At 45.5% G+C, this 69183-nt stretch overlaps 6 protein-coding genes across 8 annotated transcripts in view; 1 reads left to right on the top strand and 5 right to left on the bottom strand.

Moving 5' to 3' along the window:
• The first annotated feature begins 17402 nt into the window (after nucleotides 1-17402).
• LOC136749064 (zinc finger protein 345-like) lies at nucleotides 17403-20517 on the top strand. The gene has a single exon (XM_066702997.1). The coding sequence runs from the start codon at nucleotides 18334-18336 to the stop codon at nucleotides 20245-20247; it is 1914 nt and encodes a 637-aa protein (XP_066559094.1). The 5' UTR covers nucleotides 17403-18333; the 3' UTR covers nucleotides 20248-20517.
• Nucleotides 20518-42949: 22432 nt separating this feature from the next.
• On the bottom strand, nucleotides 42950-49213 carry LOC136749077 (ras-related protein Rab-7b). Its single transcript, XM_066703014.1, has 7 exons — nucleotides 48807-49213; nucleotides 46663-46744; nucleotides 46290-46342; nucleotides 44901-45027; nucleotides 44315-44530; nucleotides 44068-44193; nucleotides 42950-43907 (listed from the first exon to the last, which is right to left on the bottom strand). Exons 3-7 carry the CDS (start codon nucleotides 46331-46333, stop codon nucleotides 43818-43820), a joined length of 603 nt encoding a protein of 200 aa, XP_066559111.1. The 5' UTR covers nucleotides 46334-46342; nucleotides 46663-46744; nucleotides 48807-49213; the 3' UTR covers nucleotides 42950-43817.
• A 1037-nt stretch (nucleotides 49214-50250) lies between these two features.
• LOC136749075 (cathepsin E-A-like) lies at nucleotides 50251-54383 on the bottom strand. The gene is made up of 9 exons (XM_066703010.1): nucleotides 53861-54383; nucleotides 53380-53536; nucleotides 52894-53011; nucleotides 52674-52792; nucleotides 52354-52553; nucleotides 52027-52149; nucleotides 51720-51864; nucleotides 51304-51402; nucleotides 50251-50666 (listed from the first exon to the last, which is right to left on the bottom strand). Exons 1-9 carry the CDS (start codon nucleotides 53920-53922, stop codon nucleotides 50499-50501), a joined length of 1191 nt encoding a protein of 396 aa, XP_066559107.1. The 5' UTR covers nucleotides 53923-54383; the 3' UTR covers nucleotides 50251-50498.
• A 1629-nt stretch (nucleotides 54384-56012) lies between these two features.
• On the bottom strand, nucleotides 56013-59992 carry LOC136749076 (CMRF35-like molecule 7). 2 transcript variants are annotated; one of them, XM_066703011.1, is made up of 6 exons: nucleotides 59875-59992; nucleotides 58488-58823; nucleotides 57782-57827; nucleotides 57507-57652; nucleotides 57285-57322; nucleotides 56013-57061 (listed from the first exon to the last, which is right to left on the bottom strand). In XM_066703011.1, the coding sequence occupies exons 1-6, from the start codon at nucleotides 59930-59932 to the stop codon at nucleotides 56930-56932; spliced, it is 756 nt and encodes a 251-aa protein (XP_066559108.1). In that variant the 5' UTR covers nucleotides 59933-59992; the 3' UTR covers nucleotides 56013-56929. The 2 variants fall into 2 exon arrangements, with proteins under 2 accessions (XP_066559108.1, XP_066559109.1); XM_066703012.1 differs by lacking the exon at nucleotides 57285-57322.
• Nucleotides 59993-60796: 804 nt separating this feature from the next.
• Nucleotides 60797-64714, bottom strand: LOC136749073 (gastricsin-like). Its single transcript, XM_066703009.1, has 9 exons — nucleotides 64601-64714; nucleotides 63599-63740; nucleotides 63268-63385; nucleotides 63007-63125; nucleotides 62703-62902; nucleotides 62401-62517; nucleotides 62007-62154; nucleotides 61620-61718; nucleotides 60797-61490 (listed from the first exon to the last, which is right to left on the bottom strand). The coding sequence occupies exons 1-9, from the start codon at nucleotides 64654-64656 to the stop codon at nucleotides 61326-61328; spliced, it is 1164 nt and encodes a 387-aa protein (XP_066559106.1). The 5' UTR covers nucleotides 64657-64714; the 3' UTR covers nucleotides 60797-61325.
• A 2604-nt stretch (nucleotides 64715-67318) lies between these two features.
• The window catches only part of frs3 (fibroblast growth factor receptor substrate 3), a 10962-nt gene continuing 9097 nt past the window's right edge, over nucleotides 67319-69183 (bottom strand). For both annotated transcript variants that reach the window (XM_066702999.1, XM_066703000.1), the window contains one exon: nucleotides 67319-69183. This exon is cut by the window's right edge and continues 5214 nt beyond it. The gene's annotated coding sequence lies outside the window, so the exon portion shown is untranslated.

The raw sequence follows: 69183 nt of genomic DNA, 5'->3' as shown, positions 1-69183 counted from the left end.
AGTGATGCTGTGTTCAGTCAGTGTCAGTGATGCTGTGTTCGGTGTCAGTGATGCTGCTTTCAGTCAGTGTCAGTGATGCTGTGTTCGGTGTCAGTGTCAGTGATGCTGTGTTCAGTCAGTGTCAGTGAAGCTGTGTTCAGTCATTGTCAGTGAAGCTGTGTTCAGTGTCCGTGTCAGTGAAGCTGTGTTCAGTGTCCGTGTCAGTGAAGCTGTGTTCAGTGTCCGTGTCAGTGAAGCTGTGTTCGTTGTCAGTGTCAGTGATGCTGTTTTCAGTCAGTGATGCTGTGTTCAGTCAGTGTCAGTGATGCTGTGTTCGGTGTCAGTGATGCTGCTTTCAGTCAGTGTCAGTGAAGCTGTGTTCAGTCAGTGACAGTGATGCTGTGTTCAGTCAGTGTCAGTGAAGCTGTGTTCGGTGTCAGTGTCAGTGATGCTGCGTTCAGTCAGTGTCAGTGATGCTGCGTTCAGTCAGTGACAGTGAAGCTGTGTTCAGTCAGTGACAGTGAAGCTGTGTTCGGTGTCAGTGAAGCTGTGTTCAGTCAGTGTCAGTGATGCTGTGTTCGGTGTCAGTGTCAGTGATGCTGTGTTCGGTGTCAGTGTCAGTGATGCTGTGTTCAGTCAGTGTCAGTGAAGCTGTGTTCGGTGTCAGTGATGCTGTGTTCAGTGTCCGTGTCAGTGAAGCTGTGTTCAGTGTCCGTGTCAGTGATGCTGCATTCAGTCAGTGTCAGTGATGCTGCGTTCAGTCAGTGTCAGTGAAGCTGTGTTCGGTGTAAGTGTCAGTGATGCTGTGTTCAGTGTCCGTGTCAGTGAAGCTGTGTTCAGTCAGTGACAGTGATGCTGCGTTCGGTGTCAGTGTCAGTGAAGCTGTGTTCAGTGTCAGTGATGCTGCGTTCAGTCAGTGTCAGTGAAGCTGTGTTCGGTGTCAGTGTCAGTGAAGCTGTGTTCGGTGTCAGTGTCAGTGATGCTGCGTTCAGTCAGTGTCAGTGATGCTGCGTTCAGTCAGTGACAGTGATGCTGCGTCCAGTCAGTGTCATTGATGCTGTGTTCCGTGTCAGTGTCAGTGAAGCTGTGTTCGGTGTAAGTGTCAGTGATGCTGTGTTCAGTCGGTGTCAGTGAAGCTGCGTTCAGTGTCAGTGAAGCTGTGTTCGGTGTCAGTGTCAGTGATGCTGTGTTCAGTCAGTGTCAGTGAAGCTGTGTTCGGTGTAAGTGTCAGTGATGCTGTGTTCAGTGTCCGTGTCAGTGAAGCTGTGTTCAGTGTCCGTGTCAGTGAAGCTGTGTTCAGTCAGTGTCATTGATGCTGTGTTCGGTGTCAGTGTCAGTGAAGCTGTGTTCGGTGTAAGTGTCAGTGATGCTGTGTTCAGTCGGTGTCAGTGATGCTGTGTTCAGTCAGTGATGCTGCGTCCAGTCAGTGTCAGTGAAGCTGTGTTCGTTGTCAGTGTCAGTGATGCTGCGTCCAGTCAGTGATGCTGTGTTCAGTCAGTGTCAGTGAAGCTGTGTTCGGTGTCAGTGTCAGTGATGCTGTGTTCGGTGTCAGTGATGCTGTGTTCAGTCAGTGACAGTGATGGTGCGTTCAGTCAGTGTCAGTGAAGCTGTGTTCATTTAGTGTCAGTGAAGCTGTGTTCGGTGTAAGTGTCAGTGAAGCTGTGTTCGGTGTAAGTGTCAGTGATGCTGTGTTCAGTCAGTGTCAGTGATGCTGTGTTCGGTGTCAGTGATGCTGTGTTCAGTCAGTGTCAGTGATGCTGTGTTCGGTGTCCGTGTCAGTGATGCTGTGTTCGGTGTCAGTGATGCTGTGTTCAGTCAGTGTCAGTGAAGCTGTGTTCGGTGTCCGTGTCAGTGATGCTGTGTTCGGTGTCCGTGTCAGTGATGCTGTGTTCGGTGTCAGTGATGCTGTGTTCAGTCAGTGATAGTGATGCTGTTTTCAGTCAGTGTCAGTGATGGTGTGTTCAGTCAGTGTCAGTGATGGTGTGTTCGGTGTCAGTGATGCTGTGTTCAGTCAGTGTCAGTGATGCTGTGTTCGGTGTCCGTGTCAGTGAAGCTGTGTTCGGTGTCAGTGAAGCTGTGTTCAGTCAGTGTCAGTGATGCTGTGTTCGGTGTCCGTGTCAGTGATGCTGTGTTCGGTGTCAGTGAAGCTGTGTTCAGTGTCAGTGATGCTGTTTTCGGTGTCATTGATGCTGTGTTCGGTGTCAGTGTCAGTGATGCTGCGTTCAGTCAGTGTCAGTGATGCTGTGTTCATTCAGTGTCAGTGATGCTGCGTTCAGTCAGTGACAGTGATGCTGCGTTCAGTCAGTGTCAGTGATGCTGCGTTCAGTCAGTGTCAGTGAAGCTGTGTTCGGTGTCAGTGTCAGTGAAGCTGTGTTCGGTGTCAGTGTCAGTGAAGCTGTGTTCGGTGTCAGTGTCAGTGATGCTGCGTTCAGTCAGTGACAGTGATGCTGCGTTCAGTCAGTGTCAGTGATGCTGCGTTCAGTCAGTGTCAGTGATGCTGCGTTCAGTCAGTGTCAGTGATGCTGCGTTCAGTCAGTGTCAGTGATGCTGCGTTCGGTGTCAGTGTCAGTGAAGCTGTGTTCGGTGTCAGTGTCAGTGAAGCTGTGTTCGGTGTCAGTGTCAGTGAAGCTGTGTTCAGTCAGTGACAGTGATGCTGTGTTCAGTGTCAGTGATGCTGCGTTCAGTCAGTGTCAGTGATGCTGTGTTCGGTGTCAGTGTCAGTGAAGCTTTGTTCGGTGTCAGTGACAGTGATGCTGTGTTCAGTCAGTGTCAGTGATGCTGCGTTCAGTCAGTGACAGTGATGCTGCGTTCAGTCAGTGACAGTGATGCTGTGTTCAGTCAGTGTCAGTGATGCTGCGTTCGGTGTCAGTGTCAGTGAAGCTGTGTTCGGTGTAAGTGTCAGTGAAGCTGTGTTCAGTCGGTGTCAGTGAAGCTGCGTTCAGTGTCAGTGAAGCTGTGTTCAGTCAGTGTCAGTGAAGTTGTGTTCAGTCAGTGTCAGTGATGCTGTGTTCGGTGTCAGTGTCTGATGCTGTGTTCAGTCAGTGTCAGTGAAGCTGTGTTCGGTGTCAGTGATGCTGTGTTCGGTGTCAGTGTCAGTGAAGCTTTGTTCGGTGTCAGTGACAGTGATGCTGTGTTCAGTCAGTGACAGTGATGCTGTGTTCAGTCAGTGTCTGATGCTGTGTTCAGTCAGTGTCTGATGCTGTGTTCAGTCAGTGTCAGTGATGCTGTGTTCGGTGTTAGTGATGCTGTGTTCAGTCAGTGTCAGCGATGCTGTGTTCGGTGTCAGTGATGCTGTGTTCAGTCAGTGTCAGTGAAGCTGTGTTCGGTGTCGGTGAAGCTGTGTTCGGTGTAAGTGTCAGTGAAGCTGTGTTCGGTGTAAGTGTCAGTGATGCTGTGTTCAGTCAGTGTCAGTGATGCTGTGTTCGGTGTCAGTGATGCTGTGTTCAGTCAGTGTCTGATGCTGTGTTCAGTCAGTGTCTGATGCTGTGTTCAGTCAGTGTCAGTGATGCTGTGTTCATTTAGTGTCAGTGATGCTGTGTTCAGTCAGTGTCAGTGATGCTGTGTTCGGTGTCAGTGATGCTGCTTTCAGTCAGTGTCAGTGATGCTGTGTTCGGTGTCAGTGATGCTGTGTTCAGTCAGTGTCTGATGCTGTGTTCAGTCAGTGTCAGTGATGCTGTGTTCAGTCAGTGTCAGTGATGCTGTGTTCGGTGTCAGTGATGCTGCTTTCAGTCAGTGTCAGTGATGCTGTGTTCGGTGTCAGTGTCAGTGATGCTGTGTTCAGTCAGTGTCAGTGAAGCTGTGTTCGGTGTCAGTGAAGCTGTGTTCAATCAGTGTCAGTGATGCTGTGTTCAGTGTCAGTGTCAGTGAAGCTGTGTTCAGTGTCAGTGATGCTGTGTTCAGTCAGTGTCAGCGATGCTGTGTTCGGTGTCAGCGATGCTGTGTTCGGTGTCAGCGATGCTGTGTTCGGTGTCAGTGATGCTGTGTTCAGTCAGTGATGCTGCGTCCAGTCAGTGTCAGTGATGCTGTTTTCAGTCAGTGATGCTGTGTTCAGTCAGTTTTAGTGAAGCTGTGTTCGGTGTCAGTGAAGCTGTGTTCAGTCAGTGTCAGTGAAGCTGTGTTCGGTGTCAGTGTCAGTGATGCTGCTTTCAGTCAGTGTCAGTGAAGCTGTGTTCAGTCAGTGACAGTGATGCTGTGTTCGGTGTCCGTGTCAGTGAAGCTGTGTTCAGTGTCCGTGTCAGTGAAGCTGTGTTCGGTGTCAGTGTCAGTGAAGCTGTGTTCAGTCAGTGTCAGTGAAGCTGTGTTCAGTCAGTGTCAGTGAAGCTGTGTTCAGTGTCCGTGTCAGTGAAGCTGTGTTCGTTGTCAGTGTCAGTGATGCTGTTTTCAGTCAGTGATGCTGTGTTCAGTCAGTGTCAGTTAAGCTGTGTTCGGTGTCAGTGTCAGTGATGCTGTGTTCGGTGTCAGTGTCAGTGATGCTGTGTTCAGTCAGTGTCAGTGAAGCTGTGTTCGGTGTCAGTGAAGCTGTGTTCAGTCAGTGTCAGTGATGCTGTGTTCAGTGTCCGTGTCAGTGAAGCTGTGTTCAGTGTCCGTGTCAGTGAAGCTGTGTTCAGTGTCCGTGTCAGTGATGCTGCATTCAGTCAGTGTCAGTGATGCTGCGTTCAGTCAGTGTCAGTGAAGCTGTGTTCAGTGTCCGTGTCAGTGAAGCTGTGTTCAGTCAGTGACAGTGATGCTGCGTTCGGTGTCAGTGTCAGTGAAGCTGTGTTCAGTGTCAGTGAAGCTGTGTTCGGTGTCAGTGTCAGTGAAGCTGTGTTCGGTGTAAGTGTCAGTGATGCTGTGTTCAGTCGGTGTCAGTGAAGCTGCGTTCAGTGTCAGTGAAGCTGTGTTCGGTGTCAGTATCAGTGATGCTGTGTTCAGTCAGTGTCAGTGAAGCTGTGTTCGGTGTCAGTGTCAGTGATGCTGCGTTCAGTCAGTGTCAGTGATGCTGCGTTCAGTCAGTGACAGTGAAGCTGTGTTCAGTCAGTGACAGTGAAGCTGTGTTCGGTGTCAGTGAAGCTGTGTTCAGTCAGTGTCAGTGATGCTGTGTTCGGTGTCAGTGTCAGTGATGCTGTGTTCGGTGTCAGTGTCAGTGATGCTGTGTTCAGTCAGTGTCAGTGAAGCTGTGTTCGGTGTCAGTGATGCTGTGTTCAGTGTCCGTGTCAGTGAAGCTGTGTTCAGTGTCCGTGTCAGTGATGCTGCATTCAGTCAGTGTCAGTGATGCTGCGTTCAGTCAGTGTCAGTGAAGCTGTGTTCGGTGTAAGTGTCAGTGATGCTGTGTTCAGTGTCCGTGTCAGTGAAGCTGTGTTCAGTCAGTGACAGTGATGCTGCGTTCGGTGTCAGTGTCAGTGAAGCTGTGTTCAGTGTCAGTGATGCTGCGTTCAGTCAGTGTCAGTGAAGCTGTGTTCGGTGTCAGTGTCAGTGAAGCTGTGTTCGGTGTCAGTGTCAGTGATGCTGCGTTCAGTCGGTGTCAGTGAAGCTGCGTTCAGTGTCAGTGAAGCTGTGTTCGGTGTCAGTGTCAGTGATGCTGTGTTCAGTCAGTGTCAGTGAAGCTGTGTTCGGTGTAAGTGTCAGTGATGCTGTGTTCAGTGTCCGTGTCAGTGAAGCTGTGTTCAGTGTCCGTGTCAGTGAAGCTGTGTTCAGTGTCCGTGTCAGTGATGCTGTGTTCGGTGTCAGTGATGCTGTGTTCAGTCAGTGTCAGTGAAGCTGTGTTCGGTGTAAGTGTCAGTGATGCTGTGTTCAGTCAGTGATGCTGCGTCCAGTCAGTGTCAGTGAAGCTGTGTTCGTTGTCAGTGTCAGTGATGCTGCGTCCAGTCAGTGATGCTGTGTTCAGTCAGTGTCAGTGAAGCTGTGTTCGGTGTCAGTGTCAGTGATGCTGTGTTCGGTGTCAGTGATGCTGTGTTCAGTCAGTGACAGTGATGGTGCGTTCAGTCAGTGTCAGTGAAGCTGTGTTCATTTAGTGTCAGTGAAGCTGTGTTCGGTGTAAGTGTCAGTGATGCTGTGTTCGGTGTAAGTGTCAGTGATGCTGTGTTCGGTGTCCGTGTCAGTGATGCTGTGTTCGGTGTCAGTGATGCTGTGTTCAGTCAGTGTCAGTGAAGCTGTGTTCGGTGTCCGTGTCAGTGATGCTGTGTTCGGTGTCCGTGTCAGTGATGCTGTGTTCGGTGTCAGTGATGCTGTGTTCAGTCAGTGATAGTGATGCTGTTTTCAGTCAGTGTCAGTGATGGTGTGTTCAGTCAGTGTCAGTGATGCTGTGTTCGGTGTCAGTGATGCTGTGTTCAGTCAGTGTCAGTGATGCTGTGTTCGGTGTCCGTGTCAGTGATGCTGTGTTCGGTGTCCGTGTCAGTGATGCTGTGTTCGGTGTCCGTGTCAGTGATGCTGTGTTCGGTGTCAGTGAAGCTGTGTTCAGTGTCAGTGATGCTGTGTTCGGTGTCCGTGTCAGTGATGCTGTGTTCGGTGTCAGTGAAGCTGTTTTCGGTGTCATTGATGCTGTGTTCGGTGTCAGTGTCAGTGATGCTGCGTTCAGTCAGTGTCAGTGATGCTGTGTTCATTCAGTGTCAGTGATGCTGCGTTCAGTCAGTGACAGTGATGCTGCGTTCAGTCAGTGTCAGTGATGCTGCGTTCAGTCAGTGTCAGTGATGCTGTGTTCGGTGTCAGTGTCAGTGAAGCTGTGTTCGGTGTCAGTGTCAGTGAAGCTGTGTTCGGTGTCAGTGTCAGTGAAGCTGTGTTCGGTGTCAGTGTCAGTGATGCTGCGTTCAGTCAGTGACAGTGATGCTGCGTTCAGTCAGTGTCAGTGATCCTGCGTTCAGTCAGTGTCAGTGATGCTGCGTTCGGTGTCAGTGTCAGTGAAGCTGTGTTCGGTGTCAGTGTCAGTGATGCTGCGTTCGGTGTCAGTGTCAGTGAAGCTGTGTTCGGTGTCAGTGTCAGTGAAGCTGTGTTCGGTGTCAGTGTCAGTGAAGCTGTGTTCAGTCAGTGACAGTGATGCTGTGTTCAGTGTCAGTGATGCTGCGTTCAGTCAGTGTCAGTGATGCTGTGTTCGGTGTCAGTGTCAGTGAAGCTTTGTTCGGTGTCAGTGACAGTGATGCTGTGTTCAGTCAGTGACAGTGATGCTGCGTTCAGTCAGTGTCAGTGATGCTGCGTTCAGTCAGTGACAGTGATGCTGCGTTCAGTCAGTGACAGTGATGCTGTGTTCAGTCAGTGTCAGTGATGCTGCGTTCGGTGTCAGTGTCAGTGAAGCTGTGTTCGGTGTAAGTGTCAGTGAAGCTGTGTTCAGTCGGTGCCAGTGAAGCTGCGTTCAGTGTCAGTGAAGCTGTGTTCAGTCAGTGTCAGTGAAGTTGTGTTCAGTCAGTGTCAGTGATGCTGTGTTCGGTGTCAGTGATGCTGCTTTCAGTCAGTGTCAGTGATGCTGTGTTCGGTGTCAGTGTCTGATGCTGTGTTCAGTCAGTGTCAGTGAAGCTGTGTTCGGTGTCAGTGAAGCTGTGTTCGGTGTAAGTGTCAGTGATGCTGTGTTCGGTGTCCGTGTCAGTGATGCTGTGTTCAGTGTCCGTGTCAGTGATGCTGTGTTCAGTCAGTGTCTGATGCTGTGTTCAGTCAGTGTCAGTGATGCTGTGTTCGGTGTTAGTGATGCTGTGTTCAGTCAGTGTCAGCGATGCTGTGTTCGGTGTCAGTGATGCTGTGTTCAGTCAGTGTCAGTGAAGCTGTGTTCGGTGTCGGTGAAGCTGTGTTCGGTGTAAGTGTCAGTGAAGCTGTGTTCGGTGTAAGTGTCAGTGATGCTGTGTTCAGTCAGTGTCAGTGATGCTGTGTTCAGTCAGTGTCTGATGCTGTGTTCAGTCAGTGTCTGATGCTGTGTTCAGTCAGTGTCAGTGATGCTGTGTTCATTTAGTGTCAGTGATGCTGTGTTCAGTCAGTGTCAGTGATGCTGTGTTCGGTGTCAGTGATGCTGCTTTCAGTCAGTGTCAGTGATGCTGTGTTCGGTGTCAGTGATGCTGTGTTCAGTCAGTGTCTGATGCTGTGTTCAGTCAGTGTCAGTGATGCTGTGTTCAGTCAGTGTCAGTGATGCTGTGTTCGGTGTCAGTGATGCTGCTTTCAGTCAGTGTCAGTGATGCTGTGTTCGGTGTCAGTGTCAGTGATGCTGTGTTCAGTCAGTGTCAGTGAAGCTGTGTTCAGTCAGTGTCAGTGAAGCTGCGTTCAGTCAGTGTCAGTGAAGCTGTGTTCAGTCAGTGTCAGTGATGCTGCTTTCAGTCAGTGTCAGTGATGCTGTGTTCGGTGTCAGTGTCAGTGATGCTGTGTTCAGTCAGTGTCAGTGAAGCTGTGTTCGGTGTCAGTGAAGCTGTGTTCAATCAGTGTCAGTGATGCTGTGTTCAGTGTCAGTGTCAGTGAAGCTGTGTTCAGTGTCAGTGATGCTGTGTTCAGTCAGTGTCAGCGATGCTGTGTTCGGTGTCAGCGATGCTGTGTTCGGTGTCAGCGATGCTGTGTTCGGTGTCAGCGATGCTGTGTTCAGTCAGTGATGCTGCGTCCAGTCAGTGTCAGTGATGCTGTTTTCAGTCAGTGATGCTGTGTTCAGTCAGTTTTAGTGAAGCTGTGTTCGGTTTCAGTGTCAGTGATGCTGCTTTCAGTCAGTGTCAGTGAAGCTGTGTTCAGTCAGTGACAGTGATGCTGTGTTCGGTGTCAGTGTCAGTGATGCTGTGTTCGGTGTCAGTGTCAGTGAAGCTGTGTTCGGTGTCAGTGTCAGTGATGCTGTGTTCAGTCAGTGTCAGTGAAGCTGTGTTCGGTGTCAGTGAAGCTGTGTTCAGTCAGTGTCAGTGAAGCTGTGTTCGGTGTCAGTGTCAGTGATGCTGCTTTCAGTCAGTGTCAGTGAAGCTGTGTTCAGTCAGTGACAGTGATGCTGTGTTCGGTGTCCGTGTCAGTGAAGCTGTGTTCAGTGTCCGTGTCAGTGAAGCTGTGTTCGGTGTCAGTGTCAGTGAAGCTGTGTTCAGTCAGTGTCAGTGAAGCTGTGTTCAGTCAGTGTCAGTGAAGCTGTGTTCAGTGTCCGTGTCAGTGAAGCTGTGTTCAGTGTCCGTGTCAGTGAAGCTGTGTTCGTTGTCAGTGTCAGTGATGCTGTTTTCAGTCAGTGATGCTGTGTTCAGTCAGTGTCAGTTAAGCTGTGTTCGGTGTCAGTGTCAGTGATGCTGTGTTCGGTGTCAGTGTCAGTGATGCTGTGTTCGGTGTCAGTGTCAGTGATGCTGTGTTCGGTGTCAGTGTCAGTGAAGCTGTGTTCAGTCAGTGTCAGTGATGCTGTGTTCGGTGTCAGTGTCAGTGATGCTGTGTTCGGTGTCAGTGTCAGTGATGCTGTGTTCAGTCAGTGTCAGTGAAGCTGTGTTCGGTGTCAGTGAAGCTGTGTTCAGTCAGTGTCAGTGATGCTGTGTTCAGTGTCCGTGTCAGTGATGCTGCATTCAGTCAGTGTCAGTGATGCTGCGTTCAGTCAGTGTCAGTGAAGCTGTGTTCAGTGTCCGTGTCAGTGAAGCTGTGTTCAGTCAGTGACAGTGATGCTGCGTTCGGTGTCAGTGAAGCTGTGTTCGGTGTCAGTGAAGCTGTGTTCGGTGTCAGTGTCAGTGAAGCTGTGTTCGGTGTAAGTGTCAGTGATGCTGTGTTCAGTCGGTGTCAGTGAAGCTGCGTTCAGTGTCAGTGAAGCTGTGTTCGGTGTCAGTGTCAGTGATGCTGTGTTCAGTCCGTGTCAGTGAAGCTGTGTTCAGTGTCCGTGTCAGTGAAGCTGTGTTCAGTGTCCGTGATGCTGTGTTCAGTCAGTGTCTGATGCTGTGTTCAGTCAGTGTCAGTGATGCTGTGTTCGGTGTCAGTGATGCTGTGTTCAGTCAGTGATTCTGCGTCCAGTCAGTGTCAGTGATGCTGTGTTCAGTCAGTGTCAGTGATGCTGTGTTCAGTCAGTGACAGTGATGGTGCGTTCAGTCAGTGTCAGTGAAGCTGTGTTCATTTAGTGTCAGTGAAGCTGTGTTCGGTGTAAGTGTCAGTGAAGCTGTGTTCGGTGTCCGTGTCAGTGAAGCTGTGTTCGGTGTCAGTGAAGCTGTGTTCAGTCAGTGTCAGTGAAGCTGTGTTCGGTGTCCGTGTCAGTGATGCTGTGTTCGGTGTCAGTGATAGTGATGCTGTGTTCAGTCAGTGTCAGTGATGCTGTGTTCGGTGTCCGTGTCAGTGAAGCTGTGTTCGGTGTCAGTGAAGCTGTGTTCAGTCAGTGTCAGTGATGCTGTGTTCGGTGTCAGTGATAGTGATGCTGTGTTCAGTCAGTGTCAGTGATGCTGCGTCCAGTCAGTGTCAGTGAATCTGTGTTCGTTGTCAGTGTCAGTGATGCTGTGTTCGTTGTCAGTGTCAGTGATGCTGTGTTCGTTGTCAGTGTCAGTGATGCTGTGTTCAGTCAGTGAAGCTGCGTTCAGTGTCAGTGATGCTGTGTTCGGTGTCAGTGTCAGTGAAGCTGCGTTCAGTCAGTGTCAGTGAAGCTGCGTTCAGTCAGTGTCAGTGAAGCTGCGTTCAGTCAGTGACAGTGAAGCTGTGTTCAGTGTCAGTGAAGCTGTGTTCAGTCAGTGACAGTGAAGCTGTGTTCAGTCAGTGACAGTGAAGCTGTGTTCAGTCAGTGTCAGTGATGCCGTGTTCGGTGTCAGTGTCAGTGATGCTGTGTTCAGTCAGCTGTCCGCTTTTACAATGTTGCCAAAGAAAGTGGTCGGAAGTCAGACATGTCCACGCAGAGCGATGGCGGACAGACGTGTCAATGGAAGTTAAAATCTAATAGTTTCCACATTATATTTTGTTTGTTTTTATTTGGGAAAAATTTAAAAAACACTTCTATTCACTCACACGTTAGCTATAGATAAAGGGAGGTGTTACATTTTCTCTATTGCATTTATTTCAGGCTTTATACAATTTATTGTGGAGCTATAGAACACATATACAAATATAGGTATATATATTATATATATATATATATATATATAAACTCAGAAAAAAAAGAAACGTCTTCTCACTTTCAACTGTTTTTATTTTCAGCAGACTTAACATGTGTAAATATTTGTATGAACATAAAAAGATTCAACAACTAAGACATAAACTGAACAAGTTTCACAGACATGTGACTAACAGAGATGGAATAATGTGTCCCTGAACAAAGGGGGGGTCAAAATCAAAAGTAAACATCAGTATCTGGTGTGGCCACCAGCTGCAGTGCATCTCCTCCTCATGGACTGCACCAGATGTGCCAGTTCTTGCTGTGATATGTTACCCCACTCCCGGACATTTCTGGGGGAATGGCGTTAGCCCTCACCCAGAGATCCTGCAGGTAATGTAAGTAAATGGATTATGAACTGGTTGATGTATAGGAAACAGAGGGTGTCGATTAGAGGAGTCACTTCTAACTGGAGTGAGGTTGTTAGTGGAGATCCACAGGGATCAGTACTAGGGCCTGTGCTTTTTCTAATCTATATTAATGATCTGGACTCTGGGATAGTTAGCAAACTTGTCAGATTTGCAGATGATACTGAAATAGGCGGCTCAGCAGATACAATCTAGGCAGCACAGGCTATTCAAAGGGATTTAGATAATATTCAGTTGTGGCCAACACCTGGCAGATGAAATTCAATGTGGACAAGTGCAAGGTATTACATGCAGGTAATAAAAATGTCTATTCCACTATGAGAGGAATAGAACTAGATGAAGTAGAGCATGAGAAAGACCTAGGAGTCTATGTGGACTCCTCACTTTCTCCATCCAAGCAATGTGGGGAAGCAATAAAAAAGGCAAACACAATGCTAGGGTATATTGTCAAACGTGTAGAATTGAGAACAAGGGCAGTGATGTTCAGACTGTACAATGCACGAGTTAGACCTCATCTGGATACTGTGAACAGTTCTGGGCTCCACACTTCAAGAAAGATATCGCTGCTCTAGAGGCAGTTCAGAGGAGAGCAACCAGACTTATTCCAGGTCTGACGGGAATGTCCTACTGAGAGACTGAGGAACTGAACCTTTTCACCCTGGACTACGTGGATTCAAGTCTTCAAAATCATGAAAGGCATCGACCACATCAAACCAGAGGAGCTTTTCCAGATCAGCAGGGACACGCGCACCCGGGACACAAATGGAAAATGGGCTTCAAGGCATTCAAGACGGAAAACAGGAGACACTTCTTCACACAGAGAGGCGTCACAATCTGAACAAACTCCCCAGTGATGTGGCTGAAGAGACAATTTGGGAACATTCAAAAACAGTCTGGATAGGATCCTTGATCACTTAGATAATAATGGACACCAAACGAGCACGATGGGGCGATTGGCCTCCTCTCGATTGGACACTTTCTTATGTTCTAATGTTCTTATGCATTATATTTTGAATTGCTATGTTTTATGTAAATTGAATTTGTAATGTTTGATGCCTTTTACTTAACTATTTTTGCACTTTGTTTTGCACTTATGTTGTAAGTTGCCCTGGATAAGGGCGTCTGCCAAGAAAAATAAATAAATAAATAATAATAATAATAATAATAATAATTATTATTATAATAATAATAGACAGGCCTACAAGCCCTCAGTCCAGCCTCTCTCAGCCGATTGCGGACAGTCTGAGCACTGATGGAGGGATTGTGCGTTCCTGCTGTAACTCGGGCAGTTGTTGTCATCCTGTACTCGTCCCGCAGGTGTGATATTGGGATGTACCGATCCTGTGCAGGTGTTGTTACACGTGGTCTGCCACTGCAAGGACGATCAGCTGTCCTTCCTGTCTCCCTGTAGCGCTGTCTTAGGCGTCTCATAGTACGGACATTGCAGTTTATTGTCCTGGCCACATCTGCAGTCCTCATGCCTCCCTGCAGCATGCCTAAGGCACGTTCATGCAGATGAGCAGGGACCCTGGGCATCTTTCTTTTGGCGTTTTTCCAGAGTCAGTAGAAAGGTCTCTTTAGTGTCCAAAGGTTTTATAACCGTGACCTTAATTGCCCACTGCCTGTAAGCTGTTAGTGTCTTAACCGTTCCACAGGTGCATGTTCATTCATTGTTTATGGTTCATTGAACAAGCATGGAAAACATTGTTTAAACCCTTTACAATAAAGATCTGTAAAGTTATTTGGATTTTTACGAAATTCTCTTTAAAATAGTGTCCTGAAAAAGGGATGTTTATTTTTTTGCTGAGTATATATACACCGACCACTTTTGATAGGTACTGACCACTGCAGACCGGGAACACCCCACAAGAGCTGCAGTTTTGGAGATGCTCTGACCCAGTCGTCTAGCCATCACAATTTGGCCCTTGTCAAAGTCGCTCAGATCCTAGATTATCAGTGTTATTCACTTCACCTGTCAGTGGTCATAATGTTATGGCTGATCGGTGTGTGTGTGTGTGTGTGTGTGTATACACACACACACACACACCTAAAGGATTATTAGGAACACCTGTTCAATTTCTCATTAATGCAATTATCTAACCAACCAATCACATGGCAGTTGCTTCAATGCATTTAGGGGTGTGGTCCTGGTCAAGACAATCTCCTGAACTCCAAACTGAATGTCTGAATGGGAAAGAAAGGTAATTTAAGCAATTTTGAGCGTGGCATGGTTGTTGGTGCCAGACGGGCCGGTCTGAGTATTTCACAATCTGCTCAGTTACTGGGATTTTCACGCACAACCATTTCTAGGGTTTACAAAGAATGGTGTGAAAAGGGAAAAACATCCAGTATGCGGCAGTCCTGTGGGCGAAAATGCCTTGTTGATGCTAGAGGTCAGAGGAGAATGGGCCGACTGATTCAAGCTGATAGAAGAGCAACTTTGACTGAAATAACCACTCGTTACAACCGAGGTATGCAGCCACAACACGTACAACCTTGAGGCGGATGGGCCAGCAGAAGACCCCACCGGGTACCACTCATCTCCACTACAAATAGGAAAAAGAGGCTACAATTTGCACAAGCTCACCAAAATTGGACAGTTGAAGACTGGAAAAATGTTGCCTGGTCTGATGAGTCTCGATTTCTGTTGAGACATTCAGATGGTAGAGTCAGAATTTGGCGTAAACAGAATGAGAACATGGATCCTCTGATGGCTACTTCCAGCAGGATAATGCACCATGTCACAAAGGTCGAATCATTTCAAATTGGTTTCTTGAACATGACAATGAGTTCACTGCACTAAACTGGCCCCCACAGTCACCAGATCTCAACCCAATAGAGCATCTTTGGGATGTGGTGGAACGGGAGCTTCGTGCCCTGGATCCCACAAATCTCCATCAACTGCAAGATGCTATCCTATCAATATGGGCCAACATTTCTAAAGAATGCTTTCAGCACCTTGTTGAATCAATGCCACGTAGAATTAAGGCAGTTCTGAAGGCGAAAGGGGGTCAAACACAGTATTAGTATGGTGTTCCTAATAATCCTTTAGGTGAGTGTATAGCAGAGAACTTTATGCAGTAAGCCACCAGGACTACATACTGCCCTCATCTAAAATATTGTACATCAACATCACACTGCCCTCTACAGCACTAAAAGAGCAGGTACAATAGTGATACACTGATGCTGCACCAGGATTTCAGCACAGGTCCTGTCAGCTTCCAGGCAAGCACTGAACGCAATGAGCCACAAAGCTTCTCCTGTTACTGTCTCACACATCTGGTGTGTCAGCCTCACACTGTCCCCTCTGGCACAACAATTGAAGAAAAACATTTGATTTTCAGAAGACAGGGGCTCCTCCAAGATTTGGACTCAGGATTTGCTGGTTTTGAGACTTGCCACCTACTTGGTGAGGCACAACGAACCTCACAAACATATGTTTGAAAATCTGCTATAAGATCCTCACTCTGCCCTCTCTGGTACTAAAGCAGCAGAAAGTATGATCCGATTTACAGAGAGGTGCTGCACCAGGATTTGAATGGATGCCGTGCTCACTTTTAAGCCACAAAGTACTCAGCTGTGGTTTATTCAAAGATCTGGTCTATCAACCTTGCACTGCCCCTCCTGCTACTAGAACAATACACAACGTATGTATTTTCACAAGACAGGAGCTCTACCAGGCTTTGAAACCTGGCTCTGCCAACCTGAAGGTCGTGGTGAGCCACAAATCTGGCATGTCCACCTCACACTGCCCCCTCGGACACCAAAACAACACACTAACAGCACAACAATAACAGTTTCACCCAAGGTTTGAGCCCACAACCGGCCAGCTTTAAGGCCAGTGACCACAGCTGTGAGCTACCAGGGACTAAAACCTTTTGCCCTCCATGATCCTGTCCATCAGCTTCACTCTGCCCCCTTCTGGGCCTAAATGAGCACCAGCGAGATCCATACAGGAGACTCCACTGAACAGAGCTCCACACCCAAGACTGGAAGCCACGACGTTATGAACATATCTCCACGAGAGCGGTCACCATGGGCTCAGCTTTGAAATAAGGAAGGTTCTGGTATATCAGCCTCATGCTGCCCCCCAGGCACTAAACCACAGCGCCACAGAAACACAAGCAACAGGATTTCAACAGACAGAGCATCACCCAGGACTTAGCATCAAACACGTGAGTGACCTTGGACCGGTGGTTTAGGTGCTCAACGATCTTGACCATCAACCTCATGCTGCTGCTCTGGGTCTTAAACAGCACTAGCACTACGGGAATAACACATGATAGCCCCTCACACAGGACGCCCACAGAGTTCAGCAGCTGACTGTCCAGGAAGGAGCTGAGGCAAGGATCTGTACCTGCTAAACCACCACTCTGTACCCTGAGTCTCACCAGTCCTGCTTTAACACCCTGACACAAAGACAACACTATCGATCCAGATTCGACATCATTGTGGGACAAAGGGAACAGAACCGGCTTGAACCCAGACCCCGCTTTGCAGGAAAACTAGCCCTTTGTACAGAGTGACAGAGAGGACTCCCTCCCTCAATGATCTGCTCTGTCAGCGTCCCCCACAGTCACCAGATCAAAACCCAATAGAGCATCTTTGGGATGTGGTGGAACGGGAGCTTCGTGCCCTGAATGTGCATCCCACAAATCTCCATCAACTGCAAGATGCTATCCTATCAATATGGGCCAACATTTCTAAAGAATGCTTTCAGCACCTTGTTGAATCAATGCCACGTAGAATTAAGGCAGTTCTGAAGGCGAAAGGGGGTCAAACACAGTATTAGTATGGTGTTCCTAATAATCCTTTAGGTGAGTGTGTGTGTGTGTGTATATGTATATATATATATATATATATATATATATATATATATATATATATATATATATATATATATATATATATATATATATATAGTGGTTAAAGTGCACAACTGTTAGTCTGGTACGAATTATGATGTATGGATGATGTTTTTTAGGTATATATTACAAATATATTTAATTTCATGGAGTTTAAACGGTTTTAGAGTGTGGAGGACTATCCATATAAGAATAAATACACAGAGAAAATAATTGATTACATTTTCATTAATTTGTTATTAATGTTATTAATTTTTATTTCAATTTTTGTGTTCCGTTACCATCATTTTAGTTTTTGTGCAGCCCCTTGAACCTTGTGGTACGAAAGGCGCTCTATAAAGATCATTATTATTATTATAAATGCATGGAAATTGACCTATCTATTTATTTCAACATTTATTTATTCATTATTTTTAACACATATACATTTATTTCCCATTTGTCTTTTTGCTATTTACATTGCTCAGTGCGCTTTAAAATTTCATATGCAATCCTCTTCGAAAGACTAGTAGTAATGTTCCCCTCAAGCAACATACGCAATAGCACATTTGCACACGAAACAGCAGAACAGCAATAGCACAAGAAAAGAATGGAAAAAAAAAAAACTCCGGACAAACACTGTAGCCACGCCACCTCACCTTCTTGCTGGCATGTCCATGAACTAAACAGTCCGTCTGGAAAAAAGCTCCCCAGTTCCCATCTCCACTTACTTCTTAGTTCCCCCCCTATTCCTTTACCCCCTCCTTTTTATAGGGAAACCCTAGAGGACAATAGCAGCATAGCAGGTACAGTTGTTTGTTAAAGGAAAAAGGATTCTGTCTCTACTCCAGACTGTCTCTTGTATTTCTTTTTCTTTTTCAATGTGACAAGACATTGAACTCTGTCAATCAGAGCTAGTGGGCGGTAGCCAGTGCGCTTATTGACTAATCCAATGCACATAATCATCTTCATAATCATCTTCATGTTCATAATCATCTTCATCTTCATAATCATCTTCATGTTCATAATCACGTTCATCTTAATTTTGGCACTGATCACCCTCCATAGAAAACTACCATGCCCAGAATGCATCACTCTGGCGGCGTGTTTACGTGGCTGCGTTCACGTCATGCAGACTTCAGTCAATGGTCACGGTCATGCTGCGCAGATTTCCGCAGTTCTGTGGTGGGTCTGCGTTGCTCCACCAATGGGATCGGTGGGATTCTGTAGATCTGTGCAGGACTGCGGACATCTGCGGAAGCTCTATGTTGTTTGGGAAATCAAAAAATCCCAAATGTGTCTGCTTTTGTGTACTATCTGTAGACTGTGGTATGACAGCAGCTCTTACTGTTCATCTCTGATGGATCCTAGTAAACACAGACGGCGGAAGTAATGATCCCCTGCTTCTCGAACTTCTGGTTTTGTGAACACTGAAACATATAAAGAGCTGGTTGCAGTTTGGTGTAGAACTGTTGTAGACCTACAGTAGCGAAACTGTGGAAGACACAATCAGTGTACAAACACGCTTGCTTTGTTTGGAAGCTACTATGAGAAAGTTCAAAACGCGAAAATCTTTGATCATCGAATCAACCGATTATACGATTTGATCGCAGTCTGGTCCTATAATCGCGATTATACGATCATCGCAACAGCTGTACTAGTGGGCAGACTGCACTCTGACACAGAGCTCCTACATGCTCTCAGTTATTTAGAGCTCTACAGTATTAGAGATTAAATATTTAAAGAATATTTGTATTCCATTCGACTGTCCATATACGAGCGCCAGTCTGTGCTCTTACTGTCTGACCCCAGTTTATTTGCTGACTGGACACTTTATTAGCATTTCTGAATGATGTTCTGATATAATTACTGGTGTAGGAATTGCATTAACTGTGAGTTTTCAGAGCTGCTGTTCTCCTGTGTCGTCTCTCCCCCAGGAGCTGTAGAGGCCGGCGCTCTCCCTGACTCTGGGGAAAGGGCTCCCACTGAGCAGCAACACTGGGAGCAGGAGTGGGGCTCCAGTCTGAGGCAGGACACAGAGCCCACAGCTATTGAAGACACCCAGGGGCTGAGTGAGCAGCCCAGGAGCAGACAGAGTGAGGAGCAGCTGAGGGGACAGGAGTCTGGCCACATGGAAGAGCCACATACTGAGGGGTCGACACAGGGACTCGGGGCACTGGCATCTGACACTGCAGGGTCAAAGGTCATGCCAAAGTTCATAAAGCACGATCCTGAGCTGGACTGCACCCACACTGCAGATCTCTGCAGGACCCAGTCTCTGGGATCTGAGTGTGGACCCAGTGCAGCTGGTGCTGAGCCGGGCTCTACCAGAACACACTGTGGACCCAGTCTGCTGTCTGATCACATAAAAACAGAGGACGACACACTGGAGTGTGTTTACACACTGGAGCCGAGAACACAGACTCCCTTCAGAGATGCACTCAGTCATCTGAAAATTGACAATATTACAGACAGTGCCTGGGACCTGTGGCCTGAGCTCCCTGTAGCTGGACAGTGTGACCCAGAGTCTGCTGCCTTGAGGATGGGGCTCAGTGGGGGGAGGGACAGTGCAGTGAGTGGCGAAAGCCCATCATCACAGCGCAGACAGCTGCGTCCCAGACCCCCTACACCACCTCGATCCTCCAGCTCCCCCTCCTCACCACTGCAGCATGGAAAACAGCGTCCCCATCGCCAGCCCCAGAGTAGGAAGAGCCTCACAGGAGCATCAGAGCTGATTAAGCAGCTCAGCACGTTCTGCTGTGACCAGTGTGAGAAGAGCTTCTCTGATGCATCTAGCCTCAAGAAACACCAGCGCGTTCACACAGGAGTGAGAACGTACTCCTGTGACCAGTGTGGGAAGAGCTTCTCTCGGGCAGAACACCTCAACACACACCAGCGCACTCACACAGGAGAGAAACAGTTCCACTGTGCCCAGTGTGGGAAAAGCTTCTCTCAAGTAGGTAGCTTGTACAGACACCAGCGCATTCACAGAGGAGAGAGACTGTATTGCTGTACCCAGTGTGAGAAGAGCTTCTCTGATTTATCTAACCTCAGAAAACACCAGCGCATTCACATAGGAGAGAGACCGTACAGCTGTACCCAGTGTGGGAAGAGCTTCATACGGGCACATCATCTCATTGCACACCAGCGCATTCACACAGGAGAGAAACCATTCAGTTGTGCTAAATGTGGGAAGTGCTTTGCTCAGGTAGGTAGCCTCATCGCACACAGGCGCTCTCACACAGGAGAGAGACCCTTCTGCTGTCTTCTGTGTGGGAAAAGCTTTTTCAGTGCATCTAATGTCAAAGCACACCAGCGTCTTCACACAGGAGAGAAACCGTACAGCTGTGAGCAGTGTGGGAAGAGGTTCTCTCGTGCTGCACATCTTAGTGCACACCAGCACATTCACACAGCCGAGAGACTGCACTGCTGTGCCCAGTGTGGGAAGGGCTTCGCCAGTGCATCTAGGCTGAACACACACCAACGCATTCACACAGGAGAGAGACCTCACAGCTGTTCCAATTGTGGGAAGGGCTTCCCCAATGCGTCTAAGCTCAACACACACCAGCGTGTTCACACCGGAGAGAGACCTCACAGCTGTGCCCAGTGTGGGAAGAGCTTCTATCAGGCAGCACACCTCAGCAAACACCAGCGTGTTCACACAGGAGAGAAACCATACAGCTGTGCCCAATGTGGGAAGGGCTTCAATGAGCCATTTCATCTTAAGAGACACCAGCGCACTCACACAGGAGAGAAACCGTTCCTATGTACCCTTTGTGGGAAGAGCTTCTGTCAGGCAGAACATCTGAACACTCACCAGCGCACTCACACAGGAGAGAGGCCATACTGCTGTGTCCAGTGTGGGAAGAGCTTCGCTCATGATAGTACTCTCAACAGACACCAGCGCATTCACTCGGGAGAGAGACCATATGGCTGTCCCCAGTGTGGGAAGAGCTTCTATGTTGTATCTCATCTCAATAGACACCAGCGCACTCACACACAGACCGTAACACCCAGTTTGGGAAGAGCTTCAGCAAAAACATGAGTCTTACAGTCTTGGGTGGGCATTATTGTTAATGTTGTTATTGTAATTGATATTATTAAAGTTTTTAAAAATTATCAAAGTTTCAAACAGCTGACTTCCTAATACCACACTGATGTGTACGGCACTCATTTGCACCAGATGTGAAAATTAACAGTGGATCTGTAATCTTCTAAAATGTTGTATAGCCCCGCAATCAATGTAATTATAAAAACAAAAAGCAAGCCTGGCATGTCAACCGAGATAATAACTCATAATAAATGGCCCTCTCTTGCACTTGTTAGACTCCTTTGTTGTAGGTGTGCTGTGCATGTGGGAGAACAGTTTGACCACACAGCGAGTCCTCACTTCAGAGGAACGGTGGCTGGTCTTGTGCAATTCCACTGCGGACATGTCATTCCCAGTCACACACAGGTCCCCACTGCCCGGCTCTGATGCCGATGACATCTCAGCTGTGCTTCTATCTTATTGATGTTAGAATTTCAGCAACAAATTCCCATTTCTCGTGAAGTTGGGCAGCACAGTTGACAGGACAGGATTATAAAATACCAGCTTGATATCTGTATATATATAAAATGTCTGTTTAAAGCATTGGGTGTGTAAAGCGCTACATTGCATGACTCACGTCTCTTTTCCTCATTGAGGAGCTCTATAATGGAGGCAGCCTGCTGGTCAGAGAGGGGTTGGCATGTGCGGCTTACTTACTAAATACAAGAGTCTGCAAACCTGCTTTTACGGCTTTCTTTTTTTACAGCCATGGCAAAATCAACACCACATACTGGGTCAATTGCAATGAACTCACAGTTAGTACGAAGCTCTGTACCGAGTTGTGTATCGCGTGATCATCCCCAGCTGCGGATTACAGTTGCAACGAAAAAACAGGCGGATTGTTGCAGTGAGACTACTTTTTTCTCAAGACAAATTAAACCACGCCACCTCTTAATATTCCCTGGGGCTAGAGGAACCAATATTTTGATCACACTCCTATGGTCAGTCCTAACCAAAGACTTTGCTCCCCGCTCAGACCCTGTTCAATTGAATGACTCAAAGAGACAGGTAGTACGATATAAAAAGTATACAAAATATTTTATTAACAAAGACAAGTGCAATGGACTCAGTGACCAGGCGATGGCAGTACTGCACACATCCCAGGAGAGAGAGGTGTTGTCCCCTATTAAAATGATACCCGAAGAGAAAGGAATGATTACAGAAAATCGCCCCTGCATCAGTAACACTCCCCCACAACAAAACCCCAAGGAAAATGCAACCAAATACAAAGGATAAAAAAGGAAACAAAACACACTGATCAAATGAACAATGAAGTTAACACACCAAATTAATTTACCTGCAAAAGTGACTCGGATAATGCAGGCGTAACACCCAGCTCCTCGTCTGCGTTGTCTCTAAGTGCTGGTGTAACAGCGCCGCAACGCCACAGATAACAGCTCAACCAGGAGCACCATCACACAGACACAGAAAATAAAAAGCAACAGTTTCCCAAACGCACTAACAATACCTCGACCGCCTCCAAAATACTTAGTGCCACTAGCTTGGGAAACCATTACTTTAAAATAAACTATAGCAATACATTAAGAAATAAATTCCATACAAAACCAAATATAACAGAAATGGTGGTTGATACTAAAACCTACAAAGTAATACAAAAACAATTAGTATCAACCACAATTAAAACAAACCACACCAAAAGAAACAGTATTACCTCCAAGGCAGACGCAGCTATTTATGGCCACAACAGTCCACGTCAACCCTGCTTGTCCTAAAAACAGAAAACCCCATAAAACAGCCGATCCCACTAAACAATCCCACTGGGAAGGGGACAGAAGCAGCTTACCAGAAGAGCAGTGATAGTCACAGTAACGTCCACACACGGACCCAGAAGAAACAAACTCACCTGCCCTGAAGCACAGGGCTTTATTCAGTCTGGAGTAATTAAGCCTCATCGACCCCCAATCACCCACCGGTGCGATGGATCAGTCACACCCACTACAGGAGCGGAGCTGAGTCCAGCTGATCCCCAGCCTTAGTGCCGAACTGAGGATCGGGTCTGTTCTGCTCCTGAGCTGGCAGTGGAGTCAGTGAAGAGGCCGGGCCTCAGCTCTACTAGCACACTTGAGCAGAGCGCCGCTGCGGACGTGCTGTGGCAATGCTCATCCAGTTAAAGCTAGGATGTGCAATCTTTTCCAGAAACATTTTTTGTTATACTGGTTGAAAGTCTCTTCACATCTTGATAGCAATCAATACTTTAAGTGGTCTAAATGTAATACAGTGCATCCGGAAAGTATTCACAGCTCTTCACTTTTTCCACATTTTGTTATGTTACAGCCTTATTCCAAAATTGATTAAATTAATTATTTTCCTCAAAATTCTACAAACAATACCCCATAATGACAACGATTTGTTTGAAATCTTTGCAAATTTATTAAAAATAAAAAACAAAAAAGCACATGTACATAAGTATTCACAGCCTTTGCTCAATACTTTGTTGAAGCACCCAATTCCAGCCTCAAGTCTTGTTGAGTATGATGCTACAAGCTTTTTGGGCAGTTTCTCCCATTCTTCTTTGCAGGACCTCTCAAGCTCCATCAGGTTGGAGGCGGAGCGTCGGTGCACAGACATTTTCAGATCTCTCCAGAGATGTTCAATCGGGTTCAAGTTAGACTTGGAAGCCACAGTGCTGGCGTGTGACTATGATGTTGTAGGAGTGACAGAAACATGGCTTACAGAAAATGATGGGGATGAATACAAGTTGGAAGGATACACACAGTTTAGGAGAGACAGGCAAAATCGAAGAGGGGGTGGGGTAGCATTATATGTGAAAAATGACATTGAGGCAGAAGAACTTGTATTAGATCCCAGTAACGGAACAGAATCTTTGTGGGTGAAACTTTTGAACAAGAGATCTGGAGGATTAGCGGTAGGAATGTGTTACAGGCCACCAAACTCAGATATTCAGAAAGATGCTGCATTGTACAGTGTAATCAGGACTGCATGTAGCAAGGATGTGGCTGTTATAATGGGGGATTTCAATTTCCCAAACATAGACTGGGAAAGCCCAGTGGGGACGACAGAAGCAGAAATAGAAATGGTTGAGATGGTAAATGACTGCTTTCTAACTCAATTTGTCAGGGAACCAACCAGAGAGAGTGTATGTATTGACTTGATCTTTTCAAATGACCAAGATAGAGTCAGGGGGACAGTAGTTAGAGAACCAATGGCAAATTGTGATCACAATATGGTTAGCTTTGAGGCATTCTTTCAAAAAACAAGGTCCAAGTCTAAAACAATGGTCTACAATTTTAGAAGAGCAAACCTTGAAGGTATGATATGGCACTTAGAAGATGTGGACTGTAGCACACTGGTTACAGAGTCAGTTGAAAATGGATGGGTATATTTTAAGAATATACTACTTGAGGCTCAGGAGCAATTTGTACCAAAACTTAGCAAATTGAGGAACAAAAAACACTGGCCAAAATGGTTTAATAGAGGTATGCAAACAAATATCAAGAGAAAGAAAATGTTGTATAGCGCATACAAAAGGGACAGAAACTAAAAAAAATACATAGAATATGTTGAGCTGCAAAGAGATATTAAGAAAGGGATCAGGAAAGCAAAGAGGGAAATAGAAAGAAACATAGCTCTTGGAGCTAAAACCAATGCAAAGAGCTTTTTTCAATATTACAACAGCAAGAGGACAATAAAGGAGGAAGTGAAACAGATAAAGAGCAAAAATTGAGGAATCTTGGAAAACGAACAAGATGTGGCAAATGTTCTAAATGAGTATTTCACAGAGGTTTTTACAAAAGAAAAAACAGATGACATGCCACAGGTTGACAATCAGTCCAGTCAAACCCTAAGAGAGATCAGGATAAATGAGGAGGAGGTACTAAAGGGACTAGCGGAATTAAAAACAAACAAATCACCTGGGCTAGATGGGATATTTCCAACAGTAATTACAGAAATTAGGGAAATTATTTATTATTTGTTAGTGGAGTTCCACAGGGATCAGTACTAGGGCCTTTGCTTTTCTAATCTATATTAATGATCTGGACTCTGGGATAGTTAGCAAACTTGTAAAATTTTCAGATGATACTAAAATAGGTGGCTCAGCAGATACAATCTTGGCAGCACAGGCTATTCAAAGGGACTTAGATAATATTCAGTTGTGGGCCGACACCTGGCAAATGAAATTCAATTTGGACAAGCGCAAGGTAATACATGCAGGTAACAAAAATGTCCACTATAATTACACTATGGGAGGTACAGATCTAGATGAAGTAACGCATGAGAAAGACCTAGGAGTCTACGTGGACTCCTCACTTTCTCCATCCAAGCAATGTGGGGAAGCAATAAAAAAGGCAAACAATGCTAGGGTATATTGTCAAAAGTGTAGAATTGAGAACAAGGGCAGTGATGTTCAGACTGTACAATGCACTAGTTAGACCTCATCTGGATACTGTGGACAGTTCTGGGCTCCACACTTCAAGAAAGATATCGCTGCTCTAGAGGCAGTTCAGAGGAGAGCAACCAGACTTATTCCAGGTCTGAAGGGAATGTCCTACTGAGAGACTGAGGAACTGAACCTTTTCACCCTGGAACAGAGGAGACTACATGGGGACTTGATCCAAGTCTTCAAAATCATGAAAGGCATCGATCACATCAAACCAGTGGAGCTTTTCCAGATCAGCAGGGACACACGCACCTGGGGACACAAATGGAAATTGGACTTAAAGGCATTCAAGACAGAAAAAGGAGACACTTCTTCACACAGAGAGTAGTCACAATCTGGAATAAACTACCCAGCAATGTGGTAGAAGCTGAAAGTTTGGGAAAAATTTTAAAATAGACTGGAAAGGGTCCTTGGATCCAGTCTGGGCTCTGGCTGGGCCACTCAAGGACATTCACAGAGTTGTCCTGTAGCCACTCCTTTGTTATCTTGGCTGTGTGCTTAGGGTCGTTGTCCTGTTGGAAGATAAACCTTCACCCCAGTCTGAGGTCCAGAGAGCGCTCTGGAGCAGGTTTTCATCAAGGATATCTCTGTACATTGTTGCATTCATCTTTCCCTCGATCCTGATTAGTCTCCCAGTTCCTGCCGCTGAAAAACATCCCCACAGCATGATGCTGCCACCACCATGCTTCACTGTAGGGATGGTATTGGCCAGGTGATGAGCCATTCAGGCCAAAGAGTTGTTTCATCAGACCAGAGAATTTTGTTTCTCATGGTCCGAGAGTCCTTCAGGTGCCTTTTGGCAAACTCCAGGCGGGCTGTCATGTGCCTTTTACTGAGGTGTGGCTTCCGTGTGGCCACTCTACCATACAGGCCTGATTGGTGGAGTGCTGCAGAGATAGTTGTTCTTCTGGAAGGTTCTCCTCTCTCCACAGAGACACGCTGGAGCTCTGTCAGAGTGACCATTGGATTCTTGGTCACCTCCCTGACTAAGGTCCTTCTCCCCCGATCGCTCAGTTTGGCCAGGCGGCCAGCTCTAGGAAGAGTCCTGGTGCTTCCAAACTGAATTTACCACAGGTGGACTCCAATCAAGTTGTAGAAACATCTCAAGGATGATCAGTGGAAACAGGATGCACCTGAGCTCAATTTTGAGTGTCATGGCAAAGGCTGTGAATACTTATGTACATGTGCTTTTTTTGTTTTTTATTTTTAATAAATTTGCAAAGATTTCAAACTAACTTCTTTCATGTTGTCATTATGGGGTATTGTTTGTAGAATTTTGAGGAAAATAATTAATTTAATCCATTTTGGAATAAGGCTGTAACATAACAAAATGTGGGAAAAAGTGAAGCGCTGTGAATACTTTCCGGATGCACTGTATATATATATCTTCTGTGGAAGGGACAGGACTAAAAAAGGATCGACCAATCAATGCATTTGGTCCGAATGTAATGATAGGATGTCCTTCCTGTCTGTCAATCTATAATTGCATACCACCGCGCAACTTGTTTGCTCAGACAATCACATGTCATCAGCGCGGGAACCTTGACACTGTGTAGAGCGAGTGCAGCTCCTTCTGTTCCTCCTGAAGCTCCAGTGACAGCAAACAAGAACAGAATGACAGAGTTAGAAACTAATACAATGAAAAACATCTGGATCAAGAGTGTGCTAAAAGGAGAATTAACACTGGCATTACTTTTCTATGCTGGAGGCAGCTGTGGGACTCAAAGCGTCTGAAAAATGACGCCATGGTTGCTGTTTTCTTTTGGACAGGTAATTACATTTGTTTTTGATATATTTTGTTAATGTAATTAAGTATTTATCTCATGTGTGATAGAGGAGGCATGGCTCTGGAGACACCTCTTAAGGAGGGCGGGCTCTATTCTTTCAAAGCGAGCTTGCTAACGGCTAGCCTCTCTGGATTACACACCCTAGCTTTAAGGTTGTGTTCATTATAACCTGCACTAGGGAAACTTTTACCTCTCATGGCCACATGGTGCCATCTTCAATGTTAATGACGGCATTGTCCTGCACTTGTGTCTGCAGGGCGCCAGTTCATTGCCGCGCACACGGCTGTGGTCATCTGGGTCCTTCTGCGGGGCGTCCCTGCCTCTGTGTCCGCGCTTGTGCTCATGTACCACACCGCTGCGCTGTATGATCCTGCTGTAGAAGCACATGCATCTGAACATGGGCGCTTACCGCGCAGCTCCACTGCCCTCCCGTCTCCTCAGCTCCTCACGGGCGGCTCCGGGGACACACAGCCGCCTGCCCCGCCGCCAGGAGGGATTCCAACACCACGGCTGTGTTAGAAACCGCACGCCGGCTGTGTGACTGAGCTGCGCAGTGCGCAGGATGGGAGGACCGACACGCACACGTTCCTGAAAGACCTGACCTGACCTGACCTGAAAGACCAAATTTAAATACAATAAATTACATATCAGCTCTGCATAAATATTCAAATGTATATGAATATGTATATATATTTCCTTGAATAGAATATGTAAAATGTTGTTGTATAGTTCTGTCTGTTTGTCTCTCTCCCCCTGCACACCCACTTTTCTGGTTCCACGTGTAAAACACATTGAACCACTCTCTCCCCCACAGTCCTTTGCACATCCCAGAATGCTTTGCGGAGGAAATGTTGACGTCACCCCCGGTGATTGGTAATCCTACACTCCAAAGGAGGAAGAGGAAGTAGAGAAGCGAGGGATTAGCCAATCCACATGCACATCCGGGACACTACCCTCTGCTGATTGGACATTATTCACCTTTTGTTTACTACTGTATAAAATGTAAAACCCGGAAGAGAAAGCTGTTTGAACACGAGTTCACTCTGGTTTTCTTCTGGGCCGGCCTGATTAAAAGACTTCTTTACCATTTGCAACACAACTCCTGCACTGTGGTTTTCATCAATTTAAGAGAGTTTCTTCAGTTCCTAAATCTGCGCACATTTCGTGGCTCAAGTGTCCAAATCCGTGGTCTGCGTGAACCCAGACGGAAATGACGTTGTAATGAATTTGATCAGTGTGTGAGTATTTAAGTGTCCCAACAATGAGTAGGAATAAAGATTTATACCAATGAAAGATTATTAAAGGGTCGTAAAGCTACTTAATCTGATATGAACTGTTAAACTGGCTGTTGAACTGCATTTCTTTCCCTATGTGTCTGTGTGAGCAAGGTCACTGTCTCACTGTCTTACTGTGCTATAGTTCAACCCTGATACCTAGAAGAACAGAGTCTGATAAGAACCAGTTTTCACCAGCAATTTGGGCTTGATACATCATACAAACCCCCTCTCTCAGCCGGTTTTATTAAGAGGAAAATATCCACAAAGAAGTTTGCTTCAACAATTGGCGTCACGGACAGGATGTTTCTGGAGGAAAGGAATCCTGAATCCTGAATACTGCTTAACCATGGGTGAGTACATTCCATTTACCACCTCAATATATTAGAAAGCAGTATTTAGGAGAGTCCCGTAAGACTCCCCAGACTGCTATATAAAACGAAACGAGAAATGAGAAATTCTGTATACGGCTGTTGTAGAGTGTTTTATGAGTGATAGAAACGATATTCAATCTGTCCCCAGGGAGTTTTTGGACTGTGTCGCTGCAGAACTGCAGCCCCGGTGTGGTGTCCGTGAACTGTGTCATTGCACAAGTGTAATCCCGGTTCAGGAGTTTATGAACTGTGTCGCTGCAGACGTGCAGTCCCTATTCAGTCTGTTGTATCAGAAAATCAGAAAGTTGAGGAAAACATTTTTTTTAGAGACGAGACTGGTCCCACGAGACTGGTCCCCCCAAGTTAAAATGGACTGGTTAAAAAAAAAGGAAAAATCAAATAATAAATAAGAGTAGTTTGAGACACTGCAGGTCAACAAAACATGCCCAACAAAACTAGTATCCAAATGTACTTATAAAGTAGTATGTGTTTATTTGTGTGTTTGTAAGTGTGCACAAAATTTGCACAAGGTAAATGTATTTTGTATTTGTTTGTATTGCATGGTACAGTATAAGAGAGAGAGAGAGAATCTGTGGAAACAGCAATTACTTAGTGAAGGTTTCTTAGATATGGGATAAAGCAATAACCAAGTGCTTCGGGAAATTATAATGCTGTAGTTTAACTTTGCCAGTCATTTCCATGATGAAGAGTTTGATGTCCCCAGTCATAAAACACAATCCCTAAATACACTGAGTAGGTAAGAGATGAACTATTGATCAGTTCAATCTGGCTTCGGTAACACATACCAGTGTAGATTGGACTTCAATAGGAGGAAGCTGAAACAATGAAGTCTGCACAGGCGGACACAGTCTTAGTGCTCACACAAACTCTTGGTTAGGGAGTTGATTGGCTGTGCACATTTCATGAGACTTACTTTCTTGAAGTACTTGGGAATCATTAGATATAATATAACGGTATGATATATGTATTACATATATCGATACATAACTCAGACAACTGTTTAGCAAGGAATAGAGAAGGTTTGAAGGTTTGAGGATGTTGCAGAAAGCTGAGGAGGCTTGGGAAGCTGAAGAGAGCATTTGTTTTGTGGGAAATGAGAGAAGATGAAGAATTAATTCACAGGTGTGTAAAAGTACATACAGAAAAGAAATAAGGTAAAATAATAGATAACTAAACGTTAAACTCATGAAGCTCTAGGAAATTCAGGCTGGGAGAGAAGCTGTGAGACAGGGCCACACAGATAAGAATTCCCCCCGAGAGGGGGGGCAGTGTCAATGGCTGCAGCCTTGGCCTCCCAGCTGTTTGCCTGCCAGACAGCACGGTATCGCCATGCAGAGAGAGAGAGAGAGAGAGAGAGAGAGAGAGAGAGAGAGTGAGAGAGAGTGAGAGAGAGAGAGAGTGAGAGTGAGAGTGAGAGTGCAACTATGTGAGTTTGACTTTGAAAATGGATGGGTTATCATATTATAATGGAAGATTTGAATTACATACCTGTCAAGTTTTACGTTTTTCGCGTAATTCCGATTTTCAAGTCTCATGGCGTATGCCAAAGGTCTTACATTTAAAAAAAAAGTAAATTAAAAATAAATACATCGCAAAGGTTCGTTTGAGAACAAACTGGCAGAAAATTAATCTCGTGGTAACTGATCGGGCGGAAGCAGAGGGCTGCACGCATGCGCATATCCTCAGCGTGGATCAACCTTTTCATTTCACAGATTCAGTAGAGAAAACTAGATGTGAAAATGACATCAAAACTTCCAGCAAAAAAGCCCAAAATCTACTTTGGTCATTACCAACCTGAATGGGAGACTGACAAGGAGTTCCAGAAGATGATCACTAGTTCAGAAGAAGGAAGAGAATTCGCTTATTGTAGGAATTTGCTTACATGTAGGAAGTCTGTGAAAGTTTCAGCATCTGGCCGATTCGAGACATTTTCAAACGGAAACACACAAGCGTGCAGTGCAAAAATCAAAGCAGCATATACCCATCGGTCAGCAATTTCGACAGCAAAACAAGAAGACGAATTTCGACCAATGTGTGACAGAGGCCGAGGTACTTTTTTGCAAGTTTTTGGCAGATCATAATTTGCCATCGACCACCGCTGACCATTTCACTGATTTAGTCAGGAAAATGTTTCCTGACTCGAAATCTGCCACTGCTTTCGCCTGCAAATGAACCAAGGCCACCCAGATTGTCAAAAGGTGCCTCTCGACGGAGCAAACAACTCCTATTCTTGAAAGCTGCAGAAATGGACCGTTTTCGTTACTCATCGATGAAACTAACAACAAGAACTATGATAAACGCCTTGTGGTGCTGGTTCGGCTCTTCAACCTGGAGTCAGGAACAAACACCAGGATCCTTGACCTTCCAGTGCTTTCTGGAGGGACAGCAGAGGATGTGTTTGCTGCAGTTGCCACAGTGATTGAGTAAGTGATTTTTAATGTAAAAAAAAAAATCCCTTTTTTTAAAGGCCGATGTCGTATTTATAGACTACTTCCTTTTTTTTTGTTTTTTTTGTTTACTGTGTAATGTGTTTTTGTTAATTGAAAGACTTTCAATAATATTATAAGATCTTTTTAAAAAAAATCTAAATCGAGTCATTTTTTACTGTTTAAACAGTGGGCAGAATATTCCCTGGAAGAACATGGTCGGATTTACTAGTGACAACTGCAACATGATGATGGGCCAGCACAACTCCGTCCTGTCTCGTCTGTGAGAAACGAACCCGGATATTTTCACCCTTGGCTGCATATGTCATCTGGCCAACCTCTGCGCTAAAGCTGCCATCAAGGTGATGTCTGTTCCAGTGGATGACATCTTGATTGACATCTACTACTTTCACTTTGTGATTCCAGTTCCAAAAGGAGGTCTGAGTTTAAAGAGTTCCAGCTGTTTGCAGAGGTGGAGGAGAGGACGATCCTCAAGCACTGCCCTACCAGATGGCTGAGTTTGGAGAGGGTGGTCAATAGGATGCTGCAGCAGTACCCTGCCCTGCTCAGTTACTTCAGGAGCCACCCTGAGTGTGAAAAGCCAGGCAAGTTGAAGAGGATTTTAACACACCTGGAGGACCCTCTTACAAAGCTGACCTTCTCCTTCCTCAAGTTCATCCTTCCACTGCTGAACAATTTCAACAAAGTCTTTCAGGCTGATGAGTCCCAGGTGGGCAGGCTTATTCCAGAGATGACAAGGCTGCTCAAAAAGTTCATGTGCAAGTTTGTGAAGATGCATCTGATCAAGAGCACTGAACTGACTGAAGTAGACTATTCAGAAAGACAAAACCAGCTGCCTGATGATGTGCTAGCTGTTGGCATGGACTGTCAGCGCATCTTGGCTGACTGTGAGGAGATTTCACCATCCACACAACACAAGTTCCTGGCTGATGTGCGCTCTTTCTATGTTGCCTGTGTTAAGAAGATGCTCGACAAGTTCCCCTTTTCCAGTGAGATCCTGGCACAGCTACAAGTCCTGGACTTCAACAAGAGAGAAGAACATGATTATCCTGCCATTGTGAGCCTGGCTTCCAAGTTTGCTCCTGATGTTAATCAAGAGGAACTGAAAGAGGAGTGGGAGGACTTTCAGTTGATGGGAGAAGATGGGGTTACGCTCCTGGATCGAGAAGGGGAGAGGAAGAAACTAGACGTGTGGAGGGAAATTCTGACAGCAAAGACAAGTTTTGGTGACATAAGGTTGCCTTTGTTTGGAAAAGTGTTGCCTGCTCTGCTCTGTCTTCCCCACAGCAATGCTGAAAGTGAGAGGATCTTTTCCATGGTCAGGAAGATCCACACAAAAGCTAGGAGCAGCATGACCCCAGACACCCTGACTGCTGTCTTGCAGATCAAACTGAATTCCGATTCATGTTGCCATTACTTTATTGTGACTGACAGCATGATGAAGAAAGCCAGGTCTTGTACTGATGAGTATAACCAATAGCATCGGCACAATTTCTCTTGTTGAGATAATAAAGTTCTTCGTATTCGTATTCTTATGGTTTTTTGTTAAAACTTATGGTATGGGATGCAAAATCTTATTGTAAAAGGCAGCAGGAACTTGACAGGTATGGAATTATAACTACCTTTGTGTCTGTCTTCACAGGCAGGAGCCAGCAGTAACGACTAACCCTCACATTCATCCCACAGGTCCCCCCACCCACATGACATGACTCATCAAATTCAATGGTCTTTCGATCATTTCACTCATTCTCTGGCTGTGGGACTCTGACCAAAGCGAGGGACATATTTTTCCCTCCCTGCCCCCCGACTGCCTCAGCGCACATAGACAATAGCCCACCATCCTTGTCCACTGTACACAGTGTCTATGGATGGACAGGAGGGAGGGGTGTGCTGGCAATATTGGCCTCAGGTCAAATCATATTATGGGAAGAAGCCTGCGTGATTAATGACATTAACTTTGTCTCTTCCAACAGGAGGGTGGCCACAACAAAATGTTTTAATACAAATTGAATGGAGTCTATTCAAAGAACATGTCAATGTACTAATTCTAGTTTGAGTGTTTCTTCCTTTTTCCAGGTCCTGGGCCCACGACAAAGAGGCAGGAAAATATTATATTATACTCTATTATTATGTGTACAATGGGGACAAGCCATTGCAGGACCCCATTTGTATGTTCTGTGTTGTCTGTTGTCTGTCCTAGGAACCCCCTAATGTAGAGCTTACACAATCAACACTTATGAGATAGGGTAATGCCTAATGAGCCCCTGAAGGAGCCCGAGGGAGACCGGGTATAGACCTTTAATGCCCGGCTATCTACTCTGAACAGTAATGGCTGTCTAGCAGGCAGTGATGCCTTGGCTCAGAGTGTGCCCACTCCCCGATTTCATACAGCATGGTGTCACCCCACTAACACTTTTATTTTCAGGGTGGTGCCCACCAGCGCGAAGATCATCAGTCATTTAGAATTTTTATAGGGAAGGAGACCACTGAGAGGTCTCGAAGGGAATGAAGTGCTAGCAACCTCTCTTCCCAATTAATTCCTAGCAAAATATGGACCCCGATCCAGTTCACCTTTTTGCTTGCAGTTGTGTCCATGTCTGGCTCCCAGCCAGTACTATAGTGGACATATCTCAATGCCCATGGAAGGACAGCTTTTCAACCTTCTGCAACTTCCACCGCCTCAGGCGCAGTGGACGGGATCAGGCCCAACTACACTTCAGGAACCACCGCTCATCATAGCAGTGCTTTATAATTAATGTAATAATTGTGTAATGTTTCTTTCTAATCTTTGAATGTTTCTTGTTTTATGAATCAGACGCTGTGTAAATGGTTGCCGGGCATTTTGAACCGATTCCATCGAATACAGCCCAATGCATACTGTCACGAGTCACAAGCACAACAGATGGGTACAGGAGGGAATATGCAGAATGGACGCACACACTTCTGGGATTCTGTGAGTTGGCAGAAGCAGGAACAAAACATTAGATGCACTCACACTACAATATACACAATAGCTCACACCATATATCACTACATAAGACATGCTGACCACAAGCCTGTTGAGACTTGGCTTGAGATCTACTTGTTAGTTTTGCGCCTGAGAGATTGTGCCTCTCCACACTACACAAGGGTCAATCCTATTATGCAGCATTATATTATTCACCATTCTAGAACGATACGCTAAGACTCAAAATCGTTTCCCCTCTTCTCCTGAGACAATCGCATTTCACTCACTGAGGCCCAGTTGAGTGCCGTGCCCTACAGGAAGCAGCTCAGTCTAACACTATGGGTATCGTCGAGAACTCCAGGTTGCACGCCTGGTTAGACAGAGGCCACACTTATGCCCACTGCTGATTTGCTGCCATGAGTCTCCCTCATGACGAGAGGGTAGGGCTGTAGTAGTGCATAGTGGTGTGTTGTGTCCCCTGTCCCACGGTACCTCTACGGAGGTCTACATAGCCATTGCTCCTTAATGAATTCATCATGGGAATCTACATATTCCCCCATACAGACTGCTATCATAACTCCATCTCCGAGACTGACAGGAGACTTTCCATTTCTTTTAGGAGGGCATGGCATAGGTAGGGCCAGAATAATGGTGAACACTGCAATGATCACTGCAAGTGCATGGGTAGGAGTGTGGACAAAGAGGATATCATGGCACTAAAGGAGGGACTGATTTGTCTGGGATGTAGCAGTTGCTTTCACATTCATACTGATAAATCAATATACGCATGTATTTATGTTTAGGACAAGCATTTGAAACTACACTTCATGGTTTATATGCATACATTTACTTATATTCTGTCGCTGCCTGCTCCCAGTTCCCTGCTGAAGGGGTGAAAGAGATGTATTGTTATCTCCAAGGATTAGCAAAGGCGCCTTGCTCCTCCTGTAAGAGAGATCTATATTTTAGTAAGGGTTTAGATTTGTTTGTGGCTCTTCCATTACTAAGAAGTGCCCAGAATTATTGTTTAAAATGTTACTAGGTGTTTCAGTGTGCTCTGTGTATGTTCTGTCTTTTTCATACTGCTCAGGCAGTAATATTATCTCCCTTCCTTCCTCTATCTCACTGTTTGAGTTTGTTTTTGTACACAGGGTACTCTGCTGATTAGGCTTTGTGTCCTTCAGGACTTTCCAGTTTGCAATGTTTTTAATTTCTCTACTGATGTTTTCATTTCTTGAGATAACTAGCTTTGCTCGACCAAACGAAAACCCAATTGATTTCTTTTAGGTTTTCGGAAACTGAAATAGGATTTGACTGTTGCATTACCATAGAAACTTAGCACTCCGCTCTCAAGTTTTCTTATTTTCCAACTGTGATGTTATTGAATGCTGTTATCGATGTAAGTGTTTGGAAGGACTGCCCTATGGCCTCTGTTGGGAGAGTTTGTTGGAGGGCTTCCCCAATAACACTCTCCTGGGTGTGTGAGGCCTCTTGATTATGGCTAATATGACATGTTGAATATTTGTATGGGAACTCCTCCCTTCATTATCTCTGCTGATGCTACATTGCGTTTCCCTCCCACTGATGAACATTTATGATTTCTCCCCAAGCCTTTCCAATGCTTTGGATTTAAATCCACAGGAGCAGTATACACTGGCTATGTATTGCTTTGGAACTCCTAGCTACATGTTGTCATTCCAGACAGCCTTTATGACTACAACAACTGACCGTTGCACTAAACTGTTTTTCATGGCTTGTTCATGTTTCACTCTCCGAGGACAACACACCCTTTTCCGTCATCACTGCGCTTTATCCACAGGATGCCAAGGAGGCTAATCAGGTGTCTACTACACAAATGCTGCTTCTGGACTTCATCATCCGCATACAGGTTCTGCCCACTGATGTACCCTACAAAACAGTGTTTGTCTTCTGGTGAATGACACCCTGCTCATTGGAGACCTGAGTACATCCTGAACGGTCTGGTGACCGCACATCGGTGGCATGGGCCATTAGACCAACACTACACCTGTTGCCCTGGCACATAGACTGCTTGCTGACACATTACAGACTCTTCCTGATTCCTTGCTCAAAACCTGGCATTGTCAATACTAGGTGCAGCTGGGATCTGCACAGTACGAAGACCTCCAATTAGTTGGAGCACTGTTTCCATGTTCTTCTGCTTTCTGTCAGTGTTGTTATTTCCAGTGTCTTATTTTCTCTACACCAAGAATCTGGACAGTTATACCAGACTGTCAGAAATACAGATATGACCACACCCTATTTTAACCCTTAAACACACATTCTCCATCATTATATGATGGCCTTTAATCACCACCAATCAAGCACCTGCTTACACTTTGCCGACCATATCAAGTAATTGCATACACATAGTCTTCCTGATATACAGCCTATGACTAGAGGCATAGAAATAGATGATATATAGCATGGAGCGGGGGGGCTTTCCTGTTTTCCGCTCATTTCTCTCGCTGTACCGACAGGAGGGCCTGTTGAACTGCATTTCTTTCCCTATGTTTCTGTGTGAGCAAGGTCACTGTCTCACTGTCTTACTGTGCTATAGTTTAACCCTGATACCTAGAAGAACAGAGTCTGATAAGAACCAGTTTTCACCAGCAATTTGGGCTTGATACATCATACAAACCCCCCTTATATTAAACATTACATTTTACCTGGTTTAACCATATATGGGTTTTCCTGAGCAGTTGCCAGGCAGGGACCGAGCTTGGGCTCATTACGGGACAGACATGTGGGCCTGTTATCTTTCTCTCATGTCTGATCTGTATAAATGTGCCTGTTTGAAACTGTATCTTTGGAGAGAAATCTCGCGGAGATGCCTCCGTGTGTCTTTCTTCCCCAAGCTGCTTGTACGAATAAACTTTCTGATCAACACTCAACACTCTCTCAGCCGGTTTTATTAAGAGGAAAATATCCACAAAGAAGCTGGATTCAACACTGGCCCACTCTCTGATGACACTGTAGAGCGGGGGTACTCAATAGGCGGACCGTGGTCCGGATCCGGACCCAGACGCAATACAATTTGGACCGAAGCCAAAATCAACATTATATAATTTAGTCATGATCCAAGCGAGTTTTCATTGGTGCGTGATTTCACGCCTATAATGTTTTCCTACTAGATGTGGTTTATCTATCTTCTGTGTCTGTCCAATCCAAAGATCCAATCAGGAGCTGTAATAACTGTAATCACCATGACAACTCACTCACTCGTTGGCCGCGCTGTGTGTGTGTGTGTGTGTGTGTCATTCGCAATGCAGGCGCTAATCCATCTGCGGTACTTCCTTGCTAGCGAAAATCATGGCGTGCTCAAAACCTGACAAAAAGAGAAAAGTCGATTCTGAAAATCGTGAATTTAAGACAGAGTGGACTGACAGTTATGCATTTGTGCTGCCGGTGGGGAGCACAAAACCAATGTGTTTAATTTGCAACGAGACGGTTGCCATTGTCAAGAGTGGTAACGTGAAACGTCATTATGACTCAAAGCACGGACACTTTGACCACAATTACCCGCTTAAATCTGAGGTAAGAGCCAGAAAAATCAAACAACTGCAATCATCATACCATGCAACATGCAGTGTAATAGTTAGATCAGCCACCCAACAAGAACGTGCAACTGAAGCTTCATTAAGAGTGGCATGGGTCTTAGGAAAGCACAAGAAACCATTCTCTGACATTGCATGAATGAAATAGCAATTGCCCTGTTTGAGGGAACTCAAAAAGATGACATCATACAAAAAATAAACCAAATATCTTTGTCTGACTCCACTGCTGTAAAGCGAACTGAAGTCCTTGCTGAGGATTTGCTTGACCAAATGAAGTCTGCAATAAAAAAGGCTAAATGCATTTCATTGGCTTTGGATGAATCCACAGACAACACAGACAACGCACAACTTCTGGTGTTTGTCAGATTTTTTGATGAAGAGAAGGGAGAATTCTGTGAAGATGTGTTAGGCCTCACAGCCCTCCATGGACACACAAGAGGGGATTATATTTATGAAGCACTGATACAGATGTTGAGAGACAGAGAGATAGACCTGAAGCATGTTATTTCCATTGCTACTGATGGAGCTCCATGTATGACTGAAAGAGAGAGGGGATTAGTGGCACGCTTGAGAGCTCATCACCCTGACCTAATAGCATATCATTGCATAATTCATCAAATGGTTTTGTGTGCCAGTCTTGAAGAAAAGTATGCAGAGGTCATGACAACAGTAATGAGACTTGTAAACTTTTTGAGGGCATCATCTGCTCTGCAGCATTGCTTGTTGCGCTCATTCCTAACAGAGGTGAATGCAGAATTTGATGATTTGCTCCTTCACAACAATGTCCGGTGGCTTAGTAAAGGCAAGGTACTGGAGCGCTTTTGGACATTACAGAAAGAGTTGGAAACCTTTCTGTTGGATCAGAAGAGTGCAAAAGCAAAACAATTTGTGGAATTTATGCAGAATGAAGAAAAAATGGAAATTGTTGCATTTTTATCTGACATTACCTCCCATCTCAATGATCTGAATATGAAGCTCCAGGGCAAAAATAACACAGTGTGTAACCTCACATCAGCTGTCTGTGCCTTTCAGTAGAAACTGGAGCTGTTCAAGTGTGACTTACAGCAGGACCTGCTTCACTTCCCAAATCTTTTAAATCAAACAGCAGGAACACATCATCATCACAATCATGCTGAATTCCTGGACAAGCTGATAAAAAAATTCCAAACTTGCTTTGGAGATTTCCCTCTGGGAAAACAAGTCTTACTATGCATGGAAAATCCATTCCTTGTCAAAAACATCGCAGAATTTTCAACTGAAGCCCTGAAAATCTGCCCATGGGCTAGTGCTGCTTCTCTTCAATCAGAGCTAATTGAGCTTCAGGAAAACCTTGCACTGCAGGAGTCTCTCTGTGACCCTACCACCTTCTGGACTAAGATGGTCCCTGCAACAGGTGTCCCTTCCTTGCAGAAGGTGGCCCTTCAAATTCTCACCATGTTTCCCTCAACATATTGTTGTGAGTCTGCCTTTTCAACCATGAATATGGTGAAAAACAAATACAGGAGCACCCTCAGTAATGAACACTTACATCAGTGCCTCCGCCTGGCCCTCACACCTTTTATGCCCAAGTTTAAAGAGCTGGTGGCACAAAAAAGGTGTCACTTTTCACACTAATAAGGCCAGACCACATCACCTTTTGTACATAGTTTGAACGTTTTGTGGGATTTACCACCTTTTTTGTTGGAGTTCTGTTTTTGGATTTTGACTATCACTGTTCCGGACCCGGGACACCAGGAAAATTTGGTGAGTGAACCTTTTAGGTTTCTAATTGAGTACCCCTGCTGTAGAGTATGAAGCTGGTGCAGCACAAAGGGAACTTTGATCGCATTATCTTCCCCTGCGATTAGGCCTGAATCCTCTCCACACCGACTCCATTGCTGTTCTGCTCGAGACTGCAGTTCCAATGCCAGAGCTGTCCTCGCGCCGTCTGCACAGACTGAGACGTCACACGCAGACTCCCATCTGCAATCTGGCCGCACAGAAGTGTCGTGAGCGCAGACACCCAATCGTTCCTCTTCATACTGCGTACTGTACTACAACTACTAGTCAGAACATCAGTATGTAGCTGCAGTGTGTGCTTATGCAGTGTGCAGTATGTAGCAGGGTAGTGTGCGGTTTCGAATACAGCCACCGTTTCAGTGTAGTGTAGTCATGTGACCAACGAAAATGGAACGTCGACTGAAGCTTGCTGGGATACAGTATTCATTGTAGTGAGCTCTGGTTGTATACTGCATAATTTGGCGAATGTAGCCAGCCATCCAGGTACTTTTACCACACTACAAATCCATAGACTACGTCCAATATGGTCGAGGACGACATGCTTGCTTTCCTTCTTGAACATCAGTTATATCAACCTCATACTCACTGCCCTTCTGACACTAAAACAAAGTTCTAGCTGATGAAGAGACTTTCAGATGAAAGGTGTTGCACCAGGATTTGAACCCATGTCCTGGTAGCTTCTACACCCACATGCCATGCAGTGAGACACACTTCTATGATAAAATATCTGCAATATAACCCCTACACTGCCACTCTTGACACTAAAATATACTACAAACAATTGATTTTCAGAAGAGAGGTGCTACAGCAGGAGTTGAACACAGGCCCTACCAGGATATATGTACACTCACCTAAAGGATTATTAGGAACACCTGTTCAATTTCTCATTAATGCAATTATCTAACCAACCAATCACATGGCAGTTGCTTCAATGCATTTAGGGGTGTGGTCCTGGTCAAGACAATCTCCTGAACTCCAAACTGAATGTCTGAATGGGAAAGAAAGGTGATTTAAGCAATTTTGAGCGTGGCATGGTTGTTGGTGCCAGACGGGCCGGTCTGAGTATTTCACAATCTGCTCAGTTACTGGGATTTTCACGCACAACCATTTCTAGGGTTTACAAAGAATGGTGTGAAAAGGGAAAAACATCCAGTATGCGGCAGTCCTGTGGGCGAAAATGCCTTGTTGATGCTAGAGGTCAGAGGAGAATGGGCCGACTGAGTCAAGCTGATAGAAGAGCAACTTTGACTGAAATAACCACTCGTTACAACCGAGGTATGCAGCAAAGCATTTGTGAAGCCACAACACGTACAACCTTGAGGCGGATGGGCCAGCAGAAGACCCCACCGGGTACCACTCATCTCCACTACAAATAGGAAAAAGAGGCTACAATTTGCACAAGCTCACCAAAATTGGACAGTTGAAGACTGGAAAAATGTTGCCTGGTCTGATGAGTCTCGATTTCTGTTGAGACATTCAGATGGTAGAGTCAGAATTTGGCGTAAACAGAATGAGAACATGGATCCTCTGATGGCTACTTCCAGCAGGATAATGCACCATGTCACAAAGGTCGAATCATTTCAAATTGGTTTCTTGAACATGACAATGAGTTCACTGCACTAAACTGGCCCCCACAGTCACCAGATCTCAACCCAATAGAGCATCTTTGGGATGTGGTGGAACGGGAGCTTCGTGCCCTGGATCCCACAAATCTCCATCAACTGCAAGATGCTATCCTATCAATATGGGCCAACATTTCTAAAGAATGCTTTCAGCACCTTGTTGAATCAATGCCACGTAGAATTAAGGCAGTTCTGAAGGCGAAAGGGGGTCAAACACAGTATTAGTATGGTGTTCCTAATAATCCTTTAGGTGAGTGTATAGCAGAGAACTTTATGCAGTAAGCCACCAGGACTACATACTGCCCTCATCTAAAATATTGTACATCAACATCACACTGCCCTCTACAGCACTAAAAGAGCAGGTACAATAGTGATACACTGATGCTGCACCAGGATTTCAGCACAGGTCCTGTCAGCTTCCAGGCAAGCACTGAACGCAATGAGCCACAAAGCTTCTCCTGTTACTGTCTCACACATCTGGTGTGTCAGCCTCACACTGTCCCCTCTGGCACAACAATTGAAGAAAAACATTTGATTTTCAGAAGACAGGGGCTCCTCCAAGATTTGGACTCAGGATTTGCTGGTTTTGAGACTTGCCACCTACTTGGTGAGGCACAACGAACCTCACAAACATGTTTGAAAATCTGCTATAAGATCCTCACTCTGCCCTCTCTGGTACTAAAGCAGCAGAAAGTATGATCCGATTTACAGAGAGGTGCTGCACCAGGATTTGAATTGATGCCGTGCTCACTTTTAAGCCACAAAGTACTCAGCTGTGGTTTATTCAAAGATCTGGTCTATCAACCTTGCACTGCCCCTCCTGCTACTAGAACAATACACAACGTATGTATTTTCACAAGACAGGAGCTCTACCAGGCTTTGAAACCTGGCTCTGCCAACCTGAAGGTCGTGGTGAGCCACAAATCTGGCATGTCCACCTCACACTGCCCCCTCGGACACCAAAACAACACACTAACAGCACAACAATAACAGTTTCACCCAAGGTTTGAGCCCACAACCGGCCAGCTTTAAGGCCAGTGACCACAGCTGTGAGCTACCAGGGACTAAAACCTTTTGCCCTCCATGATCCTGTCCATCAGCTTCACTCTGCCCCCTTCTGGGCCTAAATGAGCACCAGCGAGATCCATACAGGAGACTCCACTGAACAGAGCTCCACACCCAAGACTGGAAGCCACGACGTTATGAACATATCTCCACGAGAGCGGTCACCATGGGCTCAGCTTTGAAATAAGGAAGGTTCTGGTATATCAGCCTCATGCTGCCCCCCAGGCACTAAACCACAGCGCCACAGAAACACAAGCAACAGGATTTCAACAGACAGAGCATCACCCAGGACTTAGCATCAAACACGTGAGTGACCTTGGACCGGTGGTTTAGGTGCTCAACGATCTTGACCATCAACCTCATGCTGCTGCTCTGGGTCTTAAACAGCACTAGCACTACGGGAATAACACATGATAGCCCCTCACACAGGACGCCCACAGAGTTCAGCAGCTGACTGTCCAGGAAGGAGCTGAGGCAAGGATCTGTACCTGCTAAACCACCACTCTGTACCCTGAGTCTCACCAGTCCTGCTTTAACACCCTGACACAAAGACAACACTATCGATCCAGATTCGACATCATTGTGGGACAAAGGGAACAGAACCGGCTTGAACCCAGACCCCGCTTTGCAGGAAAACTAGCCCTTTGTACAGAGTGACAGAGAGGACTCCCTCCCTCAATGATCTGCTCTGTCAGCGTCATCCTGTCCCCTCATGCAGAACACACAAACTTCAGAAGCGCTCCTAAAGAAAGTCCAGTGAATAAACAGCCTCCTTTACATGTGCATTGTTTTATTTTGGTTTTCCCCGAACACTTTTAGACAAATCGCATACATCTTGTATAAATATAATACATTCCCGATCTGATATACCGTGTTCAGATTTACTGGAAATATCATTTAACTCATAATATGCATTGCACGTTAATGATGTGTTCAGTAAATATGCATTTCTACCTGTAGCAGGTGATTAAAAGTGATTCACTTGATGAGCATGAGCAAAACAAACACGAAGGGAGATTGTAGCATAAAAGACACAATCCATTTTCAGTGACCTTGTAGTTCTTGCTGGATTATAGACGATCAGTAGCAAGTGAAATATGTTTAAAAACCTTCTAATTTTGAAATACTGATCCCGTAAACTAGCCATTATTTGGATCTGCATCTGCAGTTAAAATGGGTAGTTCAACTGAATTCGTGTGCAATTGCTACTCAGATTTGCCGGCACGAAAATGTGTCTGGGCCAGAGTCCACCTGCTGTGTGGTTTCAGCCTGGGACCAATAGAGACTGTGGTGAGATGTGACTGAAAGCTCAACACAGAAACCAAATACAGCAGAAAAACACGGAGAACAATTACAATATTTATTCATAAAATAGATCACAATATATCTCAACACTAGGAGACAAAAAGAGTTGGGTGTATAGGACAGATGACCAAGCCACTTCCAGTCAATTTATTTGAGATTAGGTCTCGCAACATGTAAATACCCCACCGAGTAAAATGTCTCTTATCTTCTCTGCCTGCTTCAAACCATAGACATCAGTTTGTTAGTATTATAAGGACTTTGAAACCAATACCAATCTGAGTTCATACTTTGCAACATTTTTCCTTTATAATTAAAGTGTTTATATCAAAATGTTTTGTTTCTTTACACAGATTCTAAGAACCTCTTCAGTATTGCAAATATGTTGTATTGGAAACAATAGTCTCTGTACTGGGCGATAGATGTGTCTGTTTTCAAAATGATGCTAACATAACCATGGGTGAAACTGGTTAGCAGCAGTGGAAACCGTGAAATGCTTATACTGGATTACTTGGTAAAATGTTCTTTCTGTGTCTTCTAGCAAGTAATGAAAAAATTGGAAACTGAGTCTAATGTAATCTTTTTTTCTTTACAGGTCTTACAAACTGGGAGTTACAGTACTGACATCCTCCACTCTGGAACTGGGGGGATCACTGTCATTCTTCAAACGGAAGATGTGCTTCAGTGATGTGATGTAGTGTCCATTCTTTGATCTTCAGTAACAGTCCAGTGAAACTTATTAATTTCTACTGAATGATCAAACCTGTCTGTGCTTCACACTGTACTCTGACCTTGGATCCTCATCAGAGCTGCTGCACTAGTAAAGAAGTCACTTGACAGCAGTCACATCTGCAGGGTCCCACAGACGGAGAGCCGCGGTGGGTGGGGGATGAAAATTGTTGTGTATATATTCTATGAACAGCATTTCCTCCTTTTCTTTGATGTCTTCTCGGGTTTGAGTTTGATCGAGTCTGTCATGTAGCTCATAAGTCCCTCTTTGTGCTGCAAGAAGGGAAAGAGAAATGTTTCAGTAACGGCCTCATCAGCATTCACATATTTTGTCCAAATGTTTCATTTTTACTTCAGATATATTGTTACACATGATGAGAATAACCATATGGTATATGATGGTGTTGATATGAAGATATGATGACTGTCTGACCCTAATGAGTGCATGTCCTGCCAGGGTCTGGAAGGCCTGCTCCACATTGATGTTGTCCTTGGCGCTGACCTCCAGGTAGGGAATGTTTCTTTCCTCACTCCACTGCGCCGCGTCTCCGCTGCTCACCTGCCGACAGACACAGTCACTCACAAAGCCATTGACACACCAGCTGGTTTCCCACAGACTAGACAACTGGGACAAGACAGCAGGAAGACCTTCCTCAGGACACAGTGCCACTGAATCACACCTGTCTATCCTGCATGTCGATCTTGTTCCCCAGGAGCACGAAGGGCAGGCTGGGGTCCGGTGGGTGGGTCTTGTCCAGAATATCCTGCCTCCAGCCCTCCAGCTCCAGAAAGGAATCCCTGTCAGTCACATCAAAGGCGAGGATGCAGCCGTCGACCCCCTTGTAGAAGGTAGACACAACCGAGCGGAATCTCTCCTGGCCCCCCGTGTCCCAGATCTGGAGGCAACACGCAGCCACAGTCATGTCACTCACGGAGCCCAGGGACGGCAGCGTAAACAGACATTTTCAATTCCTCCCAGTGACACCATATTAATATGCGCTGTGGGAATTGTCCCCTTTATTTTCGGAAGTCCCTTTAAAAAGTAAAATAAACTAAACAAGGAATTTGAAAACAACTAGTATAACATTCAGAGGTAGTTAGCTTCATTTTTATAAATGGATGAAATACTAAAATTAATAATTCTGTGAGCATTTTGTAAGATATAAAAAGTGAAATCAACAGGTTTCTGTGTATGCATATGAATTGAAACAATGGCCCTGGCTCTGGTGTTTAGTACATTGCCATTCCCTCGGGCTGTGGACTCACCTGCATCTTGACAGCTTGGTTATCTACTGTGATGTTCTTGGACATCACACTGGCTCCCAGAGTAGTGCGGTAATCATCGTAGTATCGCTGGTGGATATACTGGTGCAACAATGATGTCTTTCCCACACTGCAGCCAGAGAGGAAATTCAGAGGAACAGAAGCCCAACACAACAGCCACCTCCCACTCCAGGGTCTGCCCTCCCCTGACTGGACATCTCATCACAGATCCAGACCAGGACATGCTTTAGAAAGACACAGCATTCGACTCCAGGTCCTAATGCACACCGAAGTTCAGTTGGCAACAGCTGTACTGTAATCTCCAAACATTGAACTATATTCAACCATATTTTTTGGTTGTTAGTGGAGTTCCACAGGGATCAGTACTAGGGCCTTTGCTTTTTCTAATCTATATTAATGATCTGGACTCTGGGATAGTTAGCAAACTTGTCAGATTTGCAGATGATACTGAAATAGGCGGCTCAGCGGATACAATCTAGGCAGCACAGGCTATTCAAAGGGATTTAGATAATATTCAGTTGTGGCCAACACCTGGCAGATGAAATTCAATGTGGACAAGTGCAAGGTATTACATGCAGGTAATAAAAATGTCTATTCCACTATGAGAGGAATAGAACTAGATGAAGTAGAGCATGAGAAAGACCTAGGAGTCTATGTGGACTCCTCACTTTCTCCATCCAAGCAATGTGGGGAAGCAATAAAAAAGGCAAACACAATGCTAGGGTATATTGTCAAACGTGTAGAATTGAGAACAAGGGCAGTGATGTTCAGACTGTACAATGCACGAGTTAGACCTCATCTGGATACTGTGAACAGTTCTGGGCTCCACACTTCAAGAAAGATATCGCTGCTCTAGAGGCAGTTCAGAGGAGAGCAACCAGACTTATTCCAGGTCTGAAGGGAATGTCCTACTGAGAGACTGAGGAACTGAACCTTTTCACCCTGGAACAGAGGAGACTACGTGGGGACTTGATTCAAGTCTTCAAAATCATGAAAGGCATCGACCACATCAAACCAGAGGAGCTTTTCCAGATCAGCAGGGACACACGCACCCGGGGACGCAAATGGAAATTGGGCTTCAAGACATTCAAGACAGAAAACAGGAGACACTTCTTCACACAGAGGGTTGTCACAATCTGAACAAACTCCCCAGCGATGTGGCTGAAGAGACAATTTGGGAACATTCAAAAACAGACTGGATAGGATCCTTGGATCACTTAGTTATTAATGGCCTCCTCTCAATTGGACACTGTCTTATGTTCTTATATTAACACAACACAACTAATAATGCATAATTTGTAATAACACCACTGATGTGTATCCCCTTGTGACAGTTCTGTGCAAGTTGTGGAGGTGGCGTGTCTGTATTACCCCAGGGCTCCAAGGATGATGATCTTTAGGTCCACTTGCTTCATCGATGGACCCTGTGTGGTGGGCAGAACAGAATATGGGTCTGCGGTTCTGTCAGCACCCATTGTATTATTATTATTATTATTATTATTTTTATTATTATTATTATTATTATTATTATTATTATTATTATTATTATTATTTTTATTTCTTGGCAGGGCGACTTACAACATAAATTATAACCATTGTGATTAAAGAAAGCTTAACAATGTTCCATTTTTAACCATTACAGCATCTGAATAATAGTATTGAAGAAAGAAAGAAACAAAGAAAAAAGAAAGAAAGACAAAGAAAAGTTTTCAATGAGAAATAACTCCTGGGCGGAGCTCCCTACCTGTGTAGGATCTGTAGTGACACTGACTACAGGGAAGGAGCGCGCCGGCTGTTCTCAGTCCAGTTCAGCACAGCGCCACACACTGAAAGAGATTTTTGTTTTTGTCGTCGATAGACCCAGGGACATGCATGCATAACAGCACTGAACACCATCCTGTTGAAATACCAGAGTATGCAAATGGTAATGAACTGTCTTACATCAACACATTGGGTTCAAAATGTTATTTAAAAGTGAAAGTATCTCATTTCGGCTCCATGCACCCTCACACCACTAATAAAGACATCTACATATTACCTGGATTTGTCATTGTGTATATAAATCAAGCACATACTATTATACATAGTTGATATAGAAGATCAATGACAATAATAACCTTGCTCTCCTGCTTATGCGTCATACCCCTCCATGCGACAGCGTGTGTGCATTCCGGTCTGGTGTGATTGCTAAACCCCATGGTCTTCACGAGTTTCGGTTTTGCTGATTCAGTTCGACAATGGCATTTCGAAACAGCACTGTGGTATATTTTTATTGGAGGAAAAATAAGCTTCTGGGAGAGAAATGCTGCTTGCAAAACAGGGCATCCTGGACATCCATGGTCACTGAGCAGCAGATGGCACAAGGTGCAGGAGCAGAGGACCGGGGCAGGACAAGTGCACGGTAAGCTCAAAACTGTCTGTTTTTGCCAGATTCAGTTCCATGAATACAGAGTTAAATCGGCTTCATCCGCTGCAGCAGGCTGAACAATAGCTGTACATTCCCACACGGCTGCAGGCTTACTTCTCCAGCTGGCCAACGTGAAGCCACGTCCATTGTCAGCATGGCAGTGGCAGCATGCGAACTCCCATCAGAGCGTCTTTGTGCTCTGTGCCTCTGAGCACATCATCCCAGCCAGAGAACGCCACTGCTCTTTAGTCATCTATTATATTAGCCAAGCTTTTCATATTTAATATATAAAAATAATTTAATCGGCACAAAATATATAAATCACTAAATAGCACAGTTTCAAATTAAGGCTGTGAAAACATTGGACAATAACTGTATCTGTATTCATTTATTAACCCACTATATAAATGCAGGGTAATTCCAGCTGAACATGCCTGTGATTCCTGGCATTACACGGCAGGGCCTGACGTCTGAACACAAGGCAGAACTGTGGCTGGTTGTCAGGTGTTTATTGTCTTCAAATCTTTTACAATACTTGAACGTCACTCACAGGTAGGCGTTCCCAGGACTTTCCCATCGGGCCGGTCCGATCAGTCCTGCTCCACAGACCTCCCACTGATCGGCCCTGTGTGACTCAGACGCGCCTCTCAGAGCGCACCCCGCACTGTGCAAGGTTTCCCTTCCCGTCTGCTCTCTAATAACAATGTTTCTGTTTGTAAATGTACAGAACACCCTCAATACAAGGAGTTCCTGTACATACACACAATACTGGCAGAATACCACTTTAGGAAAATATATACAAATTAAAAAGACAGGCCTTATCCTGCTGTGACTGTAGTCTGAGCCCCTGTTACACCCACATGTGTCAGTATGTTTACACAACATTTGAAAACTAGCGCTAGTAACTAGGTGTGACTGAACTCTCACTGAAAACAGACTCTCTCTCATTCAAGTCTCTTTCAGGGTGAAGACCATGAACAAATGATCTATCAGCAAGCACGACAACACACAAAAACACCAGTGACACACCATTTTCATATTTTCCCAGTTATATTACTTTTACCATAAAACATACAAATATAATAAAATATTGGAATACAAGACTGGTGCTATAGAATAACGCAAACTGAAGTTTAAGATAGGCATTGACATGTGTTTATTATTAGATTAACATTATTATTAACATGTATTTATTTTTTAATCCCACAGCACTAAAATCATACTGAGCAGAAAGGATTCTCACAATTCTTACTCAAAGTCCACAGAGATTAAACAGCTGCACTTAAATGAACTAAGATTAACAGCAAAATAAACCTCACTGAACCACTCAGCCCCACATCACTGCAATCCTGTTACTTCCCCCCCGGTTCCTGTGACAGAGTGTTCCTGGGAATGGACCGGCCACCGGACAGAACTCACCCTTGCCCCGGGGGCAGGGGCTGTGACCCGGACACATGCTGGTTCACTCCTAAAGTACTCACCAGCTGATGGCGGTGGGCCAGCTGTTCACAGCTGTGAGAGACAGGCCCGGCAACAGAACCCCTACAGAAACACTCCCTCCTCCCAGCCTGAACCCGACGACTCTGAACAGCAGGCCTGTACTGGCTCGGCAGATGTGCGTGTGATTCTCCTCCTCTTCTGCTTATTCACTCCCTCTCTCTCTCTCTCTCTCTGTCTCTCTGTCTCGGCCTCAGGCGAATGGGAACTGTGCCAGTATGAGCGGAGCAATCAGAGAGGCAGAAAGAGCAGATCGAACTTACCCTTCAACCACAGACTCAATGTGCTGCTTGTCTGGTAGGTTGCTATGCGATGAAAACAGGAATACTTAAAATATTTGTCATTTTTCGTCAGATCCGTTGGAAGGCAGATCTGTTTTGAGAGTTCAGCAGAAGATGGATGTCTGCCTCATGTGGATAGTTACTGAAGTGTGGCACTTGGCCAGTGTAAGTAACTCATCTGCAACAAACGTATTGCACTGATAAATCACAAAGTGCGTCGCGGTCATGGTATTCACGGAGCACACAGGGACTTACACAACAGAGTCCCAGATCTTGCAGATTTTCCGACTGGGAAGCATATTATTTTTTTAATAAACTTTAATCTTACACACAGGACATTGTCAGCAGTGATGCTGCTTTTGATAAGTGATGGCCATGCTTGAACAGGCGTCGTGCTGTCATTGTGCAGGAGTGAATTACAGGAAGTGTAAGGACAAATTAGGACAACTGCTGGCCCTTTCTCATTCAATAGAAATGGCAATGTTTCATGATAACTCAAATACACCACTTAACTGAAAACCTTGCATCTAATTCCTTATTTAATTTGCTGAACCTGTCAAAGTTTCCACACAATACAATGTCATGACACCCCATGTTTCGTATTTCCTGAATAGCATGGTGACTCAGGGCTGTTGACACAACAATATTATGCCATTCGTTCATTACGCAATATTACAGAATAAATAGCCAAGCATGGGATCTAGTATCAGGACACAAATGTTGAACAATAAAAGGAGAATATAATGTGGATCTTTTCTGCATAGTTTGAAAATGATTAAATCAGGAGAAAACAGAAAACTGAATCCAGTCTGTATACAAATTACCACTCGCTAGTGTTCCTCAATATCCTTCAGTAAACTGCAATATCAGAGTTTTCAGAGGGATGCTGACTCTGAGTCTAACTATGATGTTTTTAATGGTGATAGCTGGGTTGGTTTCTGTGTCCAGTGGTTCCTCCATGTGTGCCAGCTGCACTCCCGTCAGCCGGGTTCAGACCACTTCATCACCAGTCATCAAAATCTCAGCTCCTCTGCTCTGAACAAACCCTCACTCATTCGCTTCTTTAATAATCACTTATTCACGGTTTACTGTGCTGTAATTTCACTACATGAAAACAGATATTATCAAGATATGATTTTTATACAAATTAAGAGAAGTAACAGAACTTTATTATTTTTACATTAAATGTTCATTAAACATCTGTATGTGAGTATGGAATGTAATTTAGCCCAGATAAGTATTCAAAGCAGTCTTAATTACACATTGTTCTATCCTAGTGTTGTCCATCTGCAGAGCTAACAACGCAAATAACTGAAAATACTCTCCTCTCAGCAGTGACCAAATATCACACTGGGATAGGGCAGAGAAAGCCCTGCTGCTGCTAAATGCTGGGACTCAGGGCACAGCCTTGGCCAAGCCCACCTGATTGCTGCCCCTATTAAACACGGAGTAGAACTGGCTGATGAACACGTCTCCCAGGATCCACAGGGGCCCGTCTGGAGGGGGGATATCCATGCCCTGAAAGCCTGCCATACACACCACTGCCTCTCCCATCAGTTCCTCCTGCACAGACACACAGACGGACAGAGGGGTTACAGCAACATCTCATTATTACTACAGTGAAGCGGCATGGAGACTAAAGACCACCGCAGTGTCTGGGGGGGCGAGTGTATGGCAGGACTGAGTCTCTGCAGGAGTTCTTCCCTCGTTCCCTTCTCTAAAGTCTGAAGTGAATCAGATTGATGTGCTTCATCAGAAAGAATAGCCCACTTCTACAGCATCGGAACCTCGTCCTCAGACAAGACTAGTCTCTAAGGGTTTCAGAAAGTCTCTAAAAACTTGGATGAAAATGACAAACTATTAAATCATAACTTCAGTAAACATAGATCTTGGGCCGGATTAAAACTTTGACCCACCCGCTAATAGAAAACTACAGAACTGTACTCAGTTGCGGCTTCATTTTCAGTAAGATGCCACTTTCTTCTAATCAGAAATGTAATGATGTACAGGTTTATAGTTTGCTATCAGTGGGAGGGTCAAAGTTTTGATTTAATCCGGCCCCTTGAGAGAAACATTTAAAATGAAGTAGACTGGACTGCAAGGCATTTCGAATTGGAACAGCATTAATATGAAGGGTCATCCCTTTGTATTGCAACTCAGTAATATAATACCTGCACTAGACAGGCACTGGGGGTCTTACTGTCTGTATGTAGGCTGCGGGAGTCAGCGGGAACTCCACCCCGCCGATGGTGAATGTGACATCAGGGAGCGAGGGGAAGCTGCTGCAGGCCACAGTGTACTACACACACACACACAAAGGCAAAGTCAGAATAGCCAACATAGACCGGTGACTATAAAAAGAGGTCTCAATTAGGAAGAACACAGAAGGAACATATGAACGCATTAATTCATCTTTAAATGATTTAACTAAAGCAGTGCCATTAGTGAGCCTACATTAGGAGTGGTAGCAGAACTGTTGTATCATAGTGTTCTATAAGTAGTACAATAGTGTTACTGTAGTGCAGTAATAGTAGTAATATTGTACAGTACAATACCTATAGAGGTGAATAAGTATGTATATGTAAGCATCACTATGCCAGCGGCACAGTCTCTCACCGTCCCGTCTCCCGCAGCTTCAGCACCCAGCTCTGCCAGCAGGGCGCTGATGTCAGCTGTGGGTCCTGTCAGCAGGGAGGTCCCGGTGTCCACGATGGCCTGGCACCCATCCTCACAGAACCGGACCTGCCCGTTCACCTTCACACTGCCACAACAGGGACACGCTTCACTAATACTGTGCCGAGAAATCAAACCCTTCACTCACCAGAGACAGCAGGGTGGAAAAGACAGGCTGGCCAGCCCTGCAGCCATACAGAACAGATGGACAGTGGACTGCAGGGTTAGGGAAACCAGAGGGAGGACTCACTTGTCCAGGAGGATCTGCCAGTAGCCCTGATTGGTCACCGGCACCCAGTGCAGCTCGCCTGAGAAGTGCGACTCGTCTATCCCTCCAAACAGGATCTCCCCCCCACCGGAGTAGTCAGAGTTTCTAGAAGGCAGGAGCGGAGTGAGACTGAACACCTGTCCTTTCAAATCTCAGATCAACAGCAGAGACAGCACTGTGTTCCTCCTGGGGACTAGAACAATCACATTCTAGTTAAATAGAGACTTTTTTAAATTATTAAAATAATGTGAATATCAGTAAACGTGTATGACGCCAGAGATCAGAAAGACAGACATGGACAGCTGTTACCTGTTGAGGTAAACACTGAAGAGGGGCAGGTCTAGGAGGCCCTGTGCCATCATGCTGTCAAACACAGGCGTGGCGCCCGCTGCTGCAATGGACGGGTATCCAAGACCCAGGATCCCGTCAAAGTCAGCATCCACAAAGGTGCTGCCCGGCTCGCTCACACTCTCGCCGAACTTCTGATGGGACACAGCCATCCCTTCCACCTGGGACAAGGTCAGTAGGGTGACCAGACAAGATGGAACAATACATGGAAGGTTTGAATGATGATGCAGCAGATGGTGGAACCCTGTTTATAGCTCAGTTTAAATCCCTGGGGGACTCACCATCACCAGGTCATATGCCAGAATGCCAGTCAGGCTTCCAGTGCCATACTGTATGTGGAAAGGACGGCCATCCAGCTCATAGGTTGTAGACTGAGAGGAATGGTATCTATTGTGGATTTCTGTGAAGAAGAACAGTAGACCACTGAGGACTGAGCTAGGGCTGTGAAGATGAACAGTAGACCACAGGGCTGTGAAGAATAACAGAGCCTCTCATACTCACTGCAGGCATGGCTGTCACACAGGGCAGAGGGGACCCACAGGTTAGAGGAGCCAGTGTCAAATATCACTGTGAAGTTCTGCGGTGGTGTGCCAATAGAGATCTTCCCAAAAAACTCTGCCTGTATGGAACCAGGAACAACAACAGGACGGGGCTTTAAAGTGCTGCTTCCAGCTGCACTGTGAGGAGATGCATGGTCCCCTGGGTGCAGCCCGGCTGCAGCTGTATTACATGGTTACCATTATACTGGGCCATCAGCATAGCCTGCAATTCAGCATATCTGGAGTCCTGCACCACAACCACACCGATACAATCAATATCTGCAATGTCCAGCACCAGGTAATACAATATTCAAAACGCTAACCAGACTGTTATATTGTAATGAACTGATAAATAAACACCACCATTGTAGAATTACACTTGTGAAGTTTACAAACTGGATAATTCCTGCTTCAGGTTTCATATCAGTGATTGAGAGAACAGACTTACATCCATGTAATTGACGAGCGGCTCGCTGGCCTGCGTGGCGGTGGGGCAGGCATCGCTGTACTGGATCATGTCAAGCTGGTGAGAGTTCCAGAACTGGGCCAAAGTCCCTCTCGCCCTCATCTTGTGCCGCTGAGATCGCTGTCTGCTGAGAGCCACCCTGGGGCGGCCAGACACAGACGCAAATCTCTTCACCACTGTATTGTAGTACTGGTGCATCTTAATGTCTCCACCAGTTTTCAGGAGTCGCGTTTATGTGATAAATAGAAAGCAGTAAACTGTAGTCTGTCTGAAAGCCCATTCTGCATGTGACTGACTTATTTATATATTGTTTAAAAAACAAAACAAAAAATATTATTTTTAAATATTCCATGAAAATACATGCAAGAATTAGATATTACAAAGAAATTGACCCGACTTCATTGGCCTAATGCCACCACTACCCAATGTGTTGTCATTCCCAGCACGCCCAGACCAGTCTTACCTTTTGAGGCCGGCACACAGAGACAAGGACATCAGCAGGAGGAGAAACATTTTCAAAGCCATTTCTGTAAAGTGACACTTCAGGCCTACAGACCCTGTCAGTCTCCTGTCAGACTCCTTGCACACTTCAATCACAGCAGAAATCCAATATCGAGAGCTACCACAACTTAGAAAACGGATCTCTTTCTGGGGCAAGGAATGAAAACAGGACCTTGTGTTATCAAAGCTGGTCAAATATGTGACATCACAGCCTGGGGCTTCGGTTGAAAAGGTCTTTTTGTTTTCACACCTCTGTTAGTCAATCATTTACACACAATCATGCAGATTGTATTGGGTGTGTTCAAGTCAAATACCACCAAGTCTCAGCAGCAGGAAGTGCATTGCTCTGCTTACTGATGTTGTCACAGGTGACGATGACTCTTCCATCCGTGACTACGCAGAGGAGGGGAAACTCTCCCACCCTGTAGTTCCCCCGCAGCAGCTGTCTAATGGACGAATACATATTTAAATTAAACTATTATCCATAGGTCAAGCTGTCTTTCGTTGGCCCATTATAAACTCTTCAGATTATACTTAACTTCAATAAGGGACAGTCCTCCCAAGACTGCCCTCTTGTGGCTGCAACACCTGGTCTTCAGACGCACTCAGGGTCTCTCTTTGCCGAAAAATTGCTGCAACTGACAAGTCTTCCATCAATCTGTCCAAGTTTGGCCCCTTGCTCTGCTGCATTTCTCTCAGCGCTCTCAGCTCTCAGAGGCCCTGGCCTCTTTGTCTCAAGCTGCACTCTCTCTTTTATCCAGACCTCTACACTGTAGTCTCCAGAGATCAGATACAACAGTATTGCTTGTGTACCTTTCCACACCTCAGCAGTTTGCTGCAGTTTGTGAGCTCATGTGGCACTACGGGCTGGAGCCCTGATCTGTGAAGCTGCTGCCACCTTCTGTTCAACAAGGACGGCTGTTTCTGTGTCTTCTGTACAGCTTCCTTCTAATGTCTTCATTAATATTATTATGTATTTATCTATTAGCAGACGCCCTTACCTGGGCGCTTTCAGTTTTCACAAGATGCATTTTCAAAGCTTTATAAAGTACAGTAATACAATCAGTTCAAAATACAACAAGCGCACATCCCAGTACAGTGAGCTAACGAGTGCAGGCATCACACAGCTGAGGTCCGGCTCTGTGCTGAGGCATGGTGCAAAGGAAATTATAGAAGTGCTAATAATACATAAGTCATCAGGAGCATGAGAGAGTATAGTTTAGTAAGAGTCTGCATAAGAACAAAAGTCCACCCACACTCATTCAATACAAAGCCATACTTGTAATATCCACTTTAATTTTAACCTACAGTTGGAACTGATATTAAAGATAGAGGAATTTGAAGTACTAAGGTAAGTAGGAAAACTTAGAGCAAAGAAATCACCCGGGCCAGATGGTATTTTCTCAGTTGTACTCAAGGAAATGAGGGAAGTTATTCACAGACCTCTAAATAAAATATTCAAACTGACTATCAACACAGAGCTTGTACCTACCACTTAGTGCATTTTAAAAGTCACACCTGTCCACCATAAAGGGACACACTTTACCTTTTCCATCTAGAGGGAAACTGTCATTGTGGGTTTGGACGAGGTCTTACCAACTCACTAGACTGCTTTTAGTGGCCACAGCAGCAGAGAAGTTAAAACTGCACGACCGGATACACTTGGAATTCTAGAAAGCTCTTCATCAAGTTCCGCACAAGAGACTAATCCTAAAATTAGAAACTAGAGAGGTCCAAGGAAATGTAAAGAAGTGGGTTAATGTATAGAAAGCAGACAAATGATCAGGGAGGGGTCTAGGGTTGGAGTGATCACTTGGCCTCTGCTTTTACTAATTGATTTTAATGATCTACACCCTGGTATAGTTAGTAAACTTGTCAAACTTTCAAATTCCAGTTACAGTTCCAGCAGCACAGATTAAACAAAAGGCAATACAATTATCAACCACAAATATACAATATGAGGTCTAGTATCAGAGGAAATAGATCTTGGAGTTTGTGTAGATTCATCACTTTCTCTCTCTGGCAGTGTGGGGAAGCAATACAGTGCTTTGATTTATTGTTAAAAGTGTAGACTTTAGAACACAAGAAGTAATTTTAAGACTCATTAGACCTCATCTGGAAAACTGCTTTTATTTCTGCAAGAGTGCAGCTCTGGAAGCAGATCAGAGGAGAGCATGATGGGATACTTAGATTGGGGCAGATTGAAGACATTGAATCTCTTCAGCTGGAACAGAGCACAGTGCAGCGGGACTTGATCCAGGGAGTTGTAACCTTCCTTGTATCTGAAATGAGCTATAATGCCACGTCATCCACACCTCTCAGGCAGCACTGTATTGCAAATAACGCCATGGGGCATATACTGTATAGATGAATACATTAGTAAGAGGTTCTTTAAGCTTAATGCATGGTTTGTATAGTAAATAACTATGACAGAAAATATATATGAAAGTGTCTGAACAAAACAAGGATACATTTGTTACATTTGCTGATTTATATCAAAATACAAACAAAGTTTTTCATTTCTTCACAATGCACTTAGTATTATAATTGTATTATTGTTAATATGGATAGAAAAACTAATGCAGAAAACATTAATAGTTGACACCATTCATTTATACTCTAAATCCAAAGTAAAAAGATGTGGTTTCACTAGTAAACAGGAAACCCATATTGATCAATGAGGTGTATATATCTGCAGTCAGACATATTAATTCCCTTCACATTAAACAATCATTGAATCAGTGAGTTTAATTCATACTATTCTTTAAACTATATTTTCAATTACATATTTTTAGTGTGTCAAACACCAATTCCGCATATAGGAAAACTGTAAATTGTCCAGCTGATTGAAGGAAGATGAAACAGGAAGAAGGGACCAGTTTCACTCTTCCACCCGGACGAATGTCTTTGCTGACATTAGTAGGCGCGATCACCCGTGTATGTTTTTGATCATCATAAACTTCTGCAGCACGTTCACAAAGAAGACAAAATTATAACTAAGTTTTGTGTCTGTAGCACACGCTTTAGGCATTCATGTCGCATTTGATATGTTGCCGTTGTACCCTGTGAAGCTGCAGGCCCCTTCAGTCCGTGGCTCCTGTGCGTCGCAGAAGAAATTCCCACCAGCAACGAAGGCCACGCCCTCACACTGCTGGCACTGTGTCTGGGGAACACAAACAATCACGTTTCAGTTGACATGGATAAGAGATAATTTTACATCACTGACATGTACTTTATTTGCTTTGCACATTGCTCTAGTGACATTACAATTTCTGCAGTCGTGCCTTATGCAAATGTAGGCACACAAAGCACACTAGAAGGGTACAAGTCAAGTCCCATCAGTCATGTGCCGCTGAGTCACAGACAAAGACAGTGAATGCCATTACCATTGCGTTAGCACTGCTCCCCTTGCTGCGGCGCGATCCTGTCCACACAAAAAGGGAAGGAAGAAGCGTTGTGGCTCACAGTCAGAGATATTCCAGGCAATCTTAATGTGATCAAAATAAATTTATTTTACATAACAATGCTTTTTAAAAGAATATATTATAGTGGCATATCAATTTTCCACCATCTAACTCTTTGAAAACACCCTTCTCTCCAGTTCTCACCTCTGCAGGACCTCACTATGATGTTCACCAGCACTGGACACACCACCATCACGCCGAACAGGACCCAACGCAAGACCCCCCAGAGGTGCCCGCCCCCCTGCCGGCCGGCTGCGCTGCTGAGTGTCTCCCGAGCCACAGGCAGCAGGCTGCTCCGAAACAAGAGTCAGCATGAGTGACTGTCCTTTCAAAAGATTTTCACATCATTGTGTCTGTATTTGACATGCCTGTATAAAGTCACAGCTACAGTCGAGCCAGTAAGAAATTCAATGAATTACCTTTCAGGCTGAGCTGTTCCACTACTTTCTGAGCCTGGGTTTCCACCTGCAAGAGTTGTATAATAGTTTTCATATATATAGTGAATCAACCAATCAGCAGAGTGAACCTCACAGCAGTATCTCTGGCCCCTGCAGCTGAACTGGGATAATGACCCTCTCTGCTCCCCTTCCTCCAGAGCCACTCCTTTTCCACCATCACCCCTGAGTGGTGGAACAACCTTCCCACTGAGGTCAAGACCAGCGATGACTAAAGACACAGCTGTCCACACTGTCCCTGTCATACAGCAGCTTAGTCTGCTGAGCTGTTCAGCACTCCTGTGACTTCACACTGATAGAGCTCTGCTCCTTCTGCTCCTGCTCACCTATCCTTTATTAGATCTCCTGTTTACTGTGATTTCTCCTTTACCCCCCCCTTCATCTCATACCCAGGACTTCACCACCTCATGTCTGCACTTGTCCCCTCTCTGAACTGGGATGTGTGCTTTGTATTTCATATGAATTGTGCTTCTGCACTTTTGTAATTCTTACATTGTACTTTGTGTTAATTTGTATTCCTGCCCTGGATAAGGGGTGTCTGCCAACAAATAAATATAAATAATACAAATAAAAATGGGCATCTGAAAAATCCTGCACTGCTATGAGATTTGCCTGCTGTCAGCAGTGTTATTGACCCTGACACTAAACACCATCAGTGTTCGGGTCTTACCAGCAGAGACGTGCAGTGTGACGCAGCTCAGCCCCTCCACGCCGTACAGCATCCTAACGGCGCACCAGTACTCCCCTGAGTCACTCTCCCGCAGCGCCGTCATGCTGACCGACACCATCCCGCTCTTCTTCAAGTCGGTGATGGCCAGCCGTCCGCGGTGGCTCAGAGCCAGGTAGCCGTTGGTGTCCGCCAGCGGCTCGAAGCCATCGATGTCCTTCCGTCGGCTCCAGGTCTTGACATGCAGCCGGTACCTGGGGATGCTGTAGCGGCAGTGCAGGGTCACATTGCCCCCTGGCGGCACCCTCAGCTCCTGCGTCGGACCCTCCGCACACCACCCTGTCACACACACAGACCGGTCACTCTTTAGGGCAGAACTCAGCACTGTGTCTGGGTCTGTCCAGACTCCAGCACCGGTCACAGACAGACAGTTTCAGCCAGGATTATAAAAGCATGAGGTTTTCAAATGCATAGATATTTACAGACTGCACACATGCGAAATACAGATCTGATATTCAGAGTTTACTGTTAGCCCTGAGGAACACGTTTCCTTCTGAAGCTGTAGAGGGTCTGAAGGGGGGGTGGTGACTCAAGACCCAGTCGGAGGTTCAGCTCTATTCTGGTCCCATCTGTACATTTCTTAACACCACTTTCATCAACTGTTTTTCCACAACTGCCTGTTTCTATAAAAAGGAAAATGCTGACATAAATTTTCCACTTCAGTGTGCAAGCGGGAAAGCCCAGGGTCTCTCTTCCGGGGCTGCACGTTGGCTGTACATTGGCAGGGAACCATCCAGGGCTGGAGAAATCAGAGCCACGGGGCTGAATATCCTAGACCCTCCATTTCTGATCATTCACACACTGAGCTCAGACATGAACATAAAAGCCTCGTCACAATACACATGTATTTGTTTGCACCTACAGGTGGACAATTTAAAAAATAAGGTAACAATCTTATCACTGTAATTATTTTCATGTTTGTAAAGCTTTTTTTAAATCTTATTTGGGACAGGAAATCACCTGAATTTCAATCAGTTTAAAATACAGAGAGGTTGTTGATTTTCACCTCCACTGATGTTTCTAAGAAATGAACGAAACTGCAGAATTCCCTCCATGGGATTAAGGGCTGTGTTGAGACCGGAGAACACAGACACACCAGTCCAGAAGAACACTGAGTCTGAGACAGACACGGTCAATAGTGCCTGAGTCTGACTCTGTTTCTATTGTTTCACTAGAAAGAAAAACTGGATGTCCTCGAAACTGAAGCTTCGGTTTTAGTTGGTTAACAATCTGCTTCAGTGAGGAACGATCCCATAAAAAAGCTGTATAAGGAAACAGCAATGCTGCGACAGGAGAGTATGAGAGCTGTGGATCACTAAAGAGCGCTTACCTGTCACCAGAGTCATCAGGAGCAGCAGGCTCGGCCCCATGACAGACCGTGGGTTCATCGGGGAGGCAGAGAGGGTAAGCAATCCGCAGCTGCCTACTGGAGCCTTCTGCTCAAAAGAAGAAGGATGATGCTTACAAATGTCTATGAACCGATGTCTGAGCAGGAAGTTTCAAGAACAGTCATCACGCTGCAGGCTTTAAATAACACTGTGGAAATTGCACAAGATGATCGACCAGCACTGCGTCTGCTCAGAGACGTGAAAAACTGTCTGTCATCTGAAGCCCAGATTGGGGGGCATCTGAGGGCTCTGTGCAGTAGGAGCCCTGGTTTCATAGAAAAACATTTCAGCCCTGATGCACTGTTTGGACAGAGGGGTTGCATGATTTGGCTGTGCACAGGGTCTGGACAGAGACAGAGGGTTAGCGAGAGGGTAGTTCACTTCAGTTTCAAGTGACAGCAAGTCCAGCCAAGGAACAGTATTGGGTTAAATTGTTAAGCAGCTATAATTATAGACCTTCCCTCAATAATAGCTAATAAGAAAATCTCTTTCCTCTGGTTTCTGTATGTTAATGGAATTCCAGGTGCTTTTTAAGCAGTCTCTGTCTCTGTCTCTCTCTCTCTCTCTCTCTCTCTCTCTCTCTCTCTCTCTCTCTCTCTCTCTCTCTCTCTTTCCCTTTCATTCGTCTTTCTCTCAATAAAGAGCACAGGTGAATTTCTGGTAATGAAAGGACAGGTCGGCGCTCGGCACAGCATCAGTGCTCACATGTAGTCAGGGATTTGAGATTGTTATTTCAGAGCTGAATGGTTTGTTACAGAAGTGAGTGTTGGTGCAGGGCTGGGGGGGCAGACAGGCAGAGAGAGCAGACAGGCAGAGAGAGCAGGTGGAAGGTGTAACCATAAAATGAAAGCACATACCAAAAGGTTGTTGTTTTAGATAAACTTTAATTTCACTAAGCTATTGAAATCAATATCAGCAGTTTTCAAATCATTATCATTTCTGTTAGAGAGGATGATTTACAAATGATTACAATCCTAACTTCCACACACACACGTTACAGCACACTTCTTTCAACGAAAACAAAACAGTGTAGAAAGAACACCATAAAAACGAAATGAAAACGGGCATTAGACTGGACACCTTCCTTCCAACAGCGCAGGCCAGGCCAAGGCAGCAGTCAGAGCAGCTCTTTTCTCCACAGACCACGGGCTCATGGTGACCGCTCGGCCCTGACAGACTGACCGGTTCCAATTGTGCTGGCGGCTGTGAACGGACCGGACTGGGTGCCAGTAATGGGCAGGACTGGTCCGCTGTGCTGCCTCGCAGTCGCGGGGCATGGGAGCGCAGGGCGGCAGGGCCGTCGGTGACTGGGGGTCTCTCGGGCGGTGAAGGGATGTGCTGAGACGGGGCGTATGGAGGACAGGACGTGGAGGGGGAGGGCGGGAGGAGGGGCTTAGGCAGCAGTGGCAAAACCCACTCTGTTGTTCTGTCGGTCATAGACAGAGTAGTACTCCCTCAGGAACACATCTCCCAGGATCCACAGGGGCTGGCCGTTCTGAGAGGGCAGGTAGGTTCCCATGATGCCACTGGTGCAATACTGGTATCCGTTCTGGTTTCGCTGCAGAGACACCAGAGAAGCACATTCAGTTACACTATCTGGGGAAAATGCATTAAACACAACATCTGTCCTCATGAGGAGCTGGACAGACAGCAGCCACCTGGTCAGCAGGCTGCTTCAGGGACTCACCACAATGGTGTAGGCAGAGGGAGGCAGGGCGAAGTTCTGGCCGCCGATGGTGAAGTACAGAGTGGGCATGTTCCCCAGGTTGTTGCAGTTGATAATGTACTGGAAACAGAGAGAACAGATGAGAGTGTGGACCTCGGACCCACAGACTGAAACCAGCACTACCTGTGGTGAAAACCACTGACCTCTCCTGGTCAACCTTAGGATAAACTGACGGGTTCACTCACCATCCAAGAGCAACTGTCCTGTCTGGTTCAAACTGAACACTTTTCACAGCAGAGCTGAGCACAAGAGCACGGGAGCGAAGGTCTCTACACAAGACGCACTGCACATGGCTGCAGCTCTCACGGGGGACAGATCATCACGAGTTGCCTTTGGGGGGACACTTACCTCTCCGTTCTGATTGGCCTGAGCACCAATGTACTGCTGCAGGTATCCCAGGTACTGCTGAGGGCAGGTGAGCAGAGAGGTGCCCGTGTCCACGATGGCCTGGCAGCCCTGGCTACACCAGTCGGTCTGCTGGTTGTTTACGAAGAATCTGCAGTGAAGGAAACGCAGAGGACAGTCAATATGACACGCCTGCAGAACAACACGTCTGCGCCTCAACACCTGCGTCCTTTTGCTGATCTGCTGTTGAGGTTTTAAACAGGAAGTTTAAAGTCATCTAAGTAACTCATGTGACCGCATGTGAAGGACCACTGGAAGGTGGGAGCTGACACCAGAAACAGCACTGTCTGAAAAGACAGGAAGAGCCACAGCAAACAGGATCTAAACGTTTACCTACCCGTCAATGGCGACCTGCCAGTACAGCTCAGTGGTGACGGGCGCCCAGACGATCTCGCCGGTGTATCTGCTCTGGTCAACCCCTCCGAAGGTCACTTCGCTGCCCTGCTGCTCATCACTGCAGGGAGACACTGTGGTCAGCAGGAGTTCAGCTCAGATCTGCCGAGGGAGTGTCACACTCCCCCCGTCTCTGACAGCCTCTCACCATTAGAGATGGACAATGCTGGCGTGCACCGAGAGAAAGAGATCTATCGACCTATCGATCGCACCCCAGAAAACAATGGCTGCCCGACCCAGACACACCTGCTGAGGTAGAAGGCAAACAAATTGTACTGCAGCAGCTGCTCCTGCATCATGGTGTCCATCACAGGAGTCTCGCCGCCAGCTGACAGCTGGGGGTACGCCAGGCCCAGGATGCCATCAAACTGAGCATACACAAAGTTAGTGCCCGGCTCGTTGGTGCTCAGACCCACCTCCTGGTTGGTGATGGTAATGCCCTGGAGCTGTGGGACCAAGACGACCAATGGTTAGACTCAATGGGAACACAGAGGAGCAACATTGACACCAAACTGTACCAGGGCGGTCCATGCTTCTGCTGGAGACTCACATAGACGGTGTCGTAGCCGAACACGCCAGTCAGACTGCCGGTGCCGTACTGCAGGGAGAAGGTCTGGCCATTGCTGGAGTAGGTAGAGGACTGGCGGGGGTCAAAAGTGGGGTGGTTCGCTGAGGACAGAGAGGAGAGTCAGCTCATCTAGCACACAATGGCAGCACGCACAGCAGCGGAGAAGACAGACAGACAGACAGACAGACGGGTGAAGACAGAGCAGGCGGGTGCATGGGGGTGTGGCGGGGTCCTGGGACTCACTGCAGGCCTGGCTGCTGCAGTACACAGATGCCACCCACAGGTTGGAGGATCCTGTGTCAAACAGGACTTGGAAGGACTGGGGCGGGGTGCCAATGCTGATGGCTCCATAGTAGGACATCTAGGACAGCAAACAGTGCAGACAGTGTGCATTAGAAGTGTACCGTTCAAACAGTACTCAACACAGAACATTTGTACCTCCTTCCTCTCCCCCGTTACCTGTTTTTACCGAGTCAACAGACGGAGTTGTACAAGTCTCTTATTATGAGCAATTATTATCACAACATGCGTAATCCTGCATAATTCCAGCATTTAAAGAAGGGGTGAGACTCACGTCAGCATAGTTGTTAAGGGGCTCATTGGCAGAGCTGGCGAAGGAGTAGGGCTGGTACTTCAGTCCGGGGTCTGAGTACGGGAGGTGCTTCCCCTGTGCTCTCATCTGCTCACGTATGGACTTGAACCTCTTCAGAGGGACTCTGTGGGTCGAGACAGGGGTGTTAACTGCCATAGTTATATTACAGGTACATAAAGTTACTTTCATTCATTTTCAAATCAAACAATAAAGATCTATGATGGTACTGGTTTTAAAATGAGGAGACTCTATAACAGGCCACCAAGTCAGAAGCAGAAAATAAAATAAAAGGCTTTGACAGACAGGTAGTGGCAGCGGTTCATTCCAACACATGTATTAACAGTAATAATTATACACATTGGCCCGATGGCTAATACAAATGTCACATCACAACACAACAGCAGCGTGGAGACTGTGGCAGCAGCTGGGGGGCAGGACTGCCGATAGCGTTGAAAGAGAGTCGCTATCGAATCGCACCTGATTAATCATGTATCGTCCTCAAATAGCAAACAAATGTAGTGTGGACAGCGTATCGTTTTGTTGTTTTAAATTACATTCATTTAAAATGACTGGTTTATTTACAATGGTCATTATGTCCTGTGAGCAATACAAGTGCTTCTCTCTACTATTACTCAATTTCTTAGCAAACACCCTTATCCAGGGTGACTTACCATTGTTACAAGATACCACATTATTTTTTACATTTACCCATTTATACAACTGGTCATTTACTGGAGCAATCTGGGTAAAGTACCTTGCTCAAGGGATAATATCCACTGTGTTGTTATGATGTTAAAGCACAATTCTTACGGTGCAACTACACTAACATTACTGCATAGCCTAATATTATGTTGCTTAAAAAGTACAAAATCAAATGTTTCTGTCGCCGACTCATAACTCACAGGGAGTTCATCTGCTCACTTTAAAGGTGAGCAGGGCCTCCAGCGCTGCACCTGGTGGAGGAGAAAGAGGAGCGCCGCTTACCTGACGAGGCCCTCGGAGAGAGCGAAGCATGCGAGAGTCACGATCAGCCACTTCATCTCTGGTCCTGGATGCTGCCCTGCTGTGTGGGATACACTGAGACCTGGGCAGCGGCGCCTTATATAGGGGCCAGGACTGGCCACAGCGCTCATATCTTATCAGTTGGCACCAGAAACGGCACACCATCAAATATCTTCCTTTGGGGCTCTTACTGCGCGGTGCAAAGACACGGGTCACCCCATTGTGCCTGTGCCCTCTGTGCATGATAACACACCTGATAGGAAAAGGAAACATTCATGATAGCAACTAGTGGAAAGTTATAACTATAAACTTTCTACAAAAACAGAAACAACACTACCCCCCTTGTTTGTTTCTGCTTATTGAGTCAATTAAAAAGAAGAAAAATAACCCAATTAGTTTTTTCATTGATGAGAACAGGACTGAAGTTATTCTTGCTAACTCACCTTTGTGCTTCTAGAGGAAATAAATAAGGCAAACAAGCCTCTTGAATTTAACTGACACTCATACGACCACACTGTTGCTCATTTGTTCTTAGTTTTTTACTAGCTATTTTAGTGAATAGCTTTTCCAGATCAGCAGGGACACACGCACCCAGGGACACAAATGGAAATTGGGCTTCAAGGCATTCAAGACAGAAAACAGGAGACACTTCTTCACACAGAGAGGCGTCACAATCTGAACAAACTCCCCAGCGATGTGGCTGAAGAGACCATTTGGGAACATTCAAAGACAGACTGGATAGGATCCTTGATCACTGAGTTATTAATGGACACCAAACGAGCACGATGGGGCGAATGGGCTCCTAGCTTTCTTATGTTCTAATTTAAATATAATCTCCATATTTCCAAATCGCTCTGCTGCCTGACTGAGTGATTCTGTTGCCTGTGACCGGGATGCCCTGGTGTGATTTGCAGTTTCATCACTGAATATTGTTCTCACTATTCTGTAGGAAATACAAAAGAGTTAGAAAAGAAAAAAGGAACTGTGAAGACCCAATAAAGGCTCATAGTCACGCCAGGGCCCCTCAATCGCTGGCTCGATGGTATGTTTTTTCCAGGAGCACTTTTCTTATGTAAACATCTTATCAGGATCACTTTCATCCATCTCAACCACCTCTGCCTTATCATCGCCCTCAGTGTGACTTTGGAAGTGGATCATATTAAAGAAACAAGCATGCTTGTAACAAGATTCCTTTCAATAAATCAATCAATCAATCAATAAATAAATAAATGCAGCTACCTAAAAAAATATTAAGTGAATGCTGATTAAAGCAAGAAACTTGTTTAAGGACTGTTGGAAGAACAGCACTCTTATTACAGTCCTACACAACGCAAGCACAACCCTGCACTGACCAGTGTGGATGTCTAGGGCCTGAGAGGCAGGCTGAGCCTCTGCACCCATCTCTGAATCGGACTGAAACAGTACAGGAAACACGAGGCACGATGATCCACCATTTGTGTTTAAACTTGACTGGGTTGTGCAGGTAATGTTGGAAAATAATTAAAATTCAAAAGCTTAGAATGAAATTGTTCTTCAGCTTCATTGGCTTTTATGTTCACATTGAAAGCAGCTGGTGCTGAAGGCAGTGCTGTGGTGAGATACACTGATGTGTATCTATAACACAGGCTAATTGTTGCCGAATTCCTTTAATATTTTAAAATGTTTTTGGTATTTGTTACTTTACTTAGCTTGCACTATTTCATCAATACTGTTATCAGGCTAATTAAATTGTGGAAGAGACTGACAGTAGATCACCTGTACCATTCCCAGCAGCACAATAATCTCCTCCACACCAGAAATCATGTTTACAAACCACCGTGGCAGTCTGGCGGACACAGAACTCATACCGAGAGTGAAAGTTACATTCTGTGTGATATCCAATATAACACATTATAACACAATAGAGTAATTGTAGATTATGTGGTTTTGTTTCTAGAGCAATGAACTTAGCTACAATATGGAAACTAAGAGATTCACATGTCTGGTGCAACATTGACCAGGGTCTGCTCTGGCAGCTGACGGGCGCATCGAAGTGCGTCTTGTCTTGTCTTTGTATTGACAAACTCTGTAATTCGGCCATTTTCTGCCTTGATCGCTGCCCTCTAGTGGCCAACTCGAGACATTGTCTGCGCAGTCAGGGCGAGTGGAGGATGATGAGTGACAGCAGGACCAGGGGCTGCTCCCTCAAGTGCCCTATAGGGGGAGGACATTCAATCAGTGCATTTTGTTGGCTTGTTTGGACGATGGGCTGTATTGGATTAGACTGTGATCTCTCTCTCTCTCAGGATCCCGTTTTTAAAACACTGTTCCATCACAGATCAGGGCAGAGTGCCTGTACACCGCAGAGCAGGACCGGACACATCTGAGCTCGGGCGCAGTGTTAATACTGAGGGGGCGAACTAGTGATGTATACTATCATCTAACCTGTTTAAATACTCACAATGTGGGGGCGCAGGAGGGACTGCAAATGTTTTCTTCTTTAGAGTTTTTGGAAGGTCGTGGGAAGGGGGGGGTTGGTTTTTGGTGTCAAATGATTGCAATTAATGAATAAAGCTGATATTAAAACATAAATCCACAGATGCAAATATATAACTCAATGTGGGGAGGGAGCGGGCAAGTGAGGTGGGGTATCAGAGAGTGAGGTGGGGAGGCAGTGAGCTGTAGGTTGGATTTCTAACACAGTGTCACACACACAAGCTCTTACTGTCTTTTTTGTCTTTATTCAATATACTTTTCAGTGCACATTAATTAAGATACAGCATTCCTGTCCATGTTTCACTGGTCTGGCTTTGCTTGAGTACAGTTCCATACGGAGAGTAGAAACAGCTATGAAATGAGGCTAGCTCCAAACTAGAACAAGTACAGTGTATATATATTTATATATGTATATTATAATACAGTTATCCGATTTCCATAAAACAGAAACATCAAGAGAAATTAAATTTTAAAAAATAAAACAAAATTAAATAAAAAATCTCGCAATCCCTCAATGGGAATTTCCAGCTTAACAACTTGAAACATTTCTATAAATATTCAGTATTTCATTATATATATATATATATATATATATATATATAAGTATATCAAACAAGCACTGGTGCTAAAGTTACGGTACAGTAAGGAACAAGTTATTCTAGTGTTTGCCGAGGGTGAACAGAAGGGAGTGTCAAGGTGGACGCCTGGCAGGGTTGTGGACAGCACTGAGAGACGCTGCAGGTCCCACAGATCAGAGCGGGCCGGCTCGGCCACAGCGTCTCACCTCCAGCAGCAGAGACCAAAACAACACAACCTTAAGACGGTTTGCTTTCTTCTGGAGGAAATAAATATAATCTACAGCTACAGACGGTGTGGCCTTGGTGCTCTGCTCCTCAAAGCTCATCCTCTGTCCTGAAGGGGGGCGGGACAGGGAGGCTCCAGGGACAACACACCCCTGTGTCTCACTGTGACAGAGGGCTAGTGTTGAAAGCACGAAGGAAGCCACAGGGAGGAATCTATGGATGGGCTCGGCCACTCAGACCCAGCGCCTGTTATTGAGTTAGGGTGAGGCTTCACTACATTAACTGAATCTAGGAATGTTTTAATCTTTTTAAGAGTTATTGCACAAATGGCTCTCTGTGTTTCCAGGAATGGTTTTCTAATGAAAACACATTCATCACTTTAGATCTGACCTTCTTATCACTGCCCTTAATGTGACTTTGGATATTTATAATACTGGGAAACCATTAAGTGTATTATCCTTGTAATTAGACTGATTTGTATCAAGATTTTGGAAAAATAAACGCAATAATCTAAAACAATTATTGAAAGAGTGGCGATTAGTGCCAGAGTGCAGATTATGCCACCTGGGGAACAGTAAACAGGGAGCGGTCATTGCACGTGGAGCCTCTGCTCAGAACTGCAGCCGCCTGTCCCTTACAGAGCGCTGAGATGCCCCCAGTGGCACTAAAGTGGCAATACTTGGATCTGACAACATGTTGACATTCACTGAAAGGGGATGAGCAGTAAGTCACCGCACTGCACCCAGGCTGATGGGAATTCACACTCAGCACAGACCCTGCGCTGCAGCGCTCTGCCCGTCCAGGACCTGCCAGGGCTCTCGCCTCGAAGGGTCCAACACAAACCTACACCACAACAGAATACCAAGGTAGCCAAGGAAAAAAACAAACAAACATCTGTGAAATAAATACTCGTACTTGCCAACACTTCACTCTCGTGGAAATAAAGACAATCCTCGGACTGAAGCAGCACATGGCACATCGTTATAAAGCACTTGTACCTACAGAAGCCCACAGTGGCGTTGTCAAGTACAAATGATAGGGATGCGCTTACCTAGGCAAGTGCACAACCAGCACACACTGGGAGCAGAAGACTGGGCCCAGACCGGACCAATCAGGGCATCAGATGACCACCCTCCCTCTCCTGCTCTCACCCGGCCGTGTGCCCACTCTTCTGCCCCAAGCCTCCCTTCCGATACATTCAAAGAGGTGTTTGACATTGTGGTGCGTGACACCCTGAGCTCCCAGCCCCCCTGTGAACACCCGAAGAGTCCCAGCGATATAAGACTT

The sequence above is a fragment of the Amia ocellicauda genome, chromosome 5 (assembly GCF_036373705.1).
Source record: "Amia ocellicauda isolate fAmiCal2 chromosome 5, fAmiCal2.hap1, whole genome shotgun sequence".
Lineage (NCBI taxonomy): Eukaryota > Metazoa > Chordata > Actinopteri > Amiiformes > Amiidae > Amia > Amia ocellicauda.
Note: the sequence above shows the minus strand (reverse complement) of the source record. Positions and strands in the feature narration are given on the sequence as shown.

What these genes read in the sequence shown, in the direction of transcription:
- LOC136749077 (XM_066703014.1), bottom strand. Translation starts at nt 46,333, where the DNA reads ATGAAGCAAGTGGACCTAAAGATCATCATCCTTGGAGCCCTGGG. An exon ending in TCGACATGCAGGATAGACAG is followed by an intron (nt 44,194 to 44,314) that starts GTGTGATTCAGT and finishes GTCTGTCGGCAG; the next exon opens with GTGAGCAGCGGAGACGCGGC. An exon ending in CAGGACATGCACTCATTAGG is followed by an intron (nt 43,908 to 44,067) that starts GTCAGACAGTCA and finishes CCCTTCTTGCAG; the next exon opens with CACAAAGAGGGACTTATGAG.
- LOC136749075 (XM_066703010.1), bottom strand. Translation starts at nt 53,922, where the DNA reads ATGGCTTTGAAAATGTTTCTCCTCCTGCTGATGTCCTTGTCTCTGTGT. An exon ending in CGCTCGTCAATTACATGGAT is followed by an intron (nt 53,012 to 53,379) that starts GTAAGTCTGTTC and finishes GGTTCCATACAG; the next exon opens with GCAGAGTTTTTTGGGAAGAT. An exon ending in TGGCATATGACCTGGTGATG is followed by an intron (nt 52,554 to 52,673) that starts GTGAGTCCCCCA and finishes ACCTTGTCCCAG; the next exon opens with GTGGAAGGGATGGCTGTGTC.
- LOC136749076 (XM_066703011.1), bottom strand. Translation starts at nt 59,932, where the DNA reads ATGAACCCACGGTCTGTCATGGGGCCGAGCCTGCTGCTCCTGATGACT. An exon ending in CACACTGCACGTCTCTGCTG is followed by an intron (nt 57,828 to 58,487) that starts GTAAGACCCGAA and finishes CAACTCTTGCAG; the next exon opens with GTGGAAACCCAGGCTCAGAA. An exon ending in GGAGCAGTGCTAACGCAATG is followed by an intron (nt 57,062 to 57,284) that starts GTAATGGCATTC and finishes TGTGTTCCCCAG; the next exon opens with ACACAGTGCCAGCAGTGTGA.
- LOC136749073 (XM_066703009.1), bottom strand. Translation starts at nt 64,656, where the DNA reads ATGAAGTGGCTGATCGTGACTCTCGCATGCTTCGCTCTCTCCGAGGGC. An exon ending in CCCTTAACAACTATGCTGAC is followed by an intron (nt 63,386 to 63,598) that starts GTGAGTCTCACC and finishes TTGCTGTCCTAG; the next exon opens with ATGTCCTACTATGGAGCCAT. An exon ending in TCGGCTACGACACCGTCTAT is followed by an intron (nt 62,903 to 63,006) that starts GTGAGTCTCCAG and finishes TTGGTCCCACAG; the next exon opens with CTCCAGGGCATTACCATCAC.
- LOC136749064 (XM_066702997.1), top strand. Translation starts at nt 18,334, where the DNA reads ATGGAAGAGCCACATACTGAGGGGTCGACACAGGGACTCGGGGCACTG.